This window comes from Haliotis asinina, chromosome 13, assembly GCF_037392515.1.
Source record: "Haliotis asinina isolate JCU_RB_2024 chromosome 13, JCU_Hal_asi_v2, whole genome shotgun sequence".
NCBI classification, from domain to species: domain Eukaryota; kingdom Metazoa; phylum Mollusca; class Gastropoda; order Lepetellida; family Haliotidae; genus Haliotis; species Haliotis asinina.
In genome coordinates, this window is record NC_090292.1 from 46820438 (window position 1) to 46892526 (window position 72089).

Consider the following 72089-nt stretch of genomic DNA (forward strand, 5'->3'; position numbering starts at 1 on the left):
TTATCAAGATTTAGTCATTACAGTGCGGCGTTAAACAACAAACCTTCAAACAAATCGCTCGGAGAATGACTGGAATCATTTTGTCCTGGCATTTCCCAACTCTATTATGTCGATATTTGTGTGAGAAAATGTTCACTGTCGTGTGACCTTTCACAAATATGTTTTGATTGTATAGGAATTTCACAACTTAGACCTACATTCACCTTTTAGTTTTATTTTCATGACTTTGAAAAAAAATACGTGCACAAATTTACAGCGTTGCCACATGACCAATTTGTTAAAATATGGACACCATATTTCAGTAAAAAATATTTCTTTCGTGTTCAATGTTAACATGTTTATTGTCGCTTCTTTATTTCTTATCTTATTAAAACATATATGTCTTTATTTCTGCCGTGTTCAGTGTTAACATATTTATTGTGGCCTGTTTCTTATCTTTCTGTGCTGTTTCATCTTTTGAGAACGTATCACCATTTTATTGCTACACGTGAATATGCTTGTAAATTATCTGAAATGTATTACAGGGAAGCCTCCAAGCCAAATGCACACGTTCTCTCCCTCGTGTTTATATAAATCCCAGTCCAATTTCTGCAGTTTCCATAACAATCTCCTTCCCTCACAGTTGGAATGATGTTGAACAAGTTGTTTCGGTTTTGACAGAAGAAAAACCCAAAACAAATATTACATGATATCATGAGAAATAATATTTCATCACAGGAGTTTCCAACAAAGAACTTGTTTACGAATGAAGCCTGAAAACCGAAAATTGCGTTTGAGAAGCTCTTCCTCAGAGTAGATTTTACTATCGCTGTGAGGAGCCACGGAGATTCGTTCCTTGTGGGCAGATAACTCTAAACAGTTCACGTGTACATCAGCTGTTCCGAAATCTCATCGCAACGCTGATTTGAGGCAGGGTTTATATATCTGTCAGTGGAGAAAACAATAGTTTTGTGCTTTGAATCTTTCAAATAAGGTAAGTTGAACTCGTCTCTCTCATATTTCTTTCGCTCGTCATGGTTGCAAGAGTCCCTTTGTGGCTGTCACCCAGATAAATCATTTAAATGGCATCAGTGTATTATACAGTCACCGTCGTACATAGAGTTAGACCCCGCCGGTGACAGTGTATCCCAAATGCCAGTTTCTCTCCGTTACACGCCCTAGTGGATGTGGCGATATATTTTACCTCACTCAGTAGTAATGAGCCGTCTCATCAAGAAAACAACAGGAATAGACGTCACCTTCCGTAGCGACACCAACCTGAAAACGCTACTATCAGCTAATGGACGCGGGCCAACAACACCTAAATGCAACAATCCAGCAGGATGCTTGTACCAGATCCAATGTAGTAAGAGACATATATTGGTGAAACTGGTCGACCACTGACTATCAGGTTAAAAGAGCAGAAAACATCAGTTCAAAATTTGGATCAGAAGTCTGCCGTATGTGAACACATCATGCACAACCCCAATCACAAGACTGTTTGGGACAACACCAGGACATTAGTTAGGAACGCCAGTGACTTCGAAAAACGGAAGCTCATAGAAGCCATTGCAATCAAGCGGAACAAGCCCACAATCAACAGAGACGGAGGTGTTTACTTACCCAATGCATGGAACCACCTTATCCTCAGTGACTAATCTTTATGAAAACATCTTTATCAACACAAGCCTGCACACCAATCAGTTGAAGCCTGTACATAAGTTGAAGCCTGTACATCAATCAATCGAAGCCTGTACATCAATTAATAGAAACCTGTATATCTTGTTACCCACTGTTATCGGTCTACTGTTATGTGTATATATACTACAACCCTTTAGTTTTATCCTCACATCACCTGAAGAAGAGACTAGAATCTGTCTCGAAACGTTGTGACCTTGTATAAAAAAGAAGTTGAACCATAAAGCACTTTTAGTAATGATGTTTGATTGTACATTTGTCATACCAACAGATGTTTCCTGTGAAGGCTAAAATCTGAAGCACTTTATGTTATAATGAAAAGGGAAAAGGCTCGCCCGTGCCCCCTCTTTTGACATAGTAAATTGCCTAAAGGGGGAGTCTTGTATAAGAGAAAACACGCCACCGAGGTTTTGGTAGACAATGTAAAACTGGAAAGGGAGTTAAATCCCGAGGGGCCGAGCTCTACCTAGCTAAGATACATAGCGTTCACTACATGAACGCTATGCCGCACCTCCATAGGCCGCAATGGAGGAAATCCTTTGTCGCACGTTCGCGCACTCGTTACAATTTTTGCGGGCAAGAAAATTATGTGAATGACTTCTTTGTACTTATACCTACACGTACGCCCTATTTTCGTTATCAAAATATCTAAAATTAAATATTTGCAAGCCATCAAATATCTCAGTCGATTGCTCACATTTGTCCGGCGCCATTTTCAACCACGTGACCTTTGACGCGTCGGGGATCCCCTCCTTAAAATAGTAACACACATGCTCTGTACCTCGTTGCTTGTTTACATCGAGTTTTCGTACGTTACCATACATTTTTACCCAATTAAAACCATGGTATGGGCAGCTTCCTTTCCAAGTCACGCTGACTGACCACTCCTGCTCATTCCACAGCTGTTTCCCGAAACTTGCAGGTGAGTTTTCAATGCTTCTTATGATATTCTTGCTATCACCATGATGTGTATCTGTACTAGTACTACTAGTCCAGAACATTTGCTTACAGGACAAAGCTTATTTATCAGACATATTGAATTTAGGGCTTCATTAACAACTGAATTAATTATTTAATGACTCAGCGAAGTACTTAGTTACTTTGTTACTTTGTCTAGTTACTTTATTCCAATGGATGTTTATATTCCTCAGTATACATTTCTCCCACCTTAAATAATATATTGAACATTTCCATGTTGTATACAACATTTATGTATATTTGCCATCATGAATTATGGACACATGCTACAACAAAGGGATACAACTAAAAATCATTTGTTAAAAGGGGGAAAGGATCATCCAAATTACATTGGAAGCTGTCGAAACTGGTATCTGTCCGATCTGGCAAGTTGTCAACACCAGCATATAATCTCAGTCCCATCCCTGACTTGTACATTTATCATCAGCTGTACAATCCGGCACATTGCCTAAACTGGATTATTTCTTCAGTCCCAGTGGGTGCCGGTTTAGACAGCTTCCACTGTACAGTACAATGCCATTTCTGAAATCTTTATCGTAATTTTTGTGGATACATCATTGCAAAAAGGCTTTTATTTGTTAGGTTATCTGGAGATATACTCATTTGAAATTGTTACAGTACTTCCTAGCTCTTGTCAGCAAAAATAGCAGGCTCTCCAAATTAATCAACAAAGTGTTTGCTCAAAAAGTCATTTTTTCAAGGTGCAATTGGATATACATAATAATAATTGGATGTATAGTAAGAACATTAACAATGATAAGGATATGAAATTGTGCATTATGTCTATACTCTGAGGGTATGAATTTAAACTCATGATGAATTAACGTGATGATTAATAATTAGCATTATATGCACTTTATTGACTGGTATTACCATTGTATATATTCAAGGCTGAGAGTGACGAGAACAAACCTTGGATGACACGGTCTGTGCACATTGTAAGGGAAAGTTCAAGAAAAAAACAAAGGGGTGGAAGAGACATAGTTGCAACTTAGTGTTCAAGGTCATGTCTGGGTCCTATCAAAAAAAAAATCTGAGAGAAAACACCAGGTTATGTCTACTCCTGGCAAATCGCCTAAGCCAAAAAAGGTCAAGTTAGGGACACCATCAAAAAAGCATGGCATTCATTCTGTATCAAAAGTCAGAATATTGTTATATTTTGAAATTACATTGTATATTAAACAATAACTGTGCCTTGAGCATGTACTAGTTGCCTGGATAAGTCTTTTTATATATGTCCTCTATTAATAATAATATTAATATTACGGGCACAATATTAATGTTATTATTCATACTGGACATGTATATATAAAGACAACTAGTACATGCTCAAGGCACAGTTATTGTTTAATTTACAACAGAGGATATAAACCCGTGAAGGTCCAGGGGTAGAATAGGCCTTCAGCAACCCATGCTTGCCATAAAAGGTGACTATGCTTGTCGTAAGAGGCGACTAACGGGATCGGGTGGTTAGACTAGCTGACTTGGTTGACACATGTCATCGGTTCCCCATTGCGCAGATCGATGCTCATGTTGTTGATCACTGGATTGTCTGGTCCAGACTCGATTATTTACAGACCGTCGCCATATAGCTGGAATGTTGCTGAGTGCGACGTAAAACTAAACTCACTCACTCACTCACTCACTCACAGAGGATATAAATATATATATGGTGATGCATGACAATGCTAGAATATTTCAATGCCAAATTTACAATTTACAATTTTTCATGTCAATCTTTTACAGTAGTATAATAAATATATTTTACATAAAGTACCAAAATAAGAAATATTGTACTTACTTTTAAATCTGCACCATATTGTTTTTTACTTCAGTCCTCTGCCACCACTACCAACATCACTAGGCGTAAATATAATCATGCAATGACATCGCTTCTTCAAAGAAAAGGATTTTGTAGAGCAAATATATTGAGCTTCACTAACATTCTGAGAAAAGAGGTTGGATGTTATCTATCACACAAAGATGCCTTTTTGAGACAAACCCTTACACTAGAGAGTCTTCATACCTTCAACTGGAGTGCTTGTCTGAAAGAGCTCAGCACATACATGCCCACCGTTACTACATTTCTAACATCGATGCTGACAAGTAGGCATGGCTCAGTTTCAAAAGTGTGAGTAACAAATTGTGACTAATACTTTGATGTTACAGTTACATAACATTTTCACTTCTAGTTATATACATTCAACAAAACTTGAGATTTCTTTCCTTACACTATCACAAATAAATCAAAGTATTTTCTGGACTGAAAGAAAAAATTCATTGTTATCAGTGATACTGGCAGTCTACATCCAACAACTGGCTTGCTCTTGGCCATCATCCTTCAAAAGTTCAATTTGCTGCAGAACATGATGGCTCTTGAATTGTACCGGCATGGTGCTCCACAAAAGGTATATTATTTTTACATCTTTGTTGCTTGTAGATATTGCGATATAAAGATTAGATATAACTATAGTAAAGCAGAACAGCAATTAATACTATTCTGATTTCACAAACTTGCAAACTTTGATTATTGGAATATCATGGTTTAATGAAAGGAAATTAGTAAGAGTTGATTTGAGTTGTGACCCTTTACCTGTTAATGTAATCTTTGAGTCCCTGTCCTATCTATCCTTTATTAATTGTTCACCACAAATTAATTCATTTGGAAACAATTTAACAGTTGTTTATTACAGGACCTCATCACAAAATCAAGAAGTGGGTAAACAAATAATTTGTTGATTTGCCTTCTATATTGATTATTTCACTCAGCTCCTAACAACCTTCAACAAGATGCACTTATCAGCTAGTGCAGACAGTGCATGAAGAGTGGTTGATAGCTTTGTGCAGCAGTACAAGGGTAAAATAGAGGAGAAAAGGGGTGAATTACAAGTAAGGATATCCTACATGTATTCCAAATTACTTAATGTAAGTTTTTTAGTGTATGTGTTTTCTGTCATTTGAACCAAGCTGAGTTTAAACAAAGATGTCAACATCATCATGTCATTTTACCAAAGATATGTACATTATTATTAATGTTACATTTTTCAAAAATGTAGTTTTTTGGTTTATAATGTAATACTTTTAAATGTTTTATTGATATTATAGATTTTCATTGACAAACCCTATAAAGACGTTTTGCTTGTTATTTACAAGACCGATTTGCGTGATAATAGGCAATTTAGGAAAATGGTTATTCTGAATTAAAAACACAGTATATAAATGCTAAGATCAAGTTAAATAACAATGCACTTCAAGAAAACCCATTAGCAATATGTGAATACATGTCAACAGTCACAGTTTATCTGTCCCTCAAGTTCAAACACGTTCTGACGCTATATAGACAGCCAAGTAGTGAACAATGTCTTCTCTGTTCAATCTACATCTTTAAGTTGAGATATCTCTACCATTTAAAACATAGAATAGATAGAACAGGTATCATACATCAGCATACGAGAATGTAACATACTAGTTCGAAACTTGTATTGTAAATGTCCATGTAACATACTAGTTCAAAACTTGTATTGTAAATGTCCATGTAACATACTAGTTCAAAACTATGTCCATGAGGAAGTGTAAATGGTTCTGAAATAATCTTTTCAGAGACTGTTGGCTAATGGTCAAATCAACTCTCCTCGGCCAAAGCGACAGGTATTTGATGATACAGCTACTAGCGGTAGAGTTATTTCATTTTGCATCATTGCTTCACAAAATTGATTGTTTCTAAATGTGATTAATGTCAATACAATAGTATACAAAACATTTTTAGATTTTTTGGTATTGGAAATGAACAAGTAAGAAGATAATTTTAATGATTTATATCTAAACAAGAGTAATTTCACAATCTTGCATCTGTTGTCTAAGTTAATGTTAATTTATTTATTTAGTGGAACCAAAGGGTTATACTTTTTGCTAGGATAACACCCAAGTTGAAGTTAGGGCACGTCATCAATTGAAGGACAAAACTGTGTCTCAAATGCTTTGGGCACTGTGCTACGCAGCCACCAACCGTGTTGCAACAGAGTACCTTGATGATACACTTCCCACTATTTCAGCAAGTGATATTCCTGTAAAAGTCTACCTCGCAGACCCAGCCCACAACTCAGCCCTCAGAGACTGGTTACTGTTTGGCATTAAGCAGGCCCCTTCCAGCATTCAAGAACTGTCAGCTTCCTAGATTCATTCCGCATGCACACATTGGTGTGATGTCAGAGAAATCTGACATCGTAGGTTCAAATAAGTTATAACCTTAATGAATTATAAGTTAAGACATTTCAAGTCTCTGTTAGTATCTATGTTCACATGAGTGCTCTGGTGGTTTAGTTGTTCTTTCTTTTTATTTGCGTTCAGATGCCTTTATATTTTCTACGAATATATTCATATCTAATATAAATAAGAACATGTTGACAGATAAATCTTAGGGTGTTGGACGAAAATCCATCGGCAACAGATGGATTGAAAATTATGATGTATTATCCCTTCTTTTACTTTTCTTTGTTAGCTCATAATGGACAGGTATTTCAAAGGGGGAAGTCAGGCAGATAGAGGAACTTTGTTCAACATCAAAGTTGTTCTGAACCAACACTCAGTCAAAAACAAGGTCATGGATTGCTTCAATCATGTCGAAGACATGTTTGAAATGACATGTGATGGGCTCCTTTGTCTTTCGGCTATGAACATTATTGGCATGGAGACCTATGATGAGGAGCTGCCTTTCGTTAAAACCAAAGAAGACAAAGAACGCCTATTAGAGGAAACTTCTGCTGTAGGTTTTTTTTCATTAACATATATCAGTTCCTAACAAATGACTTATAATGACATTGTGATTGTTTGATACTTTTTTTCACATCTTTGTGAGTTAAGGTTATATAATAGTAAATACTATCAAATATTACAGAGAATGCTTGACGTTATTTGGCTGCAACCTACCTGTGACTCGGTGAGGGAAGTTCTCGAGGCTTTGGTTCCTCCAACAAGTCGTTTTGACTCAGTCTGCTGTGGCCAAGGTACCTTAAAATTACCAACAATGTAATATGCAAATACATATATGACATATATTGCATTTGACCACTTTCTAAATGGCATCGTGTAATCATAGCTTTCGGCCATGGGAGCCGTTGCCAATTTACACTCATCAGAGGGGTACAGAAAGTGCGCAGTCTAGACTACCAGTTGTCCGACTTTCGTTTTTGTGGAAGTCGCGGTGGCTGAGCGGGCTAGGCAGCTGACTTTGCTGGAGATTAGGTGCCTGACACTCAGGGTGCGGGTTCGAATCCCGGATGGGACTCAACCAATAAAAAAGTACTAGAATTTGTACTTTACTAAGAAAGTAAAACCCCCAATATGACATATGTTGCAGCAATTTTATTATTTCATGATATGGTGCTTTGTCTATTGATCTGCCTGTCTGTTAAGATGTTGCTGGGGATGTTGTCACATGCTCCAATCCAAATTGTCCATCTGGTGGTCACTTCCATGACCAGTGCATTGAGCTCATCACTGGCGAAAGTCCATCGCAGGAAGAAGACTGGTGGTGTTCCCCAGAGTTCATGAGTTCAGAGATGAATTCATTTTAGTCAGTATTTTGTGGTTGATATTTTAAGGAAGGATGTAAATCATACCATTATATTACACAGTGAGCTTCATCTATTGCAATAAGAACAACAAGTTCTCTAAAGCGTTTGCCCCGGAACACACTGCTCCACAGATCAGTGTTGAGTGCCTCTGGTGATAGGAATACCACTGAGTAGTTAAAGCATCAGTTTGGTTGTTTAGAAATGAAAATTCAACAATTATGCAAAATTATAGACAGAGAGAATTTAAAATTTGATTAGCTAGAAGAATGAACATGTCAAAGTATAAATACTACTCACACTTGGCTAAAGATCTATCTATCTATTAAGATCAACTATTTTGCACTTCATGGAACGAGTCATTTGCAAGTAAACAAAACCTGTGAGTAGCAGGTATAGGATCCACAAAATAGAATGACATACAGAAACCTTTTACGTTATCCTAGTGACATGACATACAAACTCATTTAATATTCTCTATTTACTTATCTCCTCTATTTGTGAATGATTTACACTGTCCTGCTTGTTTGGTTTGGAACAATTAACTTGGTTGATGAACACGGTATTACACAGGAGCTCTTGTAGTATACAATAGTATTTATCAAAATGTCTTACCAGTGACTGTGCTTTCAGACGTCTCGGCAGGACAGCAGCTGCTGAAACGCCCTTTTCCTTAACTGAGGCAACCTGAGTCTGCATCAAGCTCCTCAGTGGGGACACAACCACTGCCATGTGTACATGGTCGGGGTACATCTAAACAATAATTATGTTTTGATGTTTATCTTGTCAGTATGCTGTACAAAGTGGTTAACACCTTACTAGAATATTACAGAAAATCATTACAGCATTAAGTGGAACAGTAAAGATAATTTTATTCAAATAGATAATATAATGTATACTCTGAATATTTATCATATCCAATAAAATGGGTGGCAGCACAAAAGTCAAAGACTTTCCAAACCCAGTTCCAAGGATTCCCAGAGAGTCCTTCTTATTTATTATGCCTAGTATTAGTGAGCACTGTTCATCTTTCAGATCAAAGTCCTGAATTTCAACTTTACTTCCTTGAACATAGACAGGAGTTTCAACTTATCCATTACAGCAATTTCAGATGAGCTATAATCTATAATTAATGAAATTGAATTAAATAATATATTTCACATCATAACCTATAGGAATAAATGAACATGACATGGAAATATTCAAAATATTATTCAAGGTGGGAGACATGTTTACTGAGGAATAAAAACATCCATTGGTATAAAATAACTAGACAGATAAGTAATTCGTTGAGTCATTAAATAATTAAGTCAGTAGTTAATTAAGCCCTAAATTCAATAAGTCTGATAAATAACTGTGTGTTGACAACTTGCCAGATTGGACAGATACCAGTTTTGACAGCTTCCAATGTAATTTGGATGATCCTTTCCCCCTTTTAACAAATGATTTCTAGTTGTATCCCTTTGTTGTAGCATGTGTCCATAATTCATGATGGCAAATAAACATAAATGTTGTATACAACATGGAAATGTTCAATATAATATTTAAGGTGGGAGAAATGTATACTGAGGAATATAAACATCCATTGGTATAAAATAACTAGACAGATAAGTACTTCGCTGAGTCATTAAATAATTAATTCAGTTGTTAATGAAGCCCTAAATTCAATATGTCTGATAAATAAACTTTGTCTTGTAAGCAAATGTTCAGGACTAGTACAGATACACGTCAAGGTGACAGCAAGAGTATTATAAGAAGCATTGAAAACTCACCTGCAAGTTTCGGGAAACAGCTGTGGAATGAGCAGGAGTGGTCAGTCAGCATGACTTGGAAAGGAAGCTGCCCATACAATGGTTTTAATTGGGTAAAAATGTATGGTAACGTACGAAAACTCGATGTAAACAAGCAACGAGGTACAGAGCATGTGTGTTACTATTTTAAGGAGGGGATCCCCGACGCGTCAAAGGTCACGTGGTTGAAAATGGCGCCGGACAAATGTGAGCAATCGACTGAGATATTTGATGGCTTGCAAATATTTAATTTTAGATATTTTGATAACGAAAATAGGGCGTACGTGTAGGTATAAGTACAAAGAAGTCATTCACATAATTTTCTTGCCCGCAAAAATTGTAACGAGTGCGCGAACGTGTGACAAAGGATTTCCTCCATTGCGGCATATGGAGGTGCTGCATAGCGTTCATGTAGTGAACGCTATGTATCTTAGCTAAGTTCTACCAAAACCGAGGAGAATTGTTTTCTCCATCATATGTACCGTCAGTGATGGATAATTGCAATGCAGATGATCATTTGATGAAGCTACATAGCAATAACTGAAGCGCACATAAAATCAACTTAATGACAGTCACTATAATTATATAATTTAACCACACCATCTTCATTGGCAAGGTGGTTGTGTGGTAGAGCGTCAGCCTACAAATGTGAGACTTAAGGTTCTAATCAAGCTTTGGAAAACATTTGTAATTTGAACTCACTCTTGGATGATATTTTTCAATTAATTTCAAACACTCATGTATCATTTGAATGATGATGTTCATACTAAGTTAGGAAAAGTAAAACCTGGGAAGAGGTCTCTCTAGAGAAAAGTAAAACCTGTCCCTCCAAAACAATAACCTCAAATGTGTTTTTTTGAAAACAAGTGATGACCTAACATAGAGTGAGAAGCACACCCTGATGAAATACTGAACAATGAAAAATGTTCATTGATTGTTTTTTTATACCTGTCCTAGCTTATTGAATGTATACTTAGGGTGAGATATGAATGGAAGTTTGTAATTTTGGTTTTTGATGAGGGTTGGGGGTATGGGCGGAACTCTTACCAATATTAAATTTATTTCATCAGACTGAAATGTGAATTTGGCTAATTAACATAAACTTATCCCAGAACATTGGCATAAACATCAAGATTTCACAAAGATTTTGCCAAATTGTCGGACAAAGAAAACAATCCATGTGGCTCAGTCCATATCTGTGTTGTTTAGGACCTATGAAGGTCCCAGGATAGAATAGGTCCTTTAGCAACCCATGCTTGCCATGAAAGGAGATTATGCTTGCTGTAAGAAGCGACTAATAGGATCAGGTGGCAGATCGATGCTCATGCTATTGATCACTGGATTGTCTGGTTCAGATTTGATTATTTACAGACCTCCGCCATGTAAGTGGAATATTGCTGAGTGTGGTGTAAAATGAAATTCACTCACTCACTCACTCACTCACTCACTCACTCACTCACTCACTCAATTTTGTTTAGATGAATCATCACTCCACTGGTTTCTTTTCTTTAACCTGTGTTGGGTGAAGACTGGAAGAAGCTGACTACACATCATGCAAGTCCGACGGGTAATTTGTTGTTTAATACCAATTGGTGCTTGTCATTAGAGACAACAAACAGAATCATTTGGTTGAAGCAAGCTGACATGCTTGGATGTAGATTGATGCAGTTACTGGATTGTCTGGTCACACTTGGTTAATTGCAGACTATGGTCATATTAAGTCTTTGAATGTCATTAAGAAGTGAAAATACTTATATGGTCATATTGCTGATTGTTATGTAAAACTCCACACAATTTACAATGCAGAGTTGCATCCTTTGGGCCAAAAAGAAATCAAAATACAGTGTTGTTTTGACCTACTTTGTTTTTGTATTAGTTAGGCATTCTCAAGTTTTTAAATAAAGTCGTAATCATCTAAGAACAACATCTCTTCTGACTTTCACACAGTTGCAACACCTTGATAAAGTTTTCATGATATAAACTTGTCACCCTCACTCACTCATGCACTCTATGGTGACCTCTGTTCCAGGTGTACTACCAAGTGTTGAAGTTGCTGCTCTTCCTTTTGACGCCTGTGATGTTGTGGATGGGGCAGATGTTGTTGACTGACTGCAACATGCCTGTCCTCGTCGTTGCCAGGTTTGTACTAACTGAACAGTTTTCTGCATGACGATGTCAGATTAGTCAGATTAACCAACTATTCCTTTAACGTACGCATATGCACTTAAATATAAGTAACTGTGCATCAGCTGCAGATTCGGTGTAAATCCAACTAGGGTCCATTCAGGTAGCAAAGGTACTGTAAGTCCCCATGGTCCATAGTGTGGTGAGCTACCTTCAGTTGTTGGCGATCTATAGCCTGTTTTTATACTGTATTGTCCATATAACGATATCAGTTTTAATTTTCCACACTAGTTTTAGTGCTAATTGTGATTTTCTAAGTGTTTTACTATCCTTCGTTGACAGGTTTTATAATGTACACATAGTCCTTTTCATTGCTGAATGTTACCATCACGGTATGGCTAAAATATTGCCGATGTGAGGTTAAATATTAACTCACTCACTCACTCAGCTGCAGATTCAGAACTCCAAGTACAAGTGGATGAAGTGTATTGCATTTCTGTATTTGAAAAACATTTTCAACCATCAAATTTAATGTTTGAAAATTTTAATTTTTGAGTGTGAACTTTGTGCGCTGCTGAATGATCAGGTCTGGCTTTAAATATTTATTTGTAGCACAGGTAACTATTGAAGATCAGGTTTAATAATAAATCAGCCACGAGTCACTGCTAAAAATGATCAGGTGTGCCATTTTGAATTGGAGTGTGCCACGTAACACTTTTAAATATCATCAGGTTTATCATATTTAAATGTGCCACAGGTCAATCTGTGAAAAAGTTCACATTTGTCACATGATATTTATGGGTGTTATTGATGACTCATCTCAGGAGTAACCTCCCCTGATGTAGGCGAATGTGAATGACATCACAGGTTGTTGTGTACCCGCCATATGTCAGCATGTAACCTGGGATCTCTTGGTTACTCATTAAAAATCCCGTCAGAGCAACTAACTCTCGGTTGTCACTAACAAAACAGATGGCGTTATATGAGTTAAGATCTGTAGTTATGATAACAAACCATCCAAAGGCTTATTGGAAGGCCCTTGATTGTTGTCGATTCATGGAACGTTGAACATTGTTTTATGATACATTTATAGCAACCGTAGAGTGATATTTGTCTGTTAAAACAGATTGCTTAACCTTGAGCGTTGTTTTCTCCAGCAGTGACTTGTATCCATCATTCCTGAACCGAGGTGACCTCCTGTTCCTCACCAACTACAAAGAGGAACCGATCCGTGTTGGGGAGATAGTGGTGTTCAAGGTAGATGGCCGTGAAATCCCTATTGTACATAGAGTCCTCAAAGTGCACGAGAAGTAAGTAATTCTAGTCACATAGAGTAGTCTGTACAGTTCAGGTTTAGACTTCCACCTTTGTCCCCCCTAAATTTTAACAATTAGGAAACATTGCTTCGAGTGTCGTTTTTAGAAGTCTTTCTGTATGTTAAACACAGGTAAAAAAATGTGTTAAATACTTGTTATCAGAAGAGTAATATATATTCAGGTGATATGATTTGACTCAGTCTTAAGTAAACTTATTCTCAGTGTACGCTCCACCACTGAGTCTAACAAAACCTAGTAGAAGGTCGCGTCAGGTAACCTTTGAGTGACCACATACCGTCCAATCAAACACGAGACGGTTAAATAGATTTAACCAACCAGACAATGGTTATTATTTAGGGATCAGAGGGACTTTCAAAATGGTTCAGGTCACTGACACAGATCTCTCCACAAACAAAAATCCGCATATAACACAGTTATTTGACCTGCAGTATATACGGCTTGGGGTTTCTGTTGACATCGTCACCATTAGCTAATATTTCCGCAAGATGACATCCTTGAATATTGCCCAAAACACTATTTTCAGTGACTGTTTACTCACTGTTGTCATGGTTGTACGTACACAGTGTGTGTCAACCGGAAGCGTGCATATGCTAAATAGCATTCGGAATCGTTCGGGTATGAACCTTTTCGATATAAAAAGTTCAAAAGGTATGGGCGAATGTGCACTTTCACGATTTGGTAAGCTGTGTTCTGTTTGGTCAATCTCAAAGGTTACCTGACGCGACCTCCCGTAAGGTTTTGTTAGACTCAGTAGTGGAGGGTAGCAAAAAGTACAGAGGATAAGTTTAAGAATGAAGATTTTTATGGATATCAACTTCTTTATGAGAGAACACAATGTTTCGGAGTTAATGCTTAATCGTTCATCACTGCCGTTTTCGGAGCATTAACTCCGAAACGTTGTGTTCTCTCATAAAGAAGTTGATATCCATAAAAATCTTCATTCTTATGTATTTTCACTTCTAAATGACATTCAAAGACGGGATAAGTTTAATTAGACTGTGATTTGACTGGAATGATTTTTAAGTGGGATACAGGCAGAAGTCTTTTCCAGTTTGGTACTCATTACATTCCTTGGTACATATTGAGTCAACAATACCCCTGAGGCTGTATATAAAGTGGACTCTGTCAATACTGACATCACTCGGGACCAAATAAAAATGCCGGTTTTGACAAAGTGGCAGTTTAGGCAGTTTGCCTCATGACGCTGGCGCACAATGGAAGTCGTACTGTCTTGTTAGCATTAACAGCATGTTTGAATAAGGAACAAGGCAGTGTCAGAAAGCACATTCATTTATTACTCATTCAAATGAAAACAAGGTTGTTCACATTGTGAAAAAAGTCACTTGCTTTGTATTTTCTGTGCTGATGCCTCGAGTGCAATGTCCTCGACTGCACTTTCCTAGTTCTGCACATGATGTAGAAGTCGTACTTCCTGGCTGGATGTGAAGTGTTTGATGTGAGTGCACATTCTCAAAACATCACTTACAGTCAGTTTTGGAAACACTTTTTCATCTCCATCTTTGACTTCATTCTCTCCTTCAACATCGTGACACTTGCTCTGAGTCTGTTTTACTTATGTTATAGTTAAGTCTGTTTCAAATTCACCCAAGTCAGGGTCTTCAGTAGGCAGATCGTCATCATACCCGACATATTCATTTCTTGTACAGCTTGTAGCTTCCTTGTTTTTCGTGGCTGCTAATGTAGCAAGGGGAATGTTTTCGTCTTCTTCATTGGCACTGCAAACAGTTTCACACACACCAAATCCACAATTTGCAAAACACTTGCAAATAGTCAGGGATGTTCTCTTGCTCCACTTGCTGCTGTCTTGCTTGCTTAAATGCTCGGATTATGCCTTGATCTCGGGGTTGAAGATCTGACGTTGTGTCTGCACTAAGGTAGCAAAGTTTCGCATTACTCAGGCTAAGGCCATGGTTGTCTAGTCTAAAGCTGTGTAATAAGATAGTCACTCGCTGTGTAATGAACATATGTTTGGAGGGAGAAGTGGTGTAGCCTTATGTTTAATACCTTTGCACGTCACGCTGAAAACCCAGGTTAAATTCCTCATGTGTACAGCCCATTTCAGGTAGAACCCACTGACATATTGCTGGAATATTGCTAAAGATGGTGGAAAACTAATCTCAGTCACTACTTTCAGGGAGAACGGCACAGTGAAGATGTTAACAAAGGGAGATAATAATCTTGTTGATGATCGAGGCCTCTATCCTCCAGGGAAGTTCTGGCTTGAGAGAGCAGATGTCATTGGTGTAGTTAAAGGGTAAGATTTATTGTTGTCAAACATATCTGAGCAGGGATTTACACTCGAGTTAGACATGAAATAAATACAATAAGCAACATTATTGTTGTCTTAGAAATATATTATGGTTGTTGTGTTTTAGTTGATTATCTCCCTTTCAGGTTACCCCAGGACATGATTGAGAAATATTTGGGTAATATGTGGAATTTATGTATTACAGCAGGCTGATCACAATATAATGAAAACCTGAATGAATAATACGCCATTAAATTGAAACAGTTATGTAAATTTTTCCTTGTCACAATAGATTAGACTGGGTGTGATATTTCTCTCCTTGTCTTCAACTTCAACCAGTATGAGAAAATGTGTGAAAAAGGTAAATAAAACTGAACAACTTCAAAAAAAAGAACTGATTGTGTAATTTATTTAATAAAATTTAAAAATTTAGATCTTTTGGAAATAATCTTCGGAAATAATGTGTGATGTGGATCGAGGTTGTGAAGATCTGGGTTTGAATTTGTTTTCAGCAAAGCACGCTTGTCTCAAGAGCAGTGAAGCAAACCTCTACGATATTAACTTAGTTACTATAAATTTTACAGTGGCGCTTCAAGTTCTGTGAAATCTAAGTTTATTAAAACTCAGACATATTGACAAAAACATTTGGCAATTAAATACCTATTTGCCAAAAAGAGACAGGAACAAGAAATATAATGCAAATAAATAGGAAGTTTGATGTAAGAGGTATATGAATTTAGAGGTTCACTCTTGATCAGCGTCATATCATCTTTCTCAGAATCCATCATGATTTTAAGCAGTTAGTTGACAACTACTCTTATGGTCAAACTACTAATTTTGATTCTTTAAAATACTATTTGCAACATTTTTTATGGATGGCATCCTTGTATGAGGATGGTCGACCTCACTGATTTGGTTGACATATGACATTGCATTCTGTAGAATAATGCTCATGCTGTTGATCACTGGATTGTATGGTCAAGAATCAGTTATTTACAGTCAGCTGCCGTAGGGTAAAAAGGAGACAAACATAGATATATATATGCATCATCTGCTAGGCAGTTTTCCTTCATATGAGAACCCTGAAACAATTTTCACCGTTAAAGTTAACAGTACAGTGCTTTTTCAGAAACTGTATCAACCTCCGAACATAACATAATGATAACAAAGAGCAACATTGTTTAGCATTTAACCGATGTTCAAACTCCAGTGTTCCAGTTTATAACATATTACAGTGGAAGCTGTCTAAACCGGCACTCATCGAGACTGAAGAAATAATCCAGTTTAGACAACATGCTGGATTGTAGAACTGATGATAAATGTACAAGCTATAAACTGTAATCCCGATTAACGGGATTAAGCGATCAATTTTGTTGATTAGTTTGACCAGTTGCTTAGATTGATGCTCATGCTGTTGATCGTTTGATTGTCTGGTCCAGGCTTGATTACGTACAGACAGCTGATATGAAGCTGGAATATTGGAGTGTGGCGTAAAACTAAACTCACTTTTGAGCTAGTCCATTTTTTTACTTCAAGAGCAGCGAAATACATACGTGTACATTATAATGTGTTCACTGGTCATGAGGTGGGCATGGGCTCATGTACCCTTGAGGTTTCCCCGCAGGGAACATAAACAACCTTGAGGGTACATCAGCCCATGGTCCCAGAGGGACCAGTGAACAACGTATTTATCTTACCGAACACCTGAATTTAATTTTAAACTGTTTGAAGCACTTCTGTTGAATGCGGGGCAAATTGCAATTTTGCAGAAAACACAAGGTAAACAGATTTAGAGTTATCTCCCATCCATCGATTTTCAATCACAAAACATCGGAAATGTCCGTGCTCATGCGTGATTCAATGATATTCGAGACAAAGAAGTACTACCATGAAGCACCAGAAGAGTTCGGAATTGCCAGCGGTGTACATTGAAAATAATACATCGCCTGTAAGCGGGGTACATTGAAAATAGTAGAATAGGGCTTAGCTAATCAGAAAGTGACATTCATGTGAGAGGTAAGATGATATAATTTATTCACTCGTCACAAGGGGGGCATGGCTTGATGTACCCTTGATGTTTGTTTATGTTCCCTTAGCCCAAACGGACCAATGAACAACGTATTTATCTTACCAAACACCTCAATGTTAATTTTGAACTGTTTTGAAGCATGGGTATTGGATCGTACACTTCAGCCAACCTGTGTGAATCAAACGATTTGAATCGTGCATCTTGCTGTTTTCCATCTTAGGTATTGTCTTAGTATAATCGCTGTGGAGTAATTCCCTTTCTCATTATTCACATGGGCTAAATTTGTCAAAATATAGTTACTGGAATGCAAGGCAAATCTCTTCGTAGCTGATTTTGTCCTTCCTCTGTCGATTTGCATTTGCAAGACAGCGATAATTTCCCTGTATCAATTTTATTCAATGATTCAATGTTATTTGAGATAAGTAAGTACTACCCCAAAATACCGAATGAGTTGCCATTGGCCATCGGAGTACATTGCAGTGTACATCACTTGTAAGTGGGCTCATTGAAAATAATAGAAGAGCGCTTAGCCAATCAGAAAACAATGTTTATGTGCGAGGTGAGTGAGTTTAGTTTTACGCCACACTCAGCAGTATTCCAGCTATATGGCTGCAGTCTGTAAATAATCGAGACAATCATGTGATCAACAGCATGAGTGTCAATCTGCACAATTTGGAAGCGATGACATGTGCCAACCAAGTAACCGAGCCTGACCACTCGATACCATTAGTCGCCTCTTACGACTAGCATAGTGGCCTTTTATGGCAAACGTGATGTGCAAGGTAAGATAAATACACTATTAATACAATGTTGAAGTAGAGTAGTCCTCAAAGCATTGTTTTACCGTTTAGCATCATCTTGCTTGTTTTGTATTGCAGCTATGTTCCCTACGTGGGGATTGCTGCCATAATTCTTCAAGAGCATCCCAAGGTCAAGGTAGGTCCAGTTAACTATTCTTACAAGTAGAATAGGCCATCAGCAACCCATGCTTGCCACAAAAGGCGTAACAGGCAACTAACAGGATCAGGTGGCCAGCCTTCCTAACTTGGTTGACACATGCTGTTGATCACTGGATTGTCTGGTCCAGATTTCGATTGTGTACAGACTGCTACCATATAGCTGGAATATCTGCTGAGTGCGGCATAAAACTAAGCTCACTCACCTCGCACATCTCGCACTCCTCTATTATTTTCCCATTCTCCAATATAGGCTTAAGATAGTCATAACACTAGCGATTTCTGCGTGAACATTGTCACCAAGCATATGAAAACAACGATTTTACACCAAAAGTGAGTGACAGCTGACCTGATGAATGGAATATCATTAAGTAAGACACTTGTAGACAGGGGATTATGCATAATAAGACCTGTCATCGTTCAAAGTAAGCAGTCTTCAAAGTCTGCAGAATCGTTCACCTATTTCTTTATCATCGATTTTTTGCAGTGCATCATTGCATGGCATTTGCAAGTGTGACAAAACAGTCACTAAACAAAACTAATGATAGTGTTAATGGTTTGTGTCAGAAATCATTACAGAATGATGACAACGAAATTATTTATATTACATAATGTAGCCGTCACTGATGGTTTATATTGATAATTTATACTTCATTCCGACCTAGTAAGTCTGTCGATTACTTGCTGTTAAAGTACAACTCATGATGGTAAATATCAGCATTGTGAGAATATTAAGTGCTATTGCTCATGCCGACTATTTGTAGCAATTCAAACCAACTTTTCTATCAAACATCAAAGCAGATAAGAGACTAAATAGACTAGGATAATCCAAAACAATTACTATGCTACATTGAAGCTAAATTACCACACAAATTGCACTATTTTTTCCTGACATTTAATCAGCTCAGTCTGTTTAATGCTTTGAGACTCTGAACTAATAATGAGCACAAAGTCTACTCCATGTCAACCAGGGGTCCGTTTCACAAAACTCTCGTAAGCCTAAGGTCTCGTAACTTTTCTCGTAGCATTGGTACCTCCTATACTGAAACATAGGAGGCAGGAATGCTACGAGGAAAGTTACGAGATCTTAGGCTTACGAGAGTGTTGTGAAACGGGCCCCAGTATCAACTGATAACAGAAACTCACTGCCCAAAGAGTGAGTGATTGCTTTTAGCGATATTCAAGTAATATTGCAGCAGGCAAAACCAGAAGTGGGCCTCACACATTGCACCCATGTGGGAATTGAACCTACGTCTTTGGCGTGAAAAGCGAACGTTTTGGCCACTAGGCTACCTTGCTGGGTTCATGGAAAAAAAGAAATGGAAAAAGTAACAGATTTTGCTAGGAAAAAATGTAGCAGGAAAACAGAAACACTTTTTCAATTGTTTGTTTTTTTCTTTATTAACAAAATATGAGAAAGGTCGTGTTTTGCACATTTTTTGCATCCCGGTTCTCATTAAAAGCAGTTTTATGCATCCTGTTGTCATTTCTCACTAAAAGAATGTTTTTTTGCACATTGTTTTGCATTCTGTTCACACTATATGTTCTTATTTAGTCTCATGTTCTGTCCAACCCCAGTCAGGAATTTGAAGATGGACAGGCTGCCAGCAGCATGCTGCTCATACAAGGTCTCCAGTCTGAGCTGGAGTGACTCCATGTTCATCTATCAATTAAATTGCTCAGGAGATATTTGTTTTTACACATGATTAGTTTTCTGAACTAAGTGGTTTATACTACCAAGTAACCTGAATAGGTGAGAAGTTGCTCAGCAACAACAACTAGAATAAGATGATCAAAGTAACAGTTCTTTAAAACTAAAATAAGATGATCAAAGTAACAGTTTTTACATAACTAAATTAAGATGATCAAAGCTCATCCTAACCTTAATTATGTGTTCATATATGTATATATATAAAAATGTTACTTTTTCCTGTTACGTTTTTTCCGACTTTCATCCCACCACCCCTAACCACCACCCAGAATCGCCAGCAGCTGATGGGATGGTGTAAATCCATCTAGGGTCCATGTAGGTAGCAAATGTACTGCAAGTCCCCATGGTCCCTAGTATGGTGATCTACCTTGTGTTGTTGGCAATCTAGAGCCTGTTTTTATTCTGTATTATCCAAATAGTGATATCAATTTTAACTTTCCATGCTAGTTTTAATTCTAATTGTGATATTCTGGTTGTTTTACTGTCATTTGTCGGCAGGTTTTCATAATATATATATTTCATTTCAGTGTTATATGTTCTTGTCTTGATATGACTGAAATATTTCTTATGTGATGTTAGATATTAACTCACCCACTCACCTAACCACCAAATAGCAAATATAGTGTTCATTCTAGGCCTTTTGCACTTTAAAATACAGCAGTACTGGCACACTTGAGACATGAAAGATAAATCTGAAATGCAGTACGAGGTTTGTTTTCAAATGTCAAATCAAGAAAACTCAAAATGCAGGCTAAGTAACAAAATGAGCTACCTTCCCTCACTTCCCTCAGCTGTTATTGTTTTGAGTACCAAGAACTTTGCACATCCTTTCAAATGACAGTGCGAAGCCTTCAAATCAGAATCTGATGCGCTCTGTAAAACAGATTCCGATTGATTGGTTGTTTCTTTGAGATCATACGTATACTTATATTATACTTTTGTTGCCATGGAGAACACACCGACTGTCAAACTCCTTTTTCTTTTTTTCGAAGTAGAGAATGTAAGTGAATTATTTTCTTACAATCATGATTGTTAATGTCAGTTCTTAATCCTCAAAATCAACTGAACACTAACACTTGTTACACTTAAAGTTTCCTCAAGAGTCACGCAAATATGTTGTCCTCAACCTTCCAGATTGTTCTTTTTCCTTCAGCTTGTGATGTCTAAATATTTCAAAAGATGTGTATTTTGGTTTTTCCGGTTCTGTTTCAGTATGTACTTCTTGCTTGGGTAGGTGTGTCACTTTGGACATGAGAGACCACCTACCAGAAGACCTTCAACATATCACTGGTATTCTGCCCAGATTCCATACAGCCACAAGCATGATGTGCTGGGGATTAATACCCAGAGAGAGACAACTGAGATGAACTTTGGGAGGGTTCAGGTAGGAATGCCCGAAGAGAGAGGCAAGCAAAATGTACCTGGGACAAAATCTGCTTTGAATTCCAAGAGAGAGACAAGCAAGATTTATAGGGGGAGAGTTCTGCATCGAATCCCTAGAGAGACATGAGCAAGATTTACTGGGGGAGCGTTCAGCATAAAACCCCTAGACAGAGACAAGTAACACCTACTGGAAGAGTGCTCTGGCCTGAATCCCTAAAAAGTCAAGTAAGTTCGTACTTGCAGGGTATTCTGCTCTCGATCATGACAGAGAGACAAGTGAGATATACAAGCAACATCTACCGGAAGAGTGTTCTGGCCTGAATCCTGACAGAGAGACAAGTAAGATGTACTGGGTGAGTGTTCTGCCCTGAATCCTGACAGAGAGACAAGCAGGATGTACTGGGAGCATGTACTGTCCTAGGTAGGTAGTCCCTTGGTAGTACTTTGCCACAGATCCCAAGCGAGAGACTCACAAGATGTACTGGAGGAGCATTCTGCTCCAAATCCCTAAAGAGAGACACACACAAGGTGTAGTAGGGAAGCAGTCTGCATGGAGTCCCAAGAAAGACACAAACGAAATATTCCATTGACATATTCTGCCTTGAATAACAACAAAGACAGAGCACTGGATATTTACGCTGTGTAAATAGAGTGTAGAAGTTTGACCTAATAACAGTTCATGGTTCTGTGGAAATCACACCTGAATTTTCTCTTTATCAAAGTGATTTTTCTCTTGATCAATGTAAAAATAAAAATATGTTTTCATCAGACTGAAAAGTCATATTTACACTTTGTCATTGCTGGAAGATTGATTTATGAACTGTGAAAAAGCTTGTCTTTGTATTAATCTCACTTAATAGCTATATTATGTTACCACACTACCAGAACACTGGAGTTCCATTACAGTCAAAGACTCGGTTGTTCCGTGTACATGATGCACAATTTGACATGATCTTGATATGAATCATGCTATTCAGATATGTGAGTGAGAGAGTTTAGTTTTACGCCAAACTCCGCAATATTCCAGCTATATGGTGGTCGTCTGTAAATAATCGAGGTTGGACCAGACAATCTACTGATCAACAGCATGAGCATCGATCTGCGCAGTGGGGAACCTATGACATGTGTCAACCACGTCAGCGAGTCTGACCACCCAATCCCTTTTTTCGCCTCTTATGACAAGCATAGGTTGCTGAAGGCCTATTCTACCCCGGACCCTCACGGGTCAGTTCAGAAATGTACAGTTTGTCGTGATACAGCAGGTATACTTCAACTGCGATAAAAACACTCTCGCTTCAGACAGAATTGCTTCTCAGTGACTGCGTGAGTGAGAATGATTTTACATAGACTTGCACAAGGTAAACATAAATAGTTTAATGGGAATTCCTAAAAAAATGATAAGTGTCAGCTTATTTAGACTTGTCTATTAGAAGGATAGAATTGCAAGGGCTCAGCATCCATTACAGCCTTGGAGCAGGACTAGGTTTTTCATCAAGCAGTATCACCAGAAATGGGTATTACACATTGTACCCATTAGGGGAATCAAACCCAGGTCTTCATGTGACCAGTAAATATACTTGAACCACTCGGCTACACATACCCCACCACCTTCCATGTCAAAGAGGATAACATCTCATTTCCTGGGTTAATACGAGGAATATGGCATAAAAGACAAATACATGACGTCATTGTATTGGTGTTTATTGTTTATGCTGTGTTGGAATATGTACACTGTGTATACATTACCTGTATACCACATACACACATGGACCTGTATACAAAACAATATTGGCACTCGTCTCTTGACTCGGAGTCATTTGGTTCTGTTCGTTTGTTATTGCACTCAGCAATATTCCAGCTAGGCAGCAGTGGTTTGTAAATAATTGAGTCTGGGCCTGACAATCCAGTGACCAATAGCATGATTATCAATCCATGCAATTGGTCAATGATACTGACCACATAATCCTGTTAATCGCCTGTTACAACAACCAGACGCAGACTTTTGATGTCATGACTTTTTAGTTGAAAGCCGCTTTGAACATATTTTAGTTATATAATGGCAAGTCTTGAACAAACTTAGGTAAGAAATTGTTGGTGACACATATTTTACAGACAATAGACATGCTATGAGGTATCGAGTGGAAGAATTCTCATAATACTATACTGTCATCTTTAGGAGAAAATTTCCATGAACTTGACATGAGCAACACTGAATACAAACAATTGTGGATATCAGGAGGTATTATGGGCAATCATTTCATATCTAAAGGCCGTCGACAAGGCTGAGCCAAATTCATATTACACATTTAGTGAATGAGGGTAGTTTACGCAACATTTCCACTATTCCAGAAGTAGCAGGGGTGGGGGCACACCAGAAATGGACTTCACACATTGTACCCATTTGGGTAATTGATGTGACGAGCAAACTCTTTAACCACTCCGCTACCAGTGTTCTTCTTGAGATACCATGTATATTTTTGGTTCTGCTTTTCACTGCCGCCCTCAAGAACCCTGAACAAGAACTTCCTGAAATGGCACCAAGTGTTGATCTCAATGAAACTTGATCTCATTGGTCCAAATTGATGATGCATGAGTATAAAAATATATATAGATCTCACATATTTACAAAAAGCGAGATATATAATATACAAAAATATAATGTTTCAATGGTTTCAGACATATTCACAATTGTCTCTGGTGAGTATTCTGACTTGTCGAAATTGACAACCTCCCAAATCCTCCCACCTCAGGCCAGGCTGGTATATTTACTTGGTTTACAGATCTGGGCCCTTATTCTTGAAACATTCGTAGCCCTAAGAATTCTTAAATTTGGTTGTAGCCAATGTGTTAATAATTCGGATGAGGAACTCAGTAGGGCTACGAACATTTTGAGAATAACTAGCCTGCTTGTCAAATGTGGGTTTGTGGCTAAAGGAACATGGCTCTTTCACGACCAAATCACTAACGTCATCAGTATCTTTATGTATTGAAAGAGAAATACAGAGAATTTTTGGAAAATGAAAAGTGTTTCAAATGACGAGCTCCTGCACACATTCTTCTCACAACTTTTGTGCAATATTCCACCAACATCATGGAGGAAAGTACCCAAAATGCGTTTCACGCATTTTGACCATGTGGTCTTCGGCATGAAGAGTGAATGCTTTAACCACAAGACTACCCCTCTGCCCCGATTTGCATTTGATGATTACTTCATTGGTGGCAAGACATCTGAGGGTTGAAGTCTTATTGCCCTTATACAGATTGTATGGGTAGACCCACATTATAAATCTGAAGCAAGTACTTGTTTACAGCACTTATAGAAATATTCCAGCAATAACATAGCAGGGTACACCAGAAATTAGATTCAGATATTGCACCTTTGTGGAGAGTTGAACTCGGAGCTTCAGTATGTCGACTGAACACATTAACGACCAACTACTGATCAATAAACCAAGTAACTATAAATTTATCACCTGAGGTAAGGAAGCATCTAATTACACAGGCATGAAACCTTTTGTCGCATTTTTCCATTTCTCTAACAATTCATATGTACAACTGTATAGCACTTCCTGGTTTTGGTAGCAGACTACTGCCATTTTTTTTCATGTCCTTCAAATAAAGCAGACAGTCACATTCACAGGCTCTCAATTCAGTGTACCACTGGAGCTGAGAGTAGTTTCACAATAACAGAGTCCCACGTCTGCCTTCTTAGAAGGACTGGTGTTCCAGTAGAACAGGGAGCAGTGTCACATTCACTGGGTCTAATTCTGCCTTCAGTTTCTGTGTTCCATAGCTCAGCATGGTCTGGTATTTACAGAATCCCAATTCTGCTTTCTTTTGGATTGGTGTTCCAGCTTAACAGAGAGTAAATTCAGAATCATGGCCCAATTCTGCCTTCTTCATGTTTTACTGAGTCTCCATGTAGAACTTACTTGTCACAGTTATTATGTAAATTGTAAGCTATGGTTAATGAAAACAATGAGCAACAGATTGACGCCACATCACTTGTTCCTGTCTTACATACTTTCCTGATCAACATGCAACAAGCAATCACTCTGAAATTCCATGTGCTGAAGTTGAAACATATATCAAACATATTGTTTTAGAAAATAACATTTTTTAAAACAGAAAGGCAAGAAATTGGTCCATGCTTCTTTACAGTTGCTTTGATTCACAATCTCCATGACAAATGTATACTGCAGACAGACTATTTCAAAGGGACTGCTCCTGAGGTGTGTTCACAGAAACTTCAATGCAAGTCTGAGTGCAAGTTAGTCAAATGAAAGTATCAATTCACTGCTTAAGAACAACATTCATATATGACGAGTTAAATCCGGTCACAAGACACCACACTGAAGTCAGATTCATTCTGAGAAGCCAAGACATCACCAGCAGCACAAGTAATACAGGAGTTCTATACACGTGTCCCAATGATAATGCGTAATCTGGCAAAGCTCTGTGTTTGCTTAATGTGTAAAACTTATCCAATATCTGACGGTAGTCCACACTGACTTGCAATTATCCTGCCAAGAGGGTCTGTCAAAAAACAGTACATGTCACCTTCATATACACAATACTCAGGTCAAGGACACAGTATAACATTTGACAAGTTTCTGAGTTACCTCCAATAAGTCCAGTTTCTGAGTTATCTCCAATAAGTCAATCACAATCCTTGAACAATCTCAGTCTGAGCAAGGATCTATTTTCCTTGAAGCAACTGATGCAGCACATCATCAAACAGTCACAAAGATGCAGAATGATGCAATAGAATAAGACAATTGATGTATTATATGACTGTTTCCATGCAGTCTGAGTCACTGCTGTTGCCTTCGGTGGATGCAGTTGTAGCACCATACAGAGGAGCCTCACACCCTGAAACATCCTGCACTCCTGGGGCAAGGCTGCGTGAAGTAGGCCCTCGTACTGGCTGATCCTGAAATGCATCATATCCCTGCCTCCGGTGGCTGGTCTTGGCAACTCGTCCGTTCGGTGTCTCATCGATGTTCTGATACTCCATACCATTCCACCTCTGTCCCACACCGTTGATCCCTGGTCCGTTGTACGGGATACTGTCATGGAACACTGCATTTTCCTCCCAATTGTGATTCGAACAGACATTTTGAGATTCATGAGGTGAGACTTTTGATCGAGGAGGCTGTTGCGGTTTTCTGATTTGTTGGTAGAAGTCCACATCTTCTGATGTGGAGGTGCTGCTTGTGAGTGAATGCAGCGAGCTGTCCCGTGAGTGAGTGATCACATCTGTGTAGGATGGGGGAGGGGAGTAGGGAGGGGGGAAAAATGCAGACACGTTTGACACGTGGTTTGACTGCCCCTGCATGTTGAAATCGTTCATATTACCATCATAGGTGCGAGCAGAAACTTGCAACCGAGCTGAGGGGTCTGCAGTGCCACTCCATTTTTGAGCAGGTTTGGACTTTTTGCTTCTTGGTACAACATGAAATGCAGACCGCACATCACTCTGACCAGGGAGAGATGGGCGAGGTTGGCTTCCTGGCCAGTCTGGGCTGTGATTTCGGGCAGGCTTGGCTGGCTGGCGTTTTTTAACTGGCATTGCATAAATGGCACTGTCTGTTGATTCAGAATCAACATCCTGATTCCTCCATCCATTTTCCTGAACTGGCATAACTTGAGTTGAGTTAATTTGAGAGCTGGGATTATGCTGGATTGGATTATGCGATGGCTGTCTGCGTGATGTCTGTGGAGAATCAGATGCATCAACTGCATTCAGATAACTTTTTGGTCGGGATGGGGTCTGACTTCTGTCAAACAAGTGTCTGGGAATTGATGGATACAATGCCGGGAGTATATTGGTTATGTCCCTTGGTTCTCCGCCATTACCTTGTACACATACTGCGGGAACAGGCACTGAATGACCTTCACCTTGACCTCGATTACGTCTTTGAGCAGATCGTCGGTTTCCAGTATGATTTTCATAGATTTGCTCTGAGGCGCTACTGTCGTCTAAACAATCAGCCATGTCATCAATTTCCTCATAATAATTGGATCTAATTGGAGTTTTGTTTCCTTTCCTGGAATTTTGCGGGGGTGGAATGGTTTGAGATGAGTATCCCTGTCTTGGTGTTTTGGGCCGTGAGGCTGGCACGGTGTTGTGTCGTGATAAGTCCCTCTCTGCTGGAACCTTATTTCCATTACGCCCACTTTGAGCCTGTTCTTGTTTGAGCTGATTAATAAACTCTGTAGGATCAAACATATTTTCATAATTTGGCTGAGAGGGATCAATGTAAGAACTCCTGTTTTTAAAATGATATGGCTGGGGTGTGTGAGACCTGATCTGACGAACTTCCTGACTTTGACCCCGATTCTGACGATCATGATTTGGCTGGGGTGTGAGAGCTCGTCGTAACTGCTGACTCAGCTGTTGGGCACTTAGGGTTGACTGAGACTGGGCGTTCTCATTCTCCTGAAGATAACGCATCTGTAAGCTGAGGATCACCATCAGTTGATGGGTGTCTAAGTTGTGGAGTGTCACAGCTCGGCGACTCCTGCGACGATGTTCCTTCAACTTTCCCTGGGGTTCAGACTTGGTTGGAGCAGACACTGTGATTTTAGGAATACTCTTCTCGGGACCATCTGCAGACGTTGGGAATCTGGGCTGACTGAAACTTCGACTTCTCCGGATGATATGCGACTCTGGGATTCTTCCGTCATCACTGGATGGTAAGATGGGATGAAGCATGTGTTGATTTTCATTGTCACTGTCGGAGGATGGTGGTGTTGCACTGCTGTTGCTGACGGTGAAGATTTCCTCATACGTGTCATCCTGAAGTTTACAAAAGGTGTATTGTTATTCATTATTTGAAAACAAATTCCTCTCAAAACATGCTACTTTCATTGTAATCTATGGCAATACATAGAGGATACTAAATGACCTTCCATGTAATACCATTTTTATTAATTGAGTTAAAACTTTGGCATCAAACAACCACTTGTTTGATATCAAAATCATTAACTCGTTTAATAATATTGGTATTACATGGAAGCTAGTTTAGGTGTCTTTTCAGTACACCAACATTAACTCACAGAAACTCCCTAAAGTGTGATGTCACTCAGCTTTCCACAAGTCAAGCAAGGTCAAATACCACTGTGACAGGTATTAGTATTGTGACAACATAACTGGAAACCTATATGATGTCACACGTCTAGCGGTATTATACTCATGTAATTTTGTCATAAAAATGTTCCACTGCAGCATCTTTCTCGGGCATGTAATAGAGTATTGTATCGAAAAACAAGGCTCATGACATAACATTGATTAATAACTCCTGTAAAGCTATGTACACAATAAAACACTTTTCAAGTCATATTCATTGTGAACAGATCTTATTTGATTTTAATAACACACCCACAACATGTCCACCTACTTGTGCGTAATCTCAGTGTAATATTTCCATGTGTGGACCAGAGTCAATCATATTATGGAGCAATGAACGTACAATTACACAATAGTTGTCCATTCACCCATTAAGGACACTCACCTCAAACAGACCCATCCTAATTTTCTCCATGCGTAGAACCAGTAGAGCCAATATGGCCGCCCCCACGGTGAACAGGAAGCTGATGACGTACACTCCAATCAGCGCGTACAACATGTGCAGCATCACCTTCTGTATGCTATCACAGCTGTCCGTGTCAGTGAATACCACACTTGCAGGATCTACAACAGATACAAGAGCACATTAACAGGAAGCCTTCAGTAACTACAGTGAGCAGTTGAGCTACAACAACTGAGTTGTAGCAATATTCCAGCAGTGAATGTGTACAACGTACCATTTCATGAGGGAAAGGAGAAAAGGCATTCATACATTGTACCCATGTGGGAAATTGAACCCACGTCTTTGGCAGGACAAGCCAACATCTTAACCACAAGGCTACTTTACCATAGTTGATTTATAGAACACACTGGGGCAACAGATACTCAGTACTCCTTCAAAATTCTCAGTACACCTCTATTTGCATTATGAATTGTAAGTACACAAACACCCCTAGAAGATATCTGGAGACCTGCACATTGTCCATTAATATGTTGGATATTTACAGACATCCCCCATCCCAATACGTACCAGGATATCACTGTATAAAGCGATCTTACACTCTAGCTTCAGCACAGATAACATAACTGTGAGTCCCATGCAGATTATGAAAAACACAGATTAATTAAAATAGTGTGTTCTGTCATTTCATTGAGCCAAGCTTCTGAACAAATATGTTCCACGGCGTGGAATCATCCAACAGATGACATCCTTACCATGTCACCTTGCTGACGGGGTTAACCTCTTTGGTTAACGTTCGAATCCCAGGAACTCTGAAATTTTGTGGCCGCCACAAATACAAGTTCTGAAAGTTTTATCATGCTTTTAGCTATATTCCTGCAATATCAGGGCAGGAAACACCAAAAATGGGCCTCACACATTGTACCCATGTCAGGACATCAGGCTTGCGCTGTGATAAGCAAACAAGAAACAGTATGCAACCTCACTGCTCCATTGATGAAAGAAGTGAAAAGCAGGTAAACATGAAAGGTAATAGTGGTCACCATGTTCTTATTTCCCTATCTGCAGTGAAATCAAAATTATTTGTTTGACATGTACTTGTACAGGAAAGACTGCATTACCCTCTGGGGTGTAGGAGATCTCCAGCATGGAGCGTTTGTAGGGTGACTTGCAGCGACACTCCATCAGGAAGGGGAGGTACGAACAATCGGTCAGTTGCATGATGGGACGGATCACGTGGGTTCCTGTCAGGATGGCAGTTATCCCACACAGGAACGCTGTCACAGTACATGTGATCACACACAGGAACACCTGCAACACATACACCATGAATCAACAAGTGGTTTTATTTGTTGTTTTACACTGCACTCTGCAATATTCCAGCTATATGACTGCAGTCTGTCAATAATCAAGTCTAGATGAAACAATCCAGTGATCAAACGCATGAACATCAGTCTATGCAAAGTCAACCATTAGCTTCAAATAATGTCACAAATAGCTAGGGCTGTCTATCGATATAGATCAGAAAGACCATAAGTGTTAACTATAAATATCGGAATCATTACTTTGATCAAAAATGCCGAAAAAATCAGAAAGAAATGAATAGATTTCACATCATCTGTGAGTGGTGACGTGTTTTTGAATGAATTATTAACAAAACAGCATGCTGAACATAATTTTAGAAGAGTATGCAGAGATGCCAACCTTTACGATTTTATCATAGTCACTACGAATTTTAGCCTCAAACTATGCCAATACGACTGCACTAGAAATTCTAAGAAATTTGAAGAACAGTTGGACACATAGACAAAAACGCATTTTTGTCGATTAAATACATTATTGGACTTCACTTACATGCCATTCATGAAATTTGAACTGCAACATATGTCATATTTGGTACTTCACTTTCTTAGTAAAGTACAAATTCTAGTACTACTTTGGTTGAGTCCCATCTGGGATTCGAACCCGCACCCTCAGAGAAAGTGAAATCCCAAATATGACTTATGTTGCATTTGACCACTTTCTAAATGTAATCATGTTTGAACTGGAATCATTGCAAGTTACAAATGTAATTTTAGCAAAATTGTTGATCAGTAACCTGAAGTTGATTTCAGTACCTTTGCCATTTAATTGGCTTATTATGTATTGGCCAAAAATGACTGATTTAATCACATGACCGTTCCTTCAATTCAGTTATACGAAATCAGTATGTGAACTTAACACTTTGCACTTTACTAATTAGTGCCATATTATCTTTCTCAGAATCCATCATGATTTTAAGTAAACTGACTCCTAATTTTATGGTCAAACTACTACTTTTGTTCCTTGAAATTACTGTTCACAACACGTTGAGGTCAGTGATTGAAATAATTTTTCAACTCGGCCTGCCTACCCATCTTGAAAGTTGCCTGCCCACCTTTAAGTAACCTTTTTAAGTAAAACTCAGCCAGACAATCGGGCTGGTGGAGAGAATTTCCAGGCAGTCCGACTCAAAATTTACCAGCCCCAGGCAGTCGGGCAGGCAGTTATTTCCATCACTGGTTGAGGTTGGCACCTCTGAGTAAGTGAGTTTAGTTCTATGCTGCTTTTAGCAATATTCCAGCAATATCAATTAATTTATTAATGTCTTGGACCAAGTTAACACAAATTTAGAAGGCCTGCTTCATGCTAAGTTTTCACCAAAAAAATCCATCAGTGGAGCGGAGTCGGATTGACACAGACTGACCACACATCTTTTTAAGAATATATTTAACAAGTAACCATGTATATTGATTACATGGTCACAATCATTACAGTGCAATTGTAACAAGCTCCTTGTGCAATTTGGCCACACAAGAAATCAGCAATACTTATATGTTGTTGCAATAGTAGTATTGTTATTATTATTATTATTATTATTATTATTATTATTATTATACTAGACATTTGTATAGCGCCCGATGTCCAGCTGCCAGTTTAACTGCTCACTGGTGTTTTGTTTTTCTCCCAAGCATTGGATGTCCATCACAACGACACATTGTATTTTCAATCTCAACTTTGTGAGAATCATACAACACTTTGCAGCCTACTGGGCACACCGAGTTAATGTGGTACCCATTCACAGATGGGTCGACTGGGACACATAGTGACAGTACTTTGTCTGCATGTTGCTGTATCTGCCATCAGGTGTTTTCACATATTTGTTTGGCCACCATCTGGTCATCTACTAATGGATTCGTGGGTTGTTCTAAGTGCTTAGGGTTGTGTACTGCACACTAGGGGTTGTGACAACACTGAAAGAGTCTGCACACAAAGTTGACTCTAAAGTTTCTTACACATGGTCACAGGTGGGCTCGATCCCGGCTCGCTAGATTACTATCAAGGCGTCTTAGACAACTCGCCCACTGCGCACAGCAGTGTTAATTATGTATTAACAACTGCATCAGAAAGCCAGATTTATGCATGCCAATTTCTTTATTGTGTATAACACAATGTTTCCGAGAGTATCATCACCAGGTTCACAATCAGCAAGCATATGCTCCGAAATGTTGTGAGCAGTGTAGAGAGATGAGGATTGTAAAATCACATACTTTAACTTAGTGAGTGAGTGAGTGAGTGAGGTTAGTTTTACGCCACACTCAGCAATATTCCAGCTATCTGGCGGTGGTCTGTAAATAATTGAGTCTGGACCAGACAATCCAGTGATCAACAGCATAAACATCGATCTGCACAATTGGAAACCGATGGCATGTGTCAACCAAGTCAGTGAGCCTGACCACCCGATTCCATTAGTCGCCTCTTCGTCGCCTTTTGTGGCCAGCGTGGACTGTTGAAGGCCATTCTACCCCGGGACCTTCACGGGTCTACTTTAACTTAGGCTTACAACAGAACCCTTCATACAATGAAGTAAAAACCCTATACAACACCCCTCCCCACTACTCTACTCCTATCATTGCTAGTAACAATGAGCTTGCTGCTATCTTTGTCACAACAGTTAACAAGGTCCACACTGTGTAAGTGCTAAGTGAGAAGCAATATGTTGACGCTGCAGATACAAACAGCTCCCTTGGCTAAAACATTTCCCATGAAAAAGACAATGGGTCCAATGTGGAAAGAGTTGTATCCTTTAGGCCTCAAACAATCTGGGGTAATTGAAATAACAACCCCACTCTCATTTCCCACACCAGGAGAATTTCTGTCCTTTCCTAACATGGTTCAGCTCTTCTTGTTCACCATCTGGAAATATCCTACAACCCACACTGGCTCCTGATTGTCTCCCTTATCAGGACTTGAGAAAAGTTTGATTTTTAATACTTTCTTTGGAAATGTTATTTATTTATATATCTTTAACATTTTCAATTTATTTGTTTAGGTATTTTTGAGCCACATAAGATTTTATGAGGAAGGCAAAAGTTACTTGGATATGATGCCAGATGTATTTCGAGATTATCAGACAATGATACAAGTGATATAATATGTGTTATTATTACTTACAAGTGCAAACATATCATAGTTCATATGTTTTATATGATGCCCAATCACTTTGTCAAGGTGACGTGATGTCATAACAATGCTATGATGTCACATTTTTTCAGTGACATTGCTTTCTATATGTGGCAATGGCGATAGCCAGCCTGTGTTTGAAAGTAGATTAGGGTTTATTTTCCACAATTTGACAACTTCAGTAATACAGAGCTCCAAGTTGTGAGTGATTTGGTCGCATTTGCGAGTGAAAAAATAAAAATGCGGCTGAATATTTTAAAACACTTAGCCTTTGGCGACTGGACTATTCTAGTGATATTTTCTAAATTCCTCTGCCTTTTCAATTTCTCTTACTTTTTTTAACAAAATTTTAGGAACGTGTAAAACAAAACAGTTTGACGTACATTGACTTCCGCATGCGAAGCCATGGGAGGTAGTTCAACTAGTTTCGGTTATACAGTGCGTTGCACAGTGACGGGGTTCGGTCTATATATTGAATGCAAACAATGCTGTTTGCCGATCAGTCACTTGTACCATTGAAAATGAAAGATGGCGACTGAGCTGGTTGCAAACACAGCTGCAACTGCGAAAAAGCGAAGGATCACATCTTACTTTTCATCAAAACAGGATGTCATGAATGAAAGTACTACTGAAAATGAAGAGACTCCACAAGAGGGGAAGAAAATAAAGTTGAAACCGGAAACTAAACCTGTGTTTAAGGATTCGTGGTTGTCAGAATTTGACTGGTTCAGTTACGACAGTCAGACACAATGTATTGCACGTTTTGTAGGAAATCTGGTGTGGCACTCGCAGGGATTACTGATTTTGTAAAAGGCAGTCAGAAATTCAAACGTGAAAACATACATGCACACAGTATTTCACATAGGCAAAGAAAATGCGGAGACCATGTCAGTAAAAAGAGCACATCTCTCAGTCAGTCAAGAATTGCACAACAATTCCACACACAAGAAAGTAAGTCAGATTAAAAAAAAACATTGATGAACTTAAAATAAAATCCAATACTGCTTACTGTATTGGTAAAGAAGAAATGGCATTTACCAAGTTCAAGCCTTTATTGATGTTACAGAAAAAGAATGATTAAGTACAATGATTGACATACTCATTAATCACTAGCAAAGTTTGGATAGTGAAAAATAATTGTGGCTTGTAAAATTCAAAATTCACTTATTGAAAACCAAGTAAGTCAAAAATTGAACTTGGAGCCCTGTAATAAACAGAATATTATATTATATTATATTATTTTCTGGATTTTTACTCTGGTAATATCTTGGTTGTGGAAGCCAAAAGTGCATTCACACATTGTCTTCCATGAGATGATCATCACTATGATGATATGAGTGAGTTTAATTTTACTTCGCTTTCAGCAATATTCCAGCAATATCTCAATTGTGCACACTGTACCCATGTGGGGAATTAAATCTGGGTGTGAGTGAACACTTTTAGCCATTGGACTACTACACCACTCCACACACCATATGCACCCCACTCCATGTGACGACATGAAACATGAATATCGACATGTTCTCCTTGTAAATGTTTCCATTAGACATAAGTCTTATTGCATGTCAATTAATTCCGTCAAAATCTGTTAAACCTGCATCAGTTATTGAACATGTTACATTTTGGATTACACTTTCTTAAAAAAGTAGATTCTGGTACGTTTTTCGGTTGAGTTCCATCCGGGATTCAACCCTAAACCCTCAGAGTGAGAGACCCTATAGCCAGTTCACAAAGTCAGCTGCCTAACCTGCCACCGCTACTTTTAAAAGAAAGTGAAATCCCATTCATAACATATATTACATTTGACCTCTTTCTAAACAGCATTGTGTATTCATACCTATGTCAGCTTGATTTTTATTTACATACAGAAGCCAAGAAATCTATAATGATCACAAGCCACCAGAGTCTGATTGTCATATTTGGCTTGAAAAACTAACAAATCTGAATTGCACCTCTTCACCGAACAGCCTCATACTTCCCTCCACAGGCATTTCTGTAACATACTCCCAGAGTCTGAAAAACACTTGGTGCCTATACACCTTGAATCTTATCTAGATTAATTTGCTGTGAGTCATTACAAAGTCATCCAGGGGAAAGAGAGTCAACCTGACTTTTCTAGAACCTCTCCATCACCTGGTACCTCCTCCTTCACACAGCTGCTGTTCTGGACTGCAGCTAGTTTGTCCCACAATCCCTAAACCACATTTTACCTGCTGTCTTTTCAGCTCAAGTCCCCAATGAAATAAGTTCAGACTTCCTCAGGGCGTCATTCGCATGCCTTACTGTGGCTTATTTTCAAGTTAAATGGAATTATTTGTATTTTTCAAAATTATACATCGTCAGAGAATTAGTGTTGCTGTAGTGTAAGCACTGGTAAATTGCAGCACCAATCGGGTTGCAAAAAAGAGACAAAAATGGCAAGTCTTCCCTACATCCAAGCAAAGAGAACAAAGGTTTGTAAAGTACTACACATCAAATTGTTCTTTGCCTCCATTACCCCTGCCAGCATCCAGTTCAACTGTTTTCGTTCTCAAATTATTCTTCTTAAATACTGTTTTGTATCTGTAGTCTAATGATTTTATGAGCATGTGACATGAAAACAAAGTATATTTCTGATCCTTACACATTTTTTTCTTCACATTCTGACATAAACCTATTACTGTCCTAAATCGTACTGCTACACACAGCTGGTGTTGCTTTGCTCCTTTCATGGAGAACATTGGCGAAGAGAAATGGTTAAATTAAGATTTTCACATAGTCTCGCCAACAGTAACTACCAAGAACTTGAAAGTATCATCTCGCATCTTTAAATAATATGGTGTTAAAGTTAGAATTCTAAAAAAATGGCACACTGACAGGACTTGCTAACGCTTCCTTGGTGTTTAGAAGATTCATCACACCAGGGAGATTCTAACAGATAAAATCTGCTGGGAGTTTATGTCAGATACTTAAGACAAACAGGATGTTTATTTTGAACATCTGTCCATGGTTCATGAATAAAAAAGACTCTTAAAGTCTGGGAAATCGCGTGCATGTTTTAAGTGGGTTTTTTTGTTGGGTGTGGAACTTGAAAAATGAATTATCTCTTACTGACTATACAAAAGATTTTGCTTGAATTTAAAAAAACCTTTGTCAATATTCCAGCTACTTGACAGTGGTCTGCAAATAATTGGACTAGTGAGTGAGTGAGTGAGTGAGTGAGTGAGTGAGTGAGTGAGTGAGTGAGTGAGTGAGTGAGTGAGTGAGTGAGTGTTTGGTTTTATGCCGCTCTCAGCAATATTCCAGTTATATGGCGATGATCTGTGAATAACTGAGTCTGGACCAATGATCAAAAGCATGAGCACTGATCTGCGCAATTGGAAACCAATGACATGTGTCAAACAAGTCAGCGAGTCTGACCACCTGATCCCGTTAATTGCTTCTTACGACAAACAGTCGCCTTTTATGGCAAGCATGGGTTGCTGAAGGCCTACTTTACCCTCAACCTTCACAGGTCAAAGCCAGTGATCAAAGGCATGAGCATTGTATACATAAGTGAGAATGGACAATGTGTCGACCAAGCAAGTCTGACCACCTGATCCTCTTAGTTGCTTCTTATGACAAGCATGGGTTACTGAAGACCTTTAAGAGAACAGGATTAACGTTATTGGCAAGCGTAGGCAGTAGCTATCACCATTGTTTTCAAAGTTGAAGGGAGGTGTGCAATAATCTTATATTCAGCTCTTCCAGACAACATGACCCAGCACTGTACAGCCAGATAGGCTGAGTTTAATCCCCACTGAAAAGTCCTCCTAGCAATGGTGGAAAGTCCACATTGGACCTCAACAGCTTTATCTGACATTTAATCAAATCAAGCTCATGGTCTTGTTTACAAGCCCACTATTTGCCAGCCATGTTTTCTCTCGCATCAGAATCACCCAGTAAGAAAACATCCTCAAGTTAGTCCAACAAACATAGCTGTTTCCTTAGTCCACAAACAAAACAACCAACTAGATTTAAATCAGAAATCAGAGCCAATAAGAATGCAATTTCTTCATTTGCCCTAAACACAACACATCATCTCCGCAAGGTGTTCATCTGTGGACACATCACAACAAAGCGTCATCATTGCTTCAATAGACCGATCATTCAACAGGCGAGAAACACCCTTGGGCGCAACCCTAATTATCTTCCTTCATTCATTTCAAGTAGAGAAAAGTCTGAACCAGCTCAAACCACATCTTAAATTCCAGTCCTAACAGTGATAATTATCATTCAATTTGTAAAACGTCCCATTCAGCCCAGTTCAACTGCGGTATTGTTTGGCACAGATTGGTTCAATCCTGCTCAAAGTTTCTTTGCAAGATGCCTCCAGCCTTTCAAAGCAGCCGTCAACAGAGGGTTGAATTCTTAACAGTGGGGTGTAAAAATGTCATTGCCTACCTCATTAATCTTGAGGTCTGCCCCAACTACCTGTTCCTAGGTGGAGGTCACTACTATCACAGCAGCTACATCAACACAACAGTAGCACAACAGTAGCACCTGCTGAAAATTTGCATAAATTCCTCCTGGATGCCATGCCTGAAGTCAGTGCACCGAGGGTCTAGATGGGGGTAACACAGGGCGACACTTTTCTTCCACTGCAGTTTAAGGATTACATGCCGAAAGTGCAAAAATCAACAATTATAACCTGATTCACAGTCATGTTTCCTTGTATTTCTCAACAACTTGATCATCTGTCACTGATTTAAATACAGTTGCTAGATTATAATACTCTAAAACCTGCAAAACTCTTACAAATTCTGACATATTGCACATATTTTTTGGCACTTTCAAACAAAACACTCATGCTATTGCAATGAAAGGAAACATCTTGGTCTCACCAATATTTTTCACCAATTAAATATTTACCTATAAATAAATACTTTTCTTTCCTGCCTTTTTTCACAGAAAAATCCATTTACCAAAATTCTTTGTCCAGCATAATCGACTGGCATTACCACTAATCAGCCAGTGTTATCAGAAATATTCCAGCTATATGGCCGCGGTCTGTAAATATCGAGCATCGATCTACACAATTGGGAAGCGATGACGTGTCAACCAAGTCAGCAAGCCTGACCACCCGATCCCATTAGTCGCCCCTTATGACAAGCATAGTCGCCTTTTATGGTATTCTACCCTGAGACGTTCACGGGTCTTTCAATAAATAGGGCTAAAAGATATGTCATAGAGATCATCATTAACTTGAATATCAAATGATAAAAGAAAAATATTGGAGAATTAACTTTAAGACAAATGAAAAACAAAATCTTAAAGAAATCGTCATATTTGACTTCATATTGCGACCTGTTTAGACCTAGCTTGCTGACCAAATACTGTCCTGAACATAGAAGCTCGTAAACTGACTTTGTGTATTGTCTGAGTATATCATAACAGATTATGTACAATATTGTTGATGACACAATATTCATATCAATAATCTTGTCTTGAACATCTTGACTGACCAAAGTTTCATAGTCATTAACACTCAAGTATCCGACAGACTACACTCGTGTACTTTATACACGTAATGGAAACAACAGGTAAAGCGTTTCTATCAACTTGAAGAAGGACAATAAAGTTGATGCTGGAATTCTTTTTCAATGGTCATGTTACGCTAAGTTTTCACTGAAATCAAATTTACATTGAGATGACAAAACTTCTTCACTTTAACAATGGTGACATTTCCGTATAGATTCTTACACCATTTTGAAGCACATGGGAGAATGGTAGGGTAGCATACAGAATTTGTAAATTTTCGTCATCCCTACATCGCCACCTTCTGGAATGCCACTCAAACAAATCAAATCTATGTTCATAACAAATTTTTTAAATCATTTAACACATGTAGGTCCACCCATCCGCACCCTCAACAAGACAGCTCACTGAGAAGAACCCTCACAAAAGAGGTGTATAGGGGCCATGTGGGTTACTTTTAACCGCTAACCCTTTACAACACTCTTACTTGGAGACTACTCGTCCTTGACCCCTTCCAACTGGCTGACTCAGGTTACAGAAACACAAGTAGACATTGCAGTAAAATTGGGTTTCTTAAAAGATTAAAGAAACACACTCAGCAGCAGAAATTGAAATATGAGAGGGAGAAGTGCACTTTGGATGGGGTGACAGGTTCGCATGTGGTTCAGCTCCAGTGCTTGAACAGTAATTCTGGCACTATGGGTAAATATGTGGCTTCTTTGGAATAATAAATACTGTACAGCACATATTTTTTATGCTGCACATTATTGTGATTTAAATTACATTTTCTCTGGGTTTGCCTTATATTTTTAAGACAGTTCCTTAAAATTCAAAACTTTACAAGACAAAAAGGTCAAATTTTTCTCCTTGAAACAAGAACCACAGCGTAAACTGTCATGAAGAAGATTCAGTATTACACTAACAGCAGTATATAACACTGTCCTTGAGCAGTAATTGTTAGTCAGTTCTACCAATACTTCTTAATATTTTCCAAAGGTAAAACATTTAATTCATTAAGACTAGAGAAGGGGTATGTTTGGTCAACAGGTCTCAAAACTTAACTTAGTGGAAGTCCACAAGGATATCACAGGTAATGGTGTACGTCCTCAAAGTAAATAAGGAGTTAAATTTTATGCTGTACTTAGCAATATTTCAGCGAAAGGCGGCGGTCTGTAAATAATTGAGTCTGAACCAGACAATCCAGTGATCAACAACATGAGCACTGATCTGCTCAAATGGGAACCGATGACGTGTCAACCAAGTCACTGAACAACCCCACCCAATCCCGTTAGATGCCTCTGCATGGATTGCTGAAAACCTATCCTACCCAATATCTTCATGGGTCTACGTCCACAAAGGATATCTGAGGTAATGGTGTAAAGGAAAAGCTTACCAAACATGTCAGCCTCCTCCAGAACAGCAGTGCCACACTCAGGGCTGAGCACAGGACCTGAAACAACACAAACATAACTGTAAATCTGAAGAACGTGCTGGATCACTGGTCTCAGTGAGTTGGTTTAAAGCTGCAATATTACACCAATACCACAGTGAAGCACGTCAGAAATGGGCTTTACAAATAGTGCCCATGTGGGAATCAAACTGGGATCTTTGGTGTGATGCCTTAACAACTAGGCTCTGTCTAATTCGTACCGACTTGGGACCTACTAAAAGCATCAGAAAGTTCCTGAACTGACATTGAAGAGATCTAATGTAACAGCTAGGCTTCTTCGCCACCCCAGTAGCGAACAATCCCTAAACAATCTCTGCTGGTCAGACTTGAAGAAGTGTTCATTGTGTGTGAGTGTATCCAAGCGTAGTAGACCACAACAAACAAATCATGATATCATCTTGCTTTGAGTCTATTATTTACAGCATTCATAGGGTGCAGTCATTTGGCATACAGGCTGAGTATTACCGGCTTTGTGGATCTGTAAAGTTTAATGAGATGGGCACAGCAACAACTAACTTCTTTTAGAGGCATTTAGAGTGAGTGGATGTGGTTTTATTCTGTTGTGGGTGGCTTGGAGTGAGTGGGCGAGTGGCTTGAGTGAGTGGCACTGAAACATCTTGAAACATAATCCAGGTTTGTCTTTCATTAGCAGAAACACAATCCATTCAATTCTAGGGGAGAGTTTCTACAGTTTCTGAAACGATGAAGTCTGTCATATACATACTGAAACACATAAGGTGAACTCTGTCTAATTTGTACCGACTTGGGACCTACTAAAAAGTCTGAATTAGACAGCAGTTCAAGTGACAAAGAAATTTCTTATTTCGATGCCTGAAGTCTTGGACTGTCAGTTCAGTCCAGTTTATACAGCAAGGAAGAGTGGGAGTTGGACAGAGTGCACTGTATAACTAGTGCATCCCCAAGCAAGTCTAGAATGTGTGACAAGTCTAGTTGAACAATTTCTTAACATGGGTCTCCTGCCTTCTTACTGCATTTTATTTAATATATAAACTTTTGTCTGTAAAATAAGTTCATTTCCGGAACAAGCTGCTAGTCTATGAGCTAGTCTGGTCATATACATATATATATATTTGCATAGGCAGTATATATGTTGCATTTTGTGTATGATAAACTGAGCCTTGGTTGCCTGGTGCATCGGAGCTGCCCACCCCTATCTGTCTCCGAGTGACTCATCTCTCTTGAAGGTATCCCAGCAGGCCAACTGAGGCAGTATCAAGAAACACACAGAGCTTCGTAACCAGCACTTCACAACATTTAAACCACACAGCACATGTGTTGATGGAGACCAACTAGCTAGTACATTTCACAAAATCATCAGGTTCAGGTGATGGGGGGGGGAAGAGGAGAGAGGAGGAGGAGGAGCAGGGGGAGCAGGGGGAGGAAAGGTGAGGAGAGGGGGAGAAAAGGGGGGGGGGAGGGGGACGAAAGGGGGAAGTGGGGTAGGAGAGGGGGAGGAGAGGCAGGGAGGTGATGGGGGAGGAGAGAGGGGGAGGAAACGGGAGGATAGAGGAAGGGGGGAAACAAATCGTTTTTTCTTCACACAGAATATTTCCATTTAAATTACATTAGATCTCTTCAATGTCAGTTCAGGAACTTTCTGATGCTTTAAAAATTGCATTAGGTTCACATGATGGGTTGTGGGGTGTAGCAATCTTCATTACTTCATCCACAAGTTTGTCTGTTATCTATTGACTACAATGATATAGCGGAACTGATGCTTGATCTGAAAATGATATATGAAGCCACATATTCATTTACCAATGACCACTCACATCTGGTACACTGAAATACCACAACGATAAAAGCTTACCACAAAAGTCCTTCCTTCCTGTCCAAATTAAAGCAATTACTCGACAGTTTCCGAAAGGTCAAGATTGATGATATAATAGAGCCATGAGTTTCCGTTTCTGTGAATGATATCAGAAATATCACAATATTCTGACCTTTAGGCCCATCTCTGAGTGCAACAGGATCTCCAGCTTGAGATAACCACCCCATAGGGTCACATACGGTCACATAGTAACTGGTTATCTACCTAATTAGTCCCTGTGTCATTAACTGAGGGTAATTATGATGTAATGTAGGTTCATGCCAGCTGTGAATGTCAACACTGATCAGATCTACAGGTTAGATTTCCACGTGCACACCAGTGTTCCGCAAAGACTTGATAATTAACTTGTAGGTTCATGCCAGCTGTGAATGTCAACACTGATCAGATCTAATGGTTAGATTTCCATGTGCACACCAGTGTTCCGCAAAGACTTGATAATTAACTTGATAAGCATACTTATAATTATCAATGTTATCTATGTTTATGGAAAAAAACTGAAATTCAGCCCTATAACATCTTCATCCGTCCACTCTGAATAATTTTGCCTACTGGACACATATTTGTGTTGTTCAAAAAGTGAGTGAGTCAGTGAGTGAGTGAGCCGGGTGTTCTGCATGACACGTGAACGCTGCAACCACTTAGTTCCTACACCCCAACCCTGTATAACACTTCCCAGAACTGGTACAACACTGCTCCAACTCTGTATAACACTGCCCCAACTCTGTATGACACTGCCCGGACAATGTATGGTGCTGCCCCAACTCGTGTAACACCCAGACCCTGTACAACACTGCCCTGAAACCTGTACAACACCTCCCAGAGCCTGTATAACAAAGCCCCAACCGAGTATAACACTGGCCCAACCCTGTACAATACTGCCCCAAACCTGTACAATACACACCCTGACCCAGAATAACAGTGCCCCAACCCCGTAAAACACTACCTGGAATCGGTACAAACCCCGTATAACACTGCCCCAACCCCGTATAACACTGCCCCAACCCCGTAAAACACTGCCCCAACCCCGTATAACACTGCCCCAACTCCGTAAAACACTACCTGGAATCGGTACAACAATGCCTAACCACCTGGAACAATCCCATTATCCCATTTATCAAACTCAACAGTGTTATCATTACCGCCTCATGTAAGGAAATTCGATACTTGTGGCCATTATAACAAATAGAACAAAAATGAAATATACGTTTGAAATCTTCAAGGTCTCTAATGGTAATATCCTAGAACTAATTAATAAACAATCTGTTTCACTTATTGAATTTCCTGAAGCGCAATGATAATACCTTTAAATTTTCCTTAAGTTCCATGTCACAAAAGAGATAACATTTCTGATGTATTTTCAAGCTAATGAGGTCTGATTGTCCTGATTAGGGGATCAGTGCATGCCTGATGTCATCAGCCAACCATCTGGTAGCTGGATTATCACCTTCAGACTGTTCAGATAGGGTTACAAGGAAACCACTAGCAGGCAAATGTTATGTTATACAAATATACAGTATTGAATACTAATATGTTCCTTGAATACTGAATGTTTAATATCCATATATTAAATAACAAATATAATTGTTTAAGTTGAATTATTTAAAACTACATAAAACTCATTTAATATTATAAATATTTTATTTATTTTAAGTAGTCAAAATTGTTTCGAAGGCAGCCCATAGGTCACATGTCTGAAGTCAATCATCAGTTAAATCTCAACATGCTAATGATATGCAAGGTAACCATAGTACTGAAAAGCAAGTTTTAAAATGTATTTTAACAAAATGACAAAAAATACTTTGTAACTGAAATATTCTAAAAAATCTGCATTATACTTCTGCAAAATATAGAAAGAGGTACCATGGAAACTCAGGTTTTCTGATTAAAAAAAGTTTTAAAAAAGCCTATAAAACATAAGAATAAATTCTTGGGGAAATTCTGTTTTTCTCAAAATACATAAAATATATATCTACTAGATGCAACAGACAATAAAATTAATGGGATAACATTATATTCCTACAAAATACAAAATAAACAATAAGGAAAGTTGTTTCGTTTTAAAAATATAAAATATATGTCTACAAAACATAACAATAAAATTTAAAGGGTTGGGTAACTTCCTAAAGCAGCATTAAATGCATGCAATGCGCAGCTGTGTTTAATCTCAGGCTCATCAATGCAAGGTGTGCACCAGATTGTCCAGTCATCAATCACTCCTGTCACTGGAAGACAATTATTGTCACTGTCAATAATTTATGGCTGCTTAGGAAGAGTGTCAGCTCTCTAATAATATTTAAGGTGAGGATTACTGGGCAGTGCTAATTAGATCAAGACATATCAATATTTAATCATACCGGCTCACTTCCATCCTTACTGGACTGAACTGCAGTCATTTACTCATGATGTGGATCACTGGATCATCTGGTCCAGACTCAGTTTAATATAGAACTATAGTCATACATACTGCTGATTTTCCTGAATACCATAAAGAGAGTGATTTACCCTTTCTGTCTGAGAGTTGTTGGCATAAAGAGTGACCAGGAAACTCAACATAGAACATTCAACATTCAGCATTATGCAAGCTATATTGCCCTCATCTGTAAATAATTGTCAATCCGAACCAGACAATCCAGTGATCAACAGCATGAGCATCAATCTACGTAGTTGCGACATGATGACATGTGTGAACTATGTCAGAAACTGGCCATCCAATACTGTTAGTTGCCTCTTATGACAAGCATGGGTTAATGAAGACCAGTTCTAACCTGGATCTTTAAAAAGTCGCCTTGGTGAACCACGAGGAAATGACAGTGCTCATGACATCAAACCTCTAGTCTGACAACCATGAACTTGTGTGTACACATTTAGTTCAGTGTAATAAAAGGCGTTATCAGGTGTAACATTTCTGATACTGACTATACAGAGATATATATAGATACATAGTATGTAAACCTACACTGAAACTGTTGAAGACCATATAACATAGGGAGCTGACCTACATGTACCCAGAAATACTGGGCCATCTTTGTCTGGTATGTCAACAGTGGGTGGGTGGGTGAGTGAGTGAACAAGTGTCTGGGTGGAGGGAACCAGCACAATATGATGAGACCAAGGTCACACATGTATGGTAGGTGTGTTTACAGGATGCATGTGCAGGTGCAGACAAGAATACCGACAACTCCGGAGACCGACACACATGATCAGTCATGCATGATGATCTGAAATTTATAAAGATATAAATACTGCTTTGAGAGGAATTAAAAATGTTTTTGACTGCTCATGAAAAAATGAGAAGAAACACTCTTACCTAAGATTTAATGCAAAAACATTCACTTGACATGATGGATTGTACCAAAAGTTTAAAAAAATTACAGATGAAATAATGTACAATAATGTACAATAACGTACAATTATGTACAATAATGAAGAACACTGAAAAAAGACATCCAAGATCCAGCAGAACAGCAGAAAGGAACCAAAGGAAAGCTCTGGCTGTAGGGAAATAATGTGGTTCAGGGTATGGGACTCAGATTTATTCAAGGTATAGCTGATATTTTGTACAGGAAGCTGAACAAAACAGCACGACACTGACTACAGCATGTGGTTAGAAGCTTGTATTTACTGTTATCCATTGTGGAGTGTATGAATGGGCTGATGTATTTACCCAGCCGAACCATCCACTCTCCCTTTCATTCAGACCCACCTGCAAGTGAAGCACACACTCTTTCACTGCCGGATATGGGATACAATGTAAATTGTTCAATTTCTGCCTATCAGTGTTAACTCGACAAGGAAACTTCTCCCTAAATGAAATGTTTCGGCCAGTTTTTGTCTCTCAACAAGCACCCTTCAAACTTTTCAATTGAGGAAACTCATTTTTTGTTCGGCCTACACCGCTTTACATGACAATCTTACAATTGACATTTTTACCCGCAGGATGCTTAGAGCATAAAAAAATATCCCTCAAGTTTTGGTTTTATACAGCCTCACAAATGCTTATAGTGAGGACAGCCCAGCTGGTCTTGGACTAAAGCTTAGTTGCACTATATAGTCTACTCAGACTTGAAATATTTGTAAAACAGTTTGGGCAGACAAATCACAACAGACCAATCTCTTCACAGCTCTTACAAATGTCATTCTTCCTTCCATTTATATTCCTTCCTTTGATGTTTAATTGTATCCTTGAAGAAAGACATCCAGTATTACCTACTGTGACAGGGACTGACCTAAGGCAATATAAGTTCCCAATGAAAGGCTGTCATGCTGTGCAAGGTGGCGAAATAGATGCTACACCCAACAAGAGAACTACACAGGTGGACCAAATACTTAAGAATACCAAACAAGGGCGTCATGGTCGGATTGTCAGCACTTAGTGGGGTTGTGTCAGTATGTCAGTGGTGGTGGATTGACACAACTCTTCTTATAATTTATAATTTCACATAGTTAACTTAATTTGAAAAAAGTAGGGGATATCGGATTTACAAGATTGATAAAATGATAATGGGAAACATTTTTATCAATTAGCCTGGGTTCTATTAAATCTAATTCACTATCCGGGTGACACAAACTTAAAAAAGAAAATAAGATACTTTATGGGTAAGAACTTCTTTATTATATTTGATATGATGTTTCAGCATAGATTCTGTACGTCATTGTCAAGCAAGAGTGAAGAACTACAGCAAAGGACAGCCTTACATTATTCAAGGAAATAAAGAACTGAATTGGCATTGAATATATTGATCAAAAAGGACTTAGTAAAAACATGTAGGTATGAATCAACAACAACAAACAGTGGTAATAATGCCGTGACAATAGGACTAAGCCTATTGTCCACGAGGCAGAACATTACGTACATGACAGGCTTCTGAGGAAATATTTTTGTCAGTGTTTGTTTGAAGTTTAAGGTCATCTGTAGGCATGTCAAAGCAGCCTGTCAGCTATCAGAAACAAAATCATATTAGTTTAAAAGGGCTTGAGGGTTTTAACTTCATTTACAAAAGTGAACCAGTTTGGGTGTACCCTGCTTTTAACAAAATTCCAGCGATATCACAAGGAACATCAGACTTCACACACTGTACCCATGTGGGGAACTGAAACCTGGTCAATCCTGTGACAAGCTGACAACAACTGGGATCCTCTTATCAATGAACAAGGTGTCATTGTAACACAGCTCTGTTGAAATCTGTGTTCACACACAAGGCCTGTGTTGAATAGAGAGTGTGTATGGTGCCAGATTGAACACTCTACACTCTCCATGGCAGACAGAGAACAAACACATTAAGATCAGCAAACAAATATTTGTGAATGCAGAGGCCAGCCTGATATCAGCTTGCTGACATTTATAGTTCCAAGTCTAATGGTGATGATTCTTATATATCAAGTTTGCTTTTCTCACACACTGTTTGACTTGTGCTGAACAGAGGTCAGTTGTCTGTATCATGGCCAAAGTTCTAACACTGACATCACTTGACGGACATGGTTTGCGAATGCTAACTGGACATGGTTTGCGAATGCTAACTGGACATGGTTTGCGAATGCTAACTGTGTAACACAGACCAGTAGTACTGATCTATCTTACCTTCCCTGAACCACATTATTTTCCCTACTCAGTGTTCGTGGTAGGTTTTGTATGAGTGCATGCATAAATAAAGTCATAAATAACTAGTCCAAATGTTTTGCACATGAAATTTTCATTACAATCCTGATCATTTCAAACATTATTGCTTTTCTATGTGTTACTCTTTAAACATACTTTTTAAAATCAAGATCAAAATCTATGCATCCAAACCACACACACAAAATATTTGTTTGCTTGTTTTTATTATTTTTTTGCAAGAAAAATGCAGGTTTCTGGGTTAATGCAAACACTGCTACTGTTTAGCCCTCCCTGCAACCACAAACCCTGAAAACAGCAAGTTTAGAAATACGTGGTCTCCCAGCTCCCAGGCACTCCTTTTCAAATTACCTGGGTTTATTTCACACTATCAATCATGCATAAATGCATTTGGTTTTAGCAATATTCCAGCATTATTACAGAATTATGTTTCCCATATTGTACCCATCTGGGAATCAACCCATGTGTTTGGTGCGAGAAGTGAACACTTTAACCACTGGACTACCCACTATCCCTCAAAATTACGTACTCTTGTCTTGAGCTATTGTCTATCAGCTCTACAGCTCTTCATCAGCCTATACCTGTCTCTTCACAGGTGTGCATCATCTGTATTTAACAGGTGTATCAATGCAGACTTGACTTCGCTTGTCACTGATGCTGAAATAATGGTGATGTGGAGCAAGGCCAAACTCAGCTGTGTCCTTGAAGTAATGATATCTTGTCATGACAAGAAAGTCATTCCATCCCACAAGGAACCAGTTAGATGATGGGTCCAATCCAACCATCAAAGATAATTGAAGGAATCTTGGTCTCACATGTTGGTGTAGCTATAGGAATTTTTGTGGCATCTGGATATTGTCAAGGACTCAAACCTAAATGCCTCTGTCAGGAAGAGAGTCTGGGTAATTGTTTCACTAAATCTTACAATTTCATTTCTGAGTCATTCATTGGAATGAAAATATCCAATTTTCATTCTTCATTGTCTTAAGATGTATTGTACAACAAAAAACAACACAATATCTCTTCATTTTCAGTATGATACTGAAGAAAATCACATGGTTGACTTTCAAGCAGTCATAAATGCTATGGATTTTTAAAGAATATTTTGTGTCTGTAGTGATTTATTTCACACCAGGTCTGAAAAAGGTCAATGCATATTGGCGGGAAAATAATAAAATTATCTTGTCAAACCCCAGTTATTTATTCCTCTTAACTCCATTAAGTAGACCTGTTATTGTCCCTCAGTAAATCCCAGTGTTCATCTCTTAAACAATCATCACCCTGTCACAAGAATCATAATCTTCACCCAGCAACCATCACCTGTCTGACAGCCAGATTTACCCCACCCAGGTATTCCATTGTCCTCCAAGACACAGGATCATTGTCCAAGCCACCTGACCCTTACTTCCCCCTTGACCACTGGCTGAAGCTCATGCATGGCTGGTCAGTGGCTGTATGGGGTTTTTGTCCCCCAGTGAAAGGTCTGACCCCTAACTGTTTTCAATTCAGGCTCTGGTTTTTCTGCCAGGCATGTAAAGATTTATCCTGGGAGCACCTGTTGCACTTAATGTGTGGGAAAAAAGAAAGGGGAAACAGAATTTTTCCTTCTAAATGTAAATCACTATTTGGCATATTAAGAATTTGAAAAGGTTCAACTACAAAATAAGTTGCAAATTTATTTTTTCCAGATAAACATCCAATTTTTAATTTATATAACCAGATAAGTTGTGAGAAATTAGTCACTATGTTTCAGACTTGCACTCCTCTTACATAACCCATTACAGAGAGTACAAGTATTAGTGTTGCCATGTTAACAGCCTTTTCTGTCAGTCAGTCAATCAGAAGGCCACTCAACCATAACTTATTGAAAGATTTCCACAAGTAATTCCCAGTTCCCTTAGGCCATGCTTTTCCTTACTGCCTTTAGTCAGAAAGAAGTAACACCAAACTGATAATTAAACCAGTTTTCTAGACCTTGGTCTTGTATTATTTCTATAGGGCTTTTAGATATACTGTGGAAATGGCAGTGTCAACACCTGATTCTACTGAGAATGTAGATACTAAAGCAAAACCTGAATCCAAAACATCAAAGTTCACACATACTTCGTGTTGAAATCTGAAAACATTTGAGTCAAGTCTCTTAAGTTTACAATACTTGACCAAGTCAAGTAAGTGCTTATATTTGCCTATACTTGCATATACTCTTGCAAACCTGGCATACTTTCAGAAAGTGTAGCAAGTGTGTATACTAAGCCAGATTTTTCTAGTCTGGGAAGTGTATATCCCCTGCCAAATATATCAGTGTATAAAATTTTAGCAAGTCTTGCAAGTGTGTATACTTGACTAAAATGTAAGTGAGATAAGGATATATGTATACTTCACCAAATCTACTAAGTTTGGGGTAAAATGGGCACATCTACATCATTTGGGCAAGCAGATCAAGTCTAGGAAGTGCACATCTTTTAAGTCTTGCAAGTCTGTATACATTTGCAAATCTACAACATTTAGCTCAGTCCAGCAAGTCATTACACTACTGGGCTCAATTGTTTTTGGCCCAGACTGTAGTCTCATTCATGTTCGTACCATGTAACGGGAGCCTCTTCACGTACATTCATCGTTTTGTTACAAAAATAAACTCCTTTGACTAAGATCTAGGTTTCTCCCAGAATAACGTGCTTAAACAGTTGCACTGATGATGTATATATGTACAAGAGGAGTCAAGTATCCGTGAATTTGAGGATGAATTGGAGGATGTTGTATTCATATTCAATCTTTTTGGGCTGTTGGTCGTTCTTTTTGGTCCAATGCTTGTTAAAAACAATATTATTGTGTCTTGCGAGTCATCCTGTAATCATTATTTGAGAACTGTTAAAATGACTTTTTCAACAGTAGCACCTACTTCACACACAATGCTTTCACAGGGGGAGGGATTTTCAGCACAACCCAGAACTTGTAACCATGGCAACAGGAGCATCACCAAAATGAAGTTCATTACGATTGGTCTCACTGTTTTGCTTTTTCTTTTTGAACACTGCACTCGGCAATACAGCAACTGAAATATAGCTGAAAATATCACCCCTCTTGAAAAAATGACTTCTGAACTTCTGTGAAACATGAATCTTCTTTAAACTGGCCTTAACTGAAACACATCTCTTCTTTCCACTGTATCCTGTATCCTGTATCCTGGGGAGGAATTCATACATACTTATGCTCATAGACCAATCTGGTTCCTTTCATTGGAAATTAAATGTTTAAATTTATCAAGGCACTCTCAGAAATCAACATTTAGTTATCTCTGAAGATCATGTTTTTATTTTCAATTTCCATAATTACAACACCAAGCATTTCCCAAATATAGGAATAAAACTGAAGTTATTGGAGTCACTGATTTAGAGAACTGTCCATCCATTTCAAGTCAGACATGATGACACTTTTACAAAATGAATGGAGACCTTTTTGACAGAAAATCTCACAGAGGATCTGTTCCATGATCCAAGGAGCTTTACCCAAACACCCTTGCTTGAAACGGATTAAAACACAAGTATCTGCAAGCCAGAACGTCTGGGTCCCACGATAAACAACCCACCCTGATGGTGACACTGTGACAAGGCTGATCTACCTGCATTCTTACCTGAATAGAGAAGAGGGCATAGTTGATATCCCACCTGATTTATCAGGAGGGATCACACAACACAGGTGTGTGACGGAACATACAGGTAGAGGGTACTGTTACCTGGGATCTGGAGGACTGTTTGACAACTCTTAAAAGTACTTGATCTTAAATCTTGTCGCTGATGACTACTTGAGCAAGTTAAAATACCTGATCATACTTCCAAGAATAAGCTTGTGTAGAGTAACTTGAAATCAAAAGCGCCTATTTGTAGTCTTGTATTAGTGAGTGAGGATTGTTCTACTCCACTTTCAGCAATATTCCAGCAATATCAAGGTTAGAAACACCAGAAATTGGCTTCTGGAGTATTGAACCTCTCTTTCTCTTTCACTCATGATGTTTATCACTGGACTGTCTGGTCCAGACTCAGGTATTTAAAGAGTGCTGCAACAGAGCTTGAATATTGCTGAGAGCAGTGTTTAATAACAGACAAAGATATATGTATCATCTGCTACAAAATGGAGGACTATGAAACATATTCACGCCCCCCTAACATAACACAATGATAACAAAGTGAAACACTGTTCCACATTTCAATATGTTCAGCCTCAAGTATTTCAGTTTATACCACACTAATCAGTTGAGTATGGGATGAATGAACTATATTCCCAAGTAGAACAATGAAAAATGAAATGAAAACGGTCTCGGGGCTCCATTCATTCTATTATCTTTTTTACTATGAACCTTTATCATTACAATATGTTCATTTCACTATTTTCAGAGACCAGTTGTTAGTCTACCCAGATGGGTGCACTCAGACTGAACTATTTCTGGCATATAACTTCCATGAATATTGTTAATGTTTGTTTTTACTATCCATCACAGAGCTCAAGCATTGCTGAATACAGGATAGAACTGAACTCACTCACTTATCTTCTTTGTATTGTACTAAAGTATGCCCTGTTGCAATACTTCAGGAATACTGCTCTATGAGCCAAACACTATGCTCTGTCACTTGATGAACTACATACACACACCAAACATCCATGTTGCAATATATCTGCATCTCAATTAATCAAAGCCTTTATATGTGACAATCTAGAAAGCCTAGCACAAACAAATCAGACAAAAACATCACTTCCTTGAGACAGAAATATACTGTGAAATATATTTCACAGACTATTTGAGAAATAGTCTAGTAAATAGAAACTCACATGTTAAATTTTAAGAACAAATGTGTTCTTAAAGATAACTTATAACTAAGGTACATTAAAATTAAGTTCAATGAAAACTGCATCCTCATGATAATTTAAGCAATAAGTGCTATAGGCTTTCTATTGCTGGTTTCTTACTTATGTATATAACTAACAAAAAGATATCATCAAAAACTGAAACATACAAAAGAATAAATAATTGAAATAAAAGTCACTGGCTGTAGTGACTCACAGTTAACAGTTCACATAAAAAAGATGGTATTGTGAAATGTCATTCTTCAAGAATGAATAAAGTTTGAAAATTAATGACTGTAGCCTAAAACAGCTGAGTGCATTATCTTGAAGTGGCAAACCTTGACTGTACCATGGCAAATACCTACATCCCACCTGCCAAAACACTACTATCACATGCTGACTAAACACTGACATACTATTTAGCTACAACAATACCTTGGCTCACAGAACTAATGTGAGTTGTTGTAGAAGCAGTGAAGACATTCACATCCACAATCCAAATCACATGTAATCCAAACTATTGTGTACATTCTGGTTAGGTGGTGTCTAAACAAGGTTTTATATTCATGTAAACTATCTTAATGCTTTGACACACTGCCTGCTATGTAATTTACGGAATGTACAAACACTGTCCAACAGAACAAATATGATGGGTTTTGGTGCTCTTTTGGGTTTAAACTGATAAGATGAAAGTGTAATATTTCTGTCACTCTGTCTCACAGTCACGGAACCACATTATTGTCCCTTCTGCCTTAGCCCCTCTGCAATGCTAAAGCCCCAAATGAGGCAAATCTAGACTTCCTCAGGTTCAATCTCTGGTCTCCCTGAGGCTCCTTTTCAGTTATTATGGGTTAATTTGTTACCATCAAAATTGTATATATTCAGAGACTAAGCATTAGTCTGTATTTCTGTGAAATCTGAGATTTATTTTGACCTGTTCAGTGGCTAAATGTGTTGTTAAAATTTATTTGCATCAAATTATGGACAAAGTGGAATTATGACAATTTTCCGCCAATATCATGGACCCATGCCTTACCAAATCCAATAGAAAATAATTCTTTTACGTTTAGGACCCATTCCTTTGCCCATTTCTATCATAAACAATGATACAGCAATTCTTTGGTAATGTGCTTGGAGTCATACTCAATAACTTTAACCAATATTCAATGTCACTCACTCACTCCAGTCTCACATGCCAGGGAAATGGGCACCAGATGTGCACATAAAGTTCGGCTCAACGATCCAGAAGATATTATGTTTACATTAAACATCAGAAATCCCCACATTTGAAATGTGGCATGAAAGTCTAAAGCTTGCTGGGTGTAGATTACATGTGGGTATTTCAAGAATCGTCATACCACGAATGATGGAAAGTCTGAGCAGATTTCCCCTTGTTGGAACAGCTTCGTGGGTGGATTACGTCAAAATTGAACAATGCAAAAGTAAGTGCCAAATATAACACTACTGTGGTCCAGAAACGTAAACAAAACATCTTGGTTAAACCTAACTCAAATATTATTATTGGTGTCGCGGGGATTTTGCCAAGAGACCAAGATTGCAGCGAAGCGGTTACGTCATCCGAGGTTAAAGGTCATACCCAGAAGTTTCTCACGTGCAGCACGCCCTGCTCATAGCCGCGCGACCAGAGTGTGACATTTCACATGAAGTCCGTGCATCTGTTACGGAATAACAGGGCGGCAGGTGGCGAAGTCAAGACAAGCCTCATCTTCTACAGAAACCTCGCCATGGCGGGGAATCGAGCACCGGTTGGTGGAGTGAAATTTAATAAAGACGACTTTGACATCTGGAGGTCTGCAGCTCATGGAATCTGAGCCCCTTGTCAATTTTTGGACTGGTTTCCCACGGTCTAAAACTTCTCCCCCAATCCCCAACCCCCAACCAATTTGGGGTGAAAAGATCTTGGAAATGGGAAACGCATGTTTTGTCTTATCTTGAGTTCCCGTTAACCGCCTCGAGGATAATATATCTGGCCTCATAACTTGATAATTTGCATTAAGGCTCCTCAGAGTTATCTGTCATAAAGCGCGTTACTGAATAAATATTTGTCTACCGTCTTAATCCAAGACGAAACACGAAGGATTGTAATTAATAATCGGTGACTCAAGTGAGACAGATTATCGTCAAATAATAAATTATTTAAGCTGGCAACTGTGATTATATTAGCAAAACATGCAGGGAGACAAAATCTTTTATAAATGATGATTAGTCGCTATAAACGCGATTTTCCCTCTAAACAAAGTGAATGACACCAACGCATCTCACAAATTGTCGATCCATCGGTCCTCAAAGGATTTTGCTCCATTCAAAATATGTTGTATTTTGTATCTCCAACACAAATATAATCTCAGAACAAACCGAACCAGCAATTTCAATAGAACAAAATTTAAACAAATTGAAGAAGTTTAAATATTTCATAAAACCTGGTAGTGACATTTTCAACGGCAGTTTTATCCTTACAAATATCACAACAAAAACCGTTAATCCTTTCACAACTCAATCAGGAGTGTCACGTAACGTGCCTATCAAGCAACCGCTAAGAAAGTGTCCTGATCAACAGTCAATGTTGACATGTGTTAGTGGGAGGCAGTGTGTACAAATGTGTGTAGATCCAGAACCGACAGTGGTGTTTGGTGGGAACACTTGAATTCTCACGAGGAAAAACTCACGGAATTAGTCCCTCAATATCTGACAGGATTAAACCCTCTCGTCAGGTACACATAAATGACATAGAAAATGAACATAAAAACAATAAATAAATAATAAAACAACAAAAACAAAAATTAACATAAATCCGTGTACAAAAAAAACCATATTTTTTCATGAGATGCATAGAACGTGACCACATTAATCTGGCCAATTCCAAACAACTTCCTGGTGTAATTTCCTGCACACACACAGACTGTTTTGTTTTTCGTTTTCTGGTTTTTCCTTCTGTAAAATAGGTTCATTTATGAGAATAGTTGTTAAAACATTCATAATTCACAAATGTCAGCTTGCTACTCGGAAATAGTTTCCAGGTCAGTAAACAAGATGATTTGCCATGACCAACGAACCGGATGGTGACCGACATTGACAACTGATGAAATATTGATGTTCATGACATCAGTCACTAGCTTATACAATCAAACTCCAGCATTTGCATAACGCTACTACATAGCTGGAACCATGCTTTGTAAGACAGTAAGCAAAACTTAAGTCCATTAACACTATTCAAAGAAAAAGCTAAACGACATATTCCCCCCGGAGTATGTAATTATCACACGTGTTCCCCGTATAGCACACTGTCTAATATAAGGCTAGATACGTCTAGCCATTTTACAAGTCGCCTTGGGCTATAAAGGCGTTGCACGTCTCCTCTCCGATGACAGGCGGATCATGACAGAAATAGACAATGAGCTGTTCGAAGACGCACACACGCGGTACTGTAAGAGAGACTGGGAGTATATTCTAAACCACTCGCGCACGTCGAGTTATTTCACAATCGGCTGTACTAAACAACGGATTGTGACACCGAGCTTCCGGATTCAGAAGGCAGACTGTAAACGAGACACTCATACAATAACTGTTTCTCATCATCTCGTCAACTTCACCTCCTCCCCCCCCATCCCCCTCTCCCCAAGCATACCCCAACACCCTCCGTCGTAGGCAGTAAAACTTTCATGCACTGGTACACGATACAGCTAGTCCTCCACTTCACCTACGTTAACAATAGAAACGTCAACCGGCTGCACACTCTCCACCAACACACGTCTTCAATAATACTTGTGCAAAAAAGTATAGTAAGTTACAGTCGGTTACAATGTACAATGGACATGTTAACTAACTACACCTACAACAACCCCACCCCACCAACCCACGTGCGCACAAACATTCACACAAAAAGTCCCCAATGCAACTATCGAGCAATTGTTGTAGAAAGTACACCATATATACAAGTTTTTTATTAAAGTTCACCAATGACAATGAAAGCGTTATCGACTGCAGACCAAAGTGTGCAGTTTTGTAGAACCACGCACAATGCGTTATATGCTGTATTGAACACGTGCTTATTATCCGTCTGGAGAAAAACATATTATATTCTTATCTAAGCTCGGACTAGTAAGAACTACTTACAATGACAACGTTTGCATGCTTCGAAATAGATACAAGGATATCCTATTTCGTTGCCTAGGAATCGCGCTTACTAAAGGCTACCTCATATTTAACTCAGTAATGAGTTGCCATGGCGATACTAATACAGAATGCCTCACTGTCGCGGGGCATTTTACCTGGTGAAGATGCAAATCGTTTAAAATTTGACATGGATGAAAATTATATTCAAAACACTGCTTCACCTGAGAACTGTGACACATAAAATAATGGCACCCATTCCTGTTTGTTCGAATTACCATTTTTTTAGTTTTGTACTCCACACATATTGATCATGCAGTTGTATTCTAGACCCTTAACTGTGAATCTGTTGGTGCTATTCGATAAAATATTTGCATATATCGCTTACATTTGCTTTGAAGTTGTGAGTCTATTTCTATCATAGCCTTCGGTTAAACTTTATACATGACACTAATCACTTACCGCTATGGCGTTTACGTATGTAGGCGTGACTTGGGTGAACTCGGTTGATTCCGTCAGTGTTTTCATGTTAAAGTACAACCCGCCGATTACAATTCCAAGCACAAGAATCACCGCCCCGAGGACCATGAATATCCACAACCTTCCCTCACATTTGGATTTACTTCTTCTGTAGATCCTCCTTCGTCCATTACTCCCTTCCTCGCTCTCTCCATCCGATGATTCACTGGGGGGACGTTTTTCATCCATTTTGACAACTTTCTTTCTCCTTGGAAGTTTCAGAAATACATCGACATGCTAATCCGAGTATGTAGTTCAATGCACAGGTTGATATTCAGATGTATACTGTAAATCACTGTGCTTTGTAGTCGTAGGTATGTCTTGCCTTTCAAAGTTAAAGACGCTTGCTTTTCACTGCCGAGGCAGAACGCTTGGCTTTGTGATGGACTCAGTCACCATGCGCCGTAGAGAGATAACAGGTTCTACAGTTACCCTGTCCTTTCAAAACTCTCGTCTGCTTCTGACAAGCAGCAAACAAACTTGTATTAAAGGTCACGTGTTCTAACCGTAAATCCCGACGACACTTTTCCAAAGTTATAACATCGCTCCACACGTTTTAAACCAAGACTCCAGAAATCCCTGCCAACGGAAGGCTGTTTCCCACGACCGGTCCGAGTGTGGTGAAATGTCCGAATTCCTTCACTGACCGCCTGACTCTCATATCACCCTTGCTCCCATTTCATAGCCAGTCATTCGTGTCGTCCCTCGCGACTGGCGCAAGTTATCGTCTGCCGTCAACTTCAGCACGCTCTGGGCTCGGGGGCCGCACGTGGCTGTTTATGTCTCGTCACGCGCTCGTGACTTTGCGAGACCTGAGAAAGGTTGAGGGGTGAAAAAGTTTGTTTCAAAGTTTGTGAGCAGTCGCTGCGAGCTTCTTTGTCTAAAGCTTTCGCTGGGTTTGCAGAGGATTTGTTTGGCGTTTGTGCCTCACATTCAAACCTAAGGTTTCTTTGTTTAGCGTATTTAGATGTAGACTGTTGATGGTTCATGGGAGAGTGCCAGTTGGGAAAGTTTACGTTTGGGGGTTCATATCCCCTTCCAATACGTCTATATGCTGACAAGTATGACACACAATTCTGGCAGCTCTCATGTGGAATATACATAATGTCAAAACAAAAATCAAGTATTTTTTAGGTATGAACCTACTCGCTATAATGCTAAAACTTGCATTCGTTTTCCCCGCTATATAGTTTGAAGGAAATCTATCAAAGTCTTTATTCCCTGAACCTTTTCACCCTTAACTTCTTCGAGTGGCATTTAGAATTTAGAGAGGGAGAATTCTCAGGATATGAAACTTATTTTTAGGAATATGAGCAACGTTGAGATGTAATTGCAAACGCCGCGCCGTGCTTGATAACGTTCGGTGTTAGTATTACGAAAACGACGTTCATAGCACTATGTATATATCCAGAGAACTCTCCCGGTTGTACATCTTCATCTGCGAAATAAGCTCATATGTAAATGTTTGAACTGCGTTGACAAGTACCTGTCACTGTCGATCAACAAGTAAACCAAGGACGAATGTCGTTTTATACTGTCGATATGAGTCGACCATCTGAGGTTGTTGCGTATCAATCATAATAAGTCGTGTGTTAAATGTTACACACAATGAAAAGCTGTGGATGATCTGTGATTGACTATAAACGTCATCGACTATATTAATCTGTCTGTGATTGGAGACATATTTTATGGACCATCGAGAGAATAGGTGTATGCGTCAAGTTAGTTTTATATCCGCATTACGCAATAATAATATACGTAGAGGACACCAGGAATGGACTTATCACATTGTGCCCATGTAGAGAATCAAATCCGTGTTTTCAGCGAGTTGAGCGACTCTTTTACCACTGTGCTACCCTGTGGACCATGGAAGGTAAATTATCGATCACGGCATGATTGAACATCGATATCAGAGATAGATTATCCTTGATTGTTTACTGTTAATATTATCGATTATCGAAGATAGATAATATGTATGAAATTACACCTTAATATCACTAAACATTCAGGGATTGTAGGGCTATGGTGTTACTCCCAGTCATAACAGTGTCAGTGATGGGCGATTTAATTTGTAGACTAAATGCCATCGATTGTTGACATGGAAGCCAGTCAATAACTGAGTTTTAAATAGATCCCACTTTGAAAGGTTGACTTATCGGAACGTATACCCTGGAGATATCGAGGATGAGAACCAGTGGCTGTGCTGTATTAAATGCTACCGATTATCAATAGTCATAAGAGCAAGGATTGTCAAGATATAGACGGTCTTGATTTGTTGAATGGTTGCAGCGTAGTAAATAGTCTGTCTCACAGCCCGTGAACCACGTTATTGTCCTTACTGCCCGTCCCTTCCTGCAATGCTGAAGTCCAGTGCTGCGATTGAAAATGTTAACAATATATATGCACCACTCCGTCAGCATGGTAATCAGTGCAGTACTAACATTGTGACGTAATCGCTCACTTGGGGACCGTGTCAAGAGCTGTTATTCTGATTCGACACTTTGTCACAGCGGATGTGTAACTGCGTCACGTGATGCAACCTCCTGTCATTGTTTTACCGAGGTGGAAGCTTTGTAAACAAATGGATTAGGTGTAGAAGCAATTTGCGGTAAAGCCTAATCCTGGTGTCATCTAAATCATCATGTTGTGGTAATTAAAGATTTATTACACCACGGGCGATGAATGAATGAATGAATGAATGAATGAATGAATGAATGAATGAATGAATAGTCGACCGATCTCATGTTCGACCATGTTCAAAGCGTTGAAATTTCAAAGTGATAACAGCAAGCACTAATGAAATCTACACTTTGATTGAAAGATAAAACGATTCGCTATACGTCTCAAATTACAAGTATATGACTCACACACAAGTGCCAAGAGCCAGTCAAAGGAGATAAAATAACCCTTTGGATATAAATTCTAACCATATCCCACTAGCAATTTGCAGACACGTGTGGAACTGAAAATGGCAATATACACGGCTCAGCAGTAGTGATGTATATTTCATCTCATGATGCGTGTCTGTATCACTCATCTGACAGCTATGGACAACAGGTGCGAGGCGGGAAGCACGAGAAACATCCACCATGCTTCACGTGCTTCAGGTGAGACAACGGGAGAGTCAAGCTGGGTGCGTTTGGACAAATCCACTTGTGGTCGGAAACAGTGTTCAGCCCTGTAAAGTATACCTTCAGCAATATGTCAGCAACACGAACGGCAGGGCATAACTTCACAAATAATGTTTCACTGCACAGGCGGCTGGTACCTAGAAATAAATATGGAGAGAGTCCATATTGGTTGACTATTGCTAAAAACGGCGTAAAACCATACCCACTCACTCACCTCATTTTGGAGTACCGAGAAAAATGACACACTCGCCATAACGCAGCACACCTCGTTCGTATCAATTATCGCCACGTGAACGGGTCTTGTCTGTTCTCTTGAGATTCTGTGATTATATCTCCGAGGTGAATTATTTTTCACGAATCACTGAACTGGACGGTGTATATTGTACACTGTCTCAAACACACAAAGACAATCCCAGCGGGCGCACCCCATTCACAGATCTTTAAATAGGTGTCTATTGACAATTAACCTTTTTATATGCTTTCACTGAATCGTCCATTTTGGTGTATATTCCTGTGTAGGAGTTGTGCTCCTGTGAGATATGTGCGTTGTTTGTTTTGCTTGTGAGCTAGTTCATTGAGTGACTTCGTGCATGTGATTGACGTGCACTTTAAATGCATGGTCGACAGCATATTGGGTGCGTGGATGGGTGGTTGGTTCTTTAACAGCGCGGGGCGGTGGGGTAGCCTAATGGTTAAAGCGTTAGCTCGTCACGCCGAAGACCCGGTTCGGTTCCCCATATGGGTAGAATGTTTGAAGCTCATTTCTTGTTTCCCCCGCTGGGATATTGCTGGGATATTGCTAAAGCTCAACTCAGTCACTCACTTTGATACGAGTGTGTATTTTCTGTATATTTTGTTATTAATTCAGTAATAATCATTATTGGGTCACAATGTTTAGTGTTGTGAATATTTCGTTTTCGTCACATTTCGTTCTAATAGATGGTCAGCACTTTTAGGATTCTTGTTTTTCGGAATTTATCTATTCTTAGTTTTCTGTGTGTTTACTTCCGGGAGACTTATTCAAGGGCATTGTACAGTGTTAACGGTGGTCGTAAGTGGCCGAACTTTCGGGAAATGACTGAGTATATATATAAAGATTGGTTGCCGTGTTGAGGGCGACACACATTCACATAACTGGAGGATATACATCACTGCCAACGCCTGATCATCAAAACCCGTCCACGCCTGAATCTACATTATGTGCTGTCAGACCGATCGCTGTGTTTACATTCTGCATAGTTGATTATCTCTCGTACTGAGACTTTGGTGAGTTTGCTATATTATATCTCGTGACTCATTGCCTTAGATTTTGTCTCATTTGTACTAAATTTGTAATCAGCATTGTGACTATTGACTTGTGACTTTGTATACCTTGCTCTCGTTGCATAATAATACAGAATTTGAACGTTTACGACTTGTCTTTGTTCTGTTTTGCTGGTTGACAGGGGATTTCTTACATTATTGTCACGGTAAATTCTTAACCGTAACAACTTTAATGCCGCACTCAGCAGTATTCCAACAATTCAGACAATTCAGTGATCAACAACATGAGCATCGATCTATGCAACTGGAACAAGTGAGTTTAGTTTTACGCCTCACTCCAGCTATATGGCGGCGGTTTGTAAATAATCGGGTCTGGTCGAGGCCTGGGCAACCGAGAACTGATGATGTGTCAACCAAGTCAGTGATCCTGACCACCCGATCCCCTTACAACTAGCACGGGCTACTGAAGATCGGTTCTAACCCGGACCTTCAGCCACAGTCGAGTACACAAATATGGACATCTTACAAGTCTTCATATCATACGTAAAAATAAATAAGCAGATACATTTGTGAATAGTGTTTCCGTAATACCTTAGTGAGTGAGTTAATATTTGACGTCACATCGACAATATTTGAGCCATATCGTGACGAGAACATAACACTGAAATGGAATATATTTACATTATAAAACCTGTCGACAGAGGACAGTAAAACAACTAGAATATCACAGAAAAGAATGTAAAACTAGTAATAATGCCTAAAACAATTTATCTATAGAGGAGAAGACAATATAAAAATGGGCTATAGATTGCTAACAACTGAAGGTAGATCACCATACTAGGGATCAAGGGGACTTACAGTATTTCTGCTACCTACATGGACCGTAGCTGGATTTACATCATCCCTCAGCCGTCAGCAATTTGAAAAATCTAGCCATACAGTCAAAAGACACATTCTACGATTAAAAACGTGGAAAGTTTAAATTTACTTTGAATGTTTGTGGACTTACGTACCCTCTCAAGAGGACAATAGTTTTACAGTACTTCAACCCCCTTTGAGGATACAGCCACTAACAAGGACAGTTACGAATAAATATCCGTAATACGTAATGAGGAAGGTTTAAACTGATTATAGTTACTTCTTCGGTGCACAGGCCCTCGAGTCTTTGCGAGGATTAAAGATTTTTTTTTAAAAATATATATATATATATATAAAACACATGAGATGACCCCCGACTTGGAACGTTGTACTGTGAAGCGTTCCAAGTCGGGGGTCATCTCAGAATTTCTATATTGTCACGCAGTAACAGAAATAAACTCTCAACACTGTGACTAATCTACTTTCACTTTAATTCTATTTGGAACAACAATGTTCACAACAATCTAGTCCTGTTGTGACTACAACCAAAAACTATCAATATGTATCACAAATGCAGCCTATCAACTAGCGAGTCATAATCAAATATAACGATAAGCCGTCAACTATACAACCTTTCGCCAGTCTAACACTATATTTAATCAGGGCTCGCCGAAAACACGACCGCTAAAGTCCGAAGTTCTAACAATACTGTTCAAAACTGCTATCTGGGGAACCTGCAGGCTCAACTCCACGTGTTTCACGCAATGAAATTCCGCGAAATGAAAATTGCTTGCGCAAATGTTCGTATTTCCGAAACAAAAACTCACGCGAATATTCTACGCTTGCAAACCCAGTTTCTTCTCCTGAACATATGCTTTGAAAAAAAAAAACATCTAAGAAAAAAAAGCTTTAATCCTCGCAATGACACAAGGGCCTGTGCTTCGGTGTCACGGTGACATTTAGTCTTACGTCACTTGCATCAATATTCCTGCAATAGGTGCTGGGACACCAGTGGTTTTCCCACAATGTACCCATACTGGAATCGAACCCGGGCCTACGGTGAGACGAGCGGACATGTAACCACTAGATCATCCACCATCATTAACCCTTTGGTTTGGATACTATCAGATGCATTTCTATACAGTGGACGCTGTCTAAACCGGCACTGATCGGAACTGAAGAAATAATCCATTTTAGACAACGTGCCGGATTGGAGAGCTGATGATAAATGTAAAAGCCACAAATTGGACTGAGATGTTTTGCCGGTGTTGACATGTTACCGGCATATACAGATGCCGGTTTTGACAGCTTCCACTGTATTACGTGAAGGTTCTCGCACATCAGTGCGTGAGATTAATCTTAACCTAATACCGTCTTAACAAAATGTAGGGATCATGCAAAAATATTTTTCTTCTAAAAATGTGCTACAACAAAGATAACTGCTGACAACAAGCCCTCTATGCAAGAAAGGGGTGCGAGGTGGCCTGGTGGTTAAGGTGTGTTCACACTGATGACCCCGGTTCGATTCCACGCAAGAGTGCAATGTTTAAAGCCCATTTCTAGGGTCCCCCCGCCGTGATATTGCTGGAACATCACTAAATGCGGCCTAAAACTATACTCGTTCACTCCTTTGTTGAATCTAGGGAGTGGAATAAAACACTCAGACTTTGATACGCATTCAGCGCACAACCAGCGGGACCGTTAACGACATAGAGAAGTAACTAAGCAACTACTTCCATAAGCTCGGAATTTCATTTTTCTTAAAATTTGCTCACAATAGGGTCAGTTGTACCGTATAGCCGGACCAAGCCACCGCTCTGTCAGCCTGTGAACGATTCCGCTGATCCTATTCCGTGCAAAGTACTTAGATAATAGCGATAGTGTGAAAAAGATCCATCATTGTTCTTTTCTATAGCATGGTCTTTTTGTCTGTCCCTTCATGTCGATTCTGGTTACGAGTGATTGACAGATGTAGATTACACGATACGGAAGTGCTGAGATGTGTCACGTGATAGCTTCAACACAAAGCCTCAGATTGAAGGATAAGCATGGAGGCATACCACCTGTAGCAGGCGGTACGTATTTTACGGTCGCTTCTGCTAATACCGCGCAATAAATTTAACTTCCGTCAAATTTAGGTTAAAGTATCCCATTGCCTTCTGGGGTAACGTTTTGTGAGTGAGTGAGTGAGTTTAGTTTTACGCCACACTCAGCAATATTCCAGCTGAATGGCGGTGGTCTGTAAATATTCGAGTTTGGACCAGACAATCCAGTGTTCAAATCGATCTGCGCAACTGGGAACCGATGACGTGTCAACCAAGTCAGTGAGCCTGACCACCAGATCCCGTTAGTCGCCTCTAAGTATAGCCGCCTTTTGTGACAAGCATGGGTTGCTGAAGACAGTACCGTTTTGTTATGTCAACTAATAAGTAACTGTCAACAGCTGTTGCATAAACATGCGTGCACAGTCTGACTTTAAGGCAAGAAAAAATCTAATGATTGCGTAAACCGTAACCCTAGTGGTTTGACAGTCAAATTTGCTGATGGTGCGGCTTCGGTCGGTCTGATTAAAGGGATGGAAGTCCATTTCATAAACGACGTAAAGGATTTTCTACACTGGAGGGACGATAACTACATGCAATTAAATGTTGCGAAAACAAAGTTCATCGCTCATTTTGCACAATATCATTGGGACAGATGATATTTGTTTAAAATATCATTTTTTTGACATGTTCATACATTTATTTAAATATCCCTTGTCTACAATTTCTTTGTATCAAGTGGACTATCTTTTAAGTATACCTTGCCACTGAGGGGTATTCAGTAGAAAGGCCCTGCTCAGTGCAACAGGATGACCTTATTAGAGATTTCACGATTTCCGAGACATCGAAAGACAATGGAATGATGTTAGTGGAGGTTTATAAAACATATGACATAACTGTGTGCAATCGTTTTGTAGAGGTGCGAAGTAGCTGGTTCCAAGGTTCGTTTTATTTGTTTGTGATTAATATCGCACCCAGCAGCTGTATTCCAGCTATATGACGGGTGTCTGTAAGTCTGGACCAGACAACCCAGTGATCAGCAGCATGAGTGTCGTTCAATGCAAATGGAACACGATGACATGTGTCAATCAAGCGAGCAAGCCTGACACCCGATCCCGTTAGTATTGTAACAGTGTAATCCGTTGTAAAAGGCTGTATTGTCTTTGAAGATTTGGATATTATTGCAGTGACTTCTTTTGAATATAACACATGGCCAAGATGTTGAAAACCAGGAAACTGTGGCTTCCGAGCTGAAAAAATATATTGAAAACCACGAAACTGTAGCCTCCGAGCTGAAAAAATGTATTGCCATTTCGCACAAATTGGATATCAGGAATTAACATAAACGGTATCCGGAAAGGGTGGGGTAATGAGAGGATATGGTACACTAGTAGTACATTTGGACCCGTCACAGCCGTAAAAGAGGTGACGGGTCGATACAAAATTATCAGTATATCAACAGATTTCTAAATTTGGTATCATTTTTGCAGAAAACTGTATCCCGTATCCAGTTATGTAATGCAAAAATCAAATCATCAGGGCATTTGTTTGACAAGTGGCGTCCCCTTATGGTACGATCTGTAAAGTTCTCTTAAACGTAAATTGCTTACTTTTATCATTCAGTGTGTGTTTGTTTATAAAGATATTTCAGTATTGATATGACGTATAGCAGGAAAATGATTTTTCAAGTCAGTATTTAGGATTTGACACATTAGGTAACTTCTAAAAACCTCGAATTTTCATCGATGAAAAATAGATTTTTATAATAAAAAGATTTTTTTAACAACATGTAATTTTATTTAATAAATTCACACTTGATTAATATTCAAAAACAGAGAGGATTATCATAACCTTCAATTAAAACCCAAATAAATACTTGACAAGGGGAGATAACCCTTGCCCAGCTTCACCTCAAGATAAATGCTTGTCTGGCCAAAATATCATGAAGCATAATTAGAAGCAGGATAAAGGGAAATAACTGCGTAACATAAATACGCGCTCCAAATGTCATACTGCGTCGCACACGGTATGCGCAGAGTCTTACAAAAAAGTAGTAAACTTGCGGCTCGGGTTTGTTAGACTGAGTATAAGCGGTGTAACGAATATCTTTGAACCTAAGTTTACTTAGACCTGGTCTGCGCACAAACCACGGTGTCCAAACTCTTTAAATTGGCGTGTTTGTTTCAAACGCATGCAGGAACACCCAAAACTTAGTCTGTCCAACAGACCCGGAAGCACATATATCCAAGAAAGCCCTTGCGAGTCTAGCAAATGTGGCAAGTCTAGATTATCCGAGGTTCAGCTTCTTTAAATGAAGAAAAGTCCGAAAGCATTGGAGAAAGTCCGTTGCTGGTGTCCGCCCCCGTGTTGATGATTGACAGAAGCGGCAAATAATCTCACGCACGCACGCGCGCGCACTTATTTATTTATTTATTTATAGTCGGTTGATATCAGAATAACAAAGATACGGGGTGGGGTCGGGTAGCATGTGTGTGTGTGGTGGGGGCTGGGTGAAATCTAGAATTATTACAGTAAGAAATACAGGGCCTAGAGACTCTCACTTTCCATGAGTTATGCTTAGCATTACGCGCTTTTAGTTATAGTTTTTACAAAAACACTGCAGGCACCACACATGACCTTCACACATTATACCTATGCAGATGATCCAAACCCGGTGGTCGAAGTGACGAGCAAACACTTTAACCATAAGGCTAACCCAATGTGCGAAACTTGAATTTCGATAAAACATTCAGACAATGACCTACCTATCCAAACTTTCTCGTGTGAAAATGAAAATAGACACCACAAACAACAACTCTGGTTACACTGAACTCCATCTCCTTATTTCATAAGAAAATGGTATTTACTACTGAAGTTTAAATCTTTAGACTGTCCCTGTTTGATGAGATGGTCGTAAAATGTTTCACAATACTTCTTGACCACTGGTTACACCTGTTGTGTGTTGTGCACGTATTTATTGAAGCTATGTAACGCACAATGAGACTGATATAATATCAGTTCCGTACCAGACCGCCATACTTTTCAAGCGGCAGCGCCTCGTTTTGGAATTTCCAGGTCTCCGTTTGTCAGAGCTGGCTGTACGCACGTGCACACTGTACGACGTCTTTTCAAGGATTAGAAGATAATGTTGCTGTTGTAGAAAATAAAATGTGCTTAGATGAATCAAATAATACTGATTAATATTTATGTAACCAGTTATAATGAATAAGTCTGAAACACCTGGACTGGTTATTGCACTTAGTTACGCAATATGACGGAACCCAGTCAACGGGTGACAAGACTGTTGTGTAATCAATGCTTTGACTTGATGAGTTGTAAAATGATTCACAATGCATCTGGCTCACTGATTACACCAAATATATTTTTGCGCGTATTCAGTTTAGCTCTGTAACGCACAATGTGATTGATATAATATCACTTCTGTACCAGACCGCAAAACATTTCTAGCTGCTGAGTCTCGTTTTGAGATTCACACCGTTTCAACGTTGCGCTTGATATTATTACTCTTGTACAGACCTGTGTGCGCGAGTGTGTGTACGTGCGTGTGCTTGTGTTTGTGTGTGTGTCTGAGCTGTTATTAGTTTAGACAAATGCCTGATTTACACCGTAAGCCCACTGACATACCATGTCACACTGAAACTTCACACCCAAACTCTGACACAGAATACCGTGTCCGATCCTGTCGTTGCTTCATTCTTCCATTGTCAATCACCAGGCAAGGTAACATCAAGTACCTCGCTTTACCTAGAGACCAGTAATCGAACCTCTTCTGTCAGACGCTCTTTCACTGGGGGATGAGGGAGGTCCCTCAAAGTCTTCAGTAAGTGAGTGAGTTTAGTTTTCCGCCGCATTCAGAAATGGTCTAACTATATGGAGGTTGTCTGTAAATAATCGACTCTGGACCAGAAAACCCAGTGATCAACAGCACTAACATCGGCCTACGCAACTGCTATGCGATGGCATAGGTCTACCAAGTCAGAGAGCCAGACCACCCAATCCCGTTAGTCGCCTCTTACGACAAGCATGGGTTACTGAAGGTGAGTTCTATCACGGAGCCACACAACGTTCAAGAGGGAATATTAAATATATAAAACTACTATTCATTTCTAATCTCCAAGCTGTCGGAAGTGAAAACCAAACAGGGGTATTCAGTTCGCTTCAAGTCGTTGTCTAGAAGGCTGCTTTCCTTTAAGCTGTGCTAGACGTCGCCCTGATTATCGGCTCTAGATATACCTATAAATACACGCTTTTTGAGGTCAGACACTCACGTTGCAGGTGATTAGAAAAAAACCCCGATTGATCAGTTATCGATCTCAGCTCTTGCAGGAACTTGCAAAGTCATGCAATACAAACTCAGCACAATGGCGGGAAATGCACACCCGTTGCTCCCCAAATACATGTGCAGGTAAGATTTCTCAATGATATCTCACTATTAATGATAGTTAAGGACACATTAATATGCCCTTTTGACGTGTAAACTAATTCGTGTCTAGTACATTTCACAGCATGCTCATTTTCATTCTGTAGAAATGATCTTCAGCAACCCATGCTTGTCGTAAGACGCGACAAACGAGGTCAGCTGGTTTGCTGACTTGGTTCATGTATGTCATCGTATCCTTTTGCGTAGACCGATGCTCATGCTGTTGATCACTTAATAGTATGTTCAAGATATCTAATTAACAGACTGGAAAGTTTCTGAGTTCAGCGGAAAACAACTCAGGGAACAACAATCGAAAAAAACCAAACAAGCAAGCAGAAAAGAAAACAATTGAGTAGAGGTGCTTTGAAGAAAAACAGTTGAGTAGAGGTGCTTTGAAGAAAAACAGTTGAGTAGAGGTGCTTTGAAGAAAAACAGTTGAGTAGAGGTGCTTTGAAGAAAAACAGTTGAGTAGAGATGCTTTGAAGAAAAACAGTTGAGTAGAGGTGCTTTGAAGAAAAACAGTTGAGTAGAATGTGTACGTTGCATCGTCATTGTTTCAGCCATGTCTGCACATTCAATAAAGAAGACAAACAAATAACAAAAAAACATTACATTGCATTAACGGTTCTTATTAATAACTGATAAATATTTCTAATGCAATTGTAGCAATATCAGTTTTTGTTTCATTATTGCATGTTTAAACGAATTAGGTTTCTTGAATGGTTTGTTCATAGATAACCATTTTATTATTGGTAGTCTTGATTAGTTGTGATTGTTCGTGGCTGGATCCTCAAAGGGGTTGAAGTATTGCAAACTATTGTCCTCCTGAGAGAGTACGTAAGTCCCAAATCTCAGCACATGTATGTATGTATGTATGTATGTATGTATGTATGTATGTATGTATGTATGTATGTATGTATGTATGTATGTATGTATGTATGTATGTATGTATGTATGTATGTGTATGTGTGTGTGTTTGTGTGTGTGTGTTTGTGTTTGTGTGTGTGTGTTTGTGTGTGTGTATGTGTGTGTGTATGTATGTGTTTGTGTGTGTGTATGTTTGTGTGTCTCTGTGTGTGTATGTATGTAATAATGTGTGTGTGTGTTTGTGTGTGTATGTGTTTGTGTGTGTGTGTTTGTGTGTGTATGTGTTTGTGTGTGTGTATGTGTTTGTGTGTGTGTATGTGTTTGTGTGTATGTTTGTGTGTCTCTGTGTGTGTATGTATGTAATAATGTGTGTGTGTGTTTGTGTGTGTGTGTATGTGTTTGTGTGTGTGTATGTTTGTGTGTCTCTGTGTGTGTATGTATGTAATAATGTGTGTGTGTGTGTTTGTGTGTGTGTGTATGTTTGTGTGTGTGTGTATGTGTTTGTGTATGTTTGTGTGTCTCTGTGTGTGTATGTATGTAATAATGTGTGTGTGTGTGTGTGTGTGTGTGTTATAAACACGTATCCTGCATTTATCACTCGTTTTAGTCATGATATGGCTGAAATATTGTCGATGTGAATTTAAATCGTAACTCCCGCACTCAAATACAATTGTGCAAGGGTACCCGAAACTTTCCGCGCCAGGAAAGGTTTTGTACCGTCTTAACGACAGTAGAGTTGAGTCACGTGTCGCTATTGCAGTGTCGTTTTGTATGTTATCTATACAAGCAGTGTTTGTAGTCGTCCATTCGAGACAGCAGACAGAAGCCTGGCTTTATATAGCTGTGCATTGATCCAACAGGTATTTACCCCTACTGCGTAGTCTTAGTGTCCCCGATTTCATACCAAGGAGCGGCAATGTTAAAACGTTGTCAACATAAACAAATACTGTAAGGAAAACATAATTGTCAGTCACTCAGTCTGTGTAACACAAAGTCAATGTCAGTCCCTTTGATGAGCAGCCCGCTTGATTTCATCTGAATAATCCAATCTGGCAGAACAGCCAGATAATAACCTATTTCATATGTTTATTCCCAAAATAGTGATTTTCGATTTTTTCGTACTTTCTGTTATTGTCTATCGTGTCATGGTTAAATTTCTAAAGCTTGAAATAACGAGAAAATTTAGAGTTTTTAAAAGAAACTTGAAACAATGGGAAAATAAGCGAAATTGCGAGAATATATTCGAGAAATGTTCAAACTCTAAAATAGACAAATAATTGAAACAAGGAGAAATTATATCAAAGTGGCGTTATTAAGCTTTTGTTCAAAATTAGCTAACGTCCCGAAACAAACCCAATAATTCAGGTTGGTAGGAGAGTTGAATCAGGCTTTATGTCGCATTGGCATTATTCCCGCATCAATGACGAGATGAAGCCTGAGTTCATAAAAAATTGAAGTGCAGAGTACAAATGAGTTTTATTTTGAAAACACACATAATCAGTACATTTCATTTAGAATCAGAAAATGTCGTGTGTGTGTGTGTGTGTGTTCTTGAAACATTAACGCTATAAAACAGTTAGAGCGTAGTTCCAAGTTTTCAACGTGACGTAACGCGGTCGGTCATCCATAATGCTATTCATTCGGCTGACGATCTGCTTATACCATTCTAAATTTAAACAGTCGTCACTAAAGTAGGTGGGACATAACAATAACACACGTGAACGTATTCACGCCCTGAAAGAGTCAGA

The 72089-nt window shown here is 39.0% G+C and overlaps 2 protein-coding genes across 2 annotated transcripts; one reads left to right on the top strand and one right to left on the bottom strand.

The window, feature by feature from the left end:
• Window positions 1-842: 842 nt before the first annotated feature.
• LOC137259239 (signal peptidase complex catalytic subunit SEC11C-like) lies at window positions 843-22601 on the top strand. The gene is made up of 7 exons (XM_067796869.1): window positions 843-973; window positions 11494-11582; window positions 12045-12154; window positions 13297-13449; window positions 15632-15751; window positions 18653-18710; window positions 21654-22601. Exons 2-7 carry the CDS (start codon window positions 11568-11570, stop codon window positions 21693-21695), a joined length of 498 nt encoding a protein of 165 aa, XP_067652970.1. The 5' UTR covers window positions 843-973; window positions 11494-11567; the 3' UTR covers window positions 21696-22601.
• Window positions 22602-23509: 908 nt separating this feature from the next.
• On the bottom strand, window positions 23510-58520 carry LOC137259237 (uncharacterized). The gene is made up of 5 exons (XM_067796867.1): window positions 57683-58520; window positions 40728-40784; window positions 30478-30667; window positions 29342-29520; window positions 23510-28626 (listed from the first exon to the last, which is right to left on the bottom strand). The coding sequence occupies exons 1-5, from the start codon at window positions 57926-57928 to the stop codon at window positions 26611-26613; spliced, it is 2688 nt and encodes an 895-aa protein (XP_067652968.1). The 5' UTR covers window positions 57929-58520; the 3' UTR covers window positions 23510-26610.
• Window positions 58521-72089: the final 13569 nt, after the last annotated feature.

Coding starts and splice junctions, on each gene's coding strand:
- LOC137259239 (XM_067796869.1), top strand. Junction 13,450..15,631: donor GTCCTCAAAGTGCACGAGAA/GTAAGTAATTCT, acceptor CACTACTTTCAG/GGAGAACGGCACAGTGAAGA. Junction 18,711..21,653: donor AAGAGCATCCCAAGGTCAAG/GTAGGTCCAGTT, acceptor GTTCTGTTTCAG/TATGTACTTCTTGCTTGGGT.
- LOC137259237 (XM_067796867.1), bottom strand. CDS start 57,928: ATGGATGAAAAACGTCCCCCCAGTGAATCATCGGATGGAGAGAGCGAG. Junction 29,521..30,477: donor GATCTCCTACACCCCAGAGG/GTAATGCAGTCT, acceptor TATCTGTTGTAG/ATCCTGCAAGTGTGGTATTC. Junction 28,627..29,341: donor TTAGGATGGGTCTGTTTGAG/GTGAGTGTCCTT, acceptor TGTAAACTTCAG/GATGACACGTATGAGGAAAT.